The 72,089-nt window shown below is 34.4% G+C and overlaps 1 protein-coding gene across 1 annotated transcript; it reads right to left on the minus strand.

The window, feature by feature from the left end:
* Window positions 1–27,550: 27,550 nt before the first annotated feature.
* Window positions 27,551–39,835, minus strand: LOC149534762 (protein NUCLEAR FUSION DEFECTIVE 4-like). Its single transcript, XM_089805622.1, has 3 exons — window positions 39,048–39,835; window positions 30,256–31,196; window positions 27,551–28,721 (listed from the first exon to the last, which is right to left on the minus strand). Exons 1-3 carry the CDS (start codon window positions 39,369–39,371, stop codon window positions 28,160–28,162), a joined length of 1,827 nt encoding a protein of 608 aa, XP_089661748.1. The 5' UTR covers window positions 39,372–39,835; the 3' UTR covers window positions 27,551–28,159.
* Between the last annotated feature and the right edge of the window lie 32,254 nt (window positions 39,836–72,089).

Below are 72,089 nucleotides of genomic sequence, written 5' to 3' on the forward strand. Positions count from 1 at the left end.
CTTGAGGTCCACCATCTCATAGCTCTTGCATGTCATAGATAGGAAGCTATAAGACGCCTCTTGAGATGCTCTCAGTCATGGGTATTTTGAAGAATAATAGTTTATAGAAGTGTGTCCACATTTTTCACACATAGACTTAATAGTCTTATATGCTTTTAGCAGAGAAAACCCCTCATAGGGTTAATCATCAAAAGTGATCAAGTTATAGCCCTAGTAGGAACTTTTTTACCATAGTAGTGAAGATTGTTTGGGTGTCATCCCCACCATAGTTTTGCCTTCATATTGGAGGGTTTTTATGTTACCAAATCTTTTGTCATGTGTTTATTACTCACTTATGTGTTTTGACCATGTCAGTAGATGTTAATATGTTATTAAATGATATTGCATGATTGATTACAAGGTTAAGGTTAAGGGGGTATATGGTGAATTATGATTAGCATTGTTAATGTTTGAAGTGGTAAACATTTTGGAGATTCTGATTCACCCCTCTTTCAACATCTCACTTTCCCATTAGGATTCCAACAATTGGTATCATATTTCATATCTCTAAGTACAAAGAATAACCATTTGAGAGTAAAGGATCTTGGAGATGTAAGCCTACAAGTTGGGAAGTGTGATTGAAAATGAGAAGCTTGATTTGTAGATTACATTATAATAAGTTAAGGTTGCAAAGGAGGAACCAAGGTAATCCTTGATAAGAAGGAAAGAGATGGAAATCCAACAAAATGACACATAATACCAGGAAGAAAGCATTGAATATATATGTGATGAAGGAAAATCTAATGAATCTAATGTAACAATAGCATATCTATTGGAAAATTTAAAAAACCTAAATGAAGAAGTAAGATCCATAAAGAGAGAACATGAAATGCACTCAGTAAAACTATGTGAAGTCATGGAATAAAAGAGAAAAGTTGAAGATGATAAGGAAATGGATAATGAAGATAAGAGGCAAATGGCTATAAGACTTAATGAAAGGGTCATTGAAATACAAAGGCTAAAAAAAAATAAATTTGACATGGTCAATCAGTTATTAAGTGCCAATCATGAAATTGCTAGGAAGGTGGAAGAGATTGCAAACTTGTGATCATAAAGTAATCAATTGAAAAATAAATTGAGATATGAAAAGAAGTCAATGAAAGATTATAGTGATCTAAAGAAAGAATAAGAATACTTGATGCATAGTTAAAAATATAAAGAAGACCTAATGATACTACTAGATCAGGTTATACCATGTTCATATCATCTACCAAGCAACGTGAGTCATCAAGGCATGGAGAAAAAAGGAATGGGAAACCAAAGAATAAGAAGCCTATGTGTGATCACTGTAGAAAACTAGGTCATACAACAAATGTGTGTAGGAGAAAAATTGGTAAGTCCAATCCTAAACCTAAATTTGATGGTTATTTCTTTAATTGCAACAAGTATGGAAACCAAGCATATGAGTATAGATCAAAGATCAATAAGACACTAGTTATATCTAGATTTGAAGGTTATTTATATACATGTCATAAATGTTAGTGAATGGTTTTTGCCCCTAGTTACTTATGCTTTATTTGCAAGAAAAACTCACTTTCACAATAAATGAGTCTTTATAATTGCAAATATTCTCTGTGTCTCAAAGTCACAACTTCCTTCTAAAATGATTTGTAATATAAATCTTCCTACAAATAAATCATTATTGTCATTCTTTTAACTAGAAAGAACTTAAGGAAAGATGTAAACATCCTTTTATAACCATAAAAGAACATTGCAGATTTGAATAACAACAATAAAACATATGCCATACGATACACTATTTCGAATCTCAAATTTGATCAAGCTCACTAGAACAAATTGAAAGATAAAATAACAAAAAAAGAATCAATGAAATAGAATCTATATGGCATGAACCTCACATGAACTCCATAAACCTATAAAATAACCACACAATTATCACATAGACGCCATAGAAATAACCAAATAATTAATATCTATTATCATTAACTTGTCCATGAAACACAAAAGAAGCTAATTATACTTAACCAAAGAACTATCTAAGAAAATCTAGAGATCCAACCCTTAAGATCAATTAAATTATTACATATATAGCCACTTCAGGCTTTCCAAATTCCAACCAAAAACAAATCCACACAAAGAGTTAAAATATTTCTTACAAAACACCTACAAAGTTTATAAATGTATTAACTAAAAATAAAAGAAAGAGAGCAAGTGTCTCTTTGTCTTCTCTCAAGCTCCAATTGTGCTACTCATATCATATGGTCTATGGGTGTTAGAACCACCACCATCGATTTCTTTCCACACTCTATGAGCAATGAGGAAACTTCTTTTCTTGAACCTCTAGGTGATTAGTGCAAATAATCATCATAAAGTCCACCCTTGAAACTATGGTCATATCATGTACCGATACCTCCCTTGTTTCTTTCAATAACTTGACTCTCACAAAGAAGGCTGCCTCTACTTCTTTAGGAAGTTTTTCAATGCAATCTTCATTCCCCACAATTTTCACATTGATGCATTTTATGTTAGCCATTAAGATTTCCTTTAGGCATCCCACCTCCTTTAATAGCTTAGAAAATTCATTTAGTGCTTGCTCCATTACCATGTTTCTCCATTCCAAGTTGGTGTAGGCAATGAACAAAAAGTCAGTGTCAACCTTAGCCCTTGGGATTCTCCTTCATGAAATTATTGACACCATAATCCTAAAATTTAGTGATATTAATGATGTACTCATCCCATTTGATCTTCTTAGACTCCCAAGAATTCATTTATGAATCCAAGGCTGTGGTTAACTTATCTGCACTCTTACTAGTATTAGTGAAATGAGAAAAGTAACAAGTTGCTTGAGTGTGCACACCGCTCAGCCATTTACTATACACTTGGGAAATTGAATGATTACTCTTGACCTATTCAAGGAAGATTTTGTTCAAAGGAGATTCCACATCAATAACTATAATAGCATTAGGCAATGCTTTTGCATGAGATCTCTATAGCTCATGTATGTACTCGACCATCTTCCAATGGGATTGTTTTAATTCTTACTTGTCCCTATGGTCTTTCCATATTTGATGAGAAATATGAGAATTCCATACACTCCAGGTTTTTATGTTAGTAGCCCTTGAAGTAGGGCCAAGGATGGTATTTTCTGCTACATAGTCTTGAGGTTGTATTTCCTATATGCTTTTCCTGGTTGTTGGTTTCATAACCTATGCTACCCACTACCCTATTTCATCATCAATGTTCAATATAGTTTCTATCTTGGGCCTTTTGGTTTTAGGGGTCTTCCCAAGGAATTTTCTAACCAAGTCTTCAACTAGGAGGGTTGCTGGTACTAAACTTCTCTTCTTTCTCATAGACAACTCAAACTAATTAGGCACTGGATGATTATCCTTAGGGGGAGGAGTTTGTAGTGCGTGTGTAGGACTAAGAGAAATCAAACCTGATGTGGTAGCACCTTCTATGATTTTTTGATAGCCCTATTCCATTCCATCGATGAGAGATTCCCCTATTTCTTCTTGATCTTCCACCATGTCTAGCTCTATAGCTACAGGCTCATCACAAGACACACTCAGTTTCTTTGATTGCTCCTGCTTCCTTCAGTTGAGAGAATGTGTCCACTTGATAGAAACAAGGTCAAAAATTGAACCTTGAACATGAAGTTAAGGTTCAACACTAAGTCTTGACTTAACTGTAGTAGGTGAAGCAACAATTTTGTTAGAACTAGAAACAACCAAAGGAAAACCTGAACAAGCTTGGATCCTTTAAACATTACAAGATCCTATTCTTGAATGCCTTTTCTTGTGAGCCATTGCTTTATTCGAGCTAAGATAGGTGAAGTTATAGTGTGTAAATCATCCTCTTCTAGCACAAACCAATCAATTTATGGTAAGGGATAGGCTTCAACTTTCTCAATGTAGATAGGGTCCACAAATTCTTATTCATCCTCCTCAGTCACCCTTGAGATATCAAATGAGAGATTGAAATCCTTAATTTGCGATAGAGTTAACCTAGACTAGATCTTTTTCTTGACTTCAGAGTTGATTTGATAGTTGGCCCAAACATTCTCTAAATCGGGTACATGTGCATCAAAAGAAGTAATTTCAAAATACTTCATGAAAAATTCATTGCTATCAAAATTTAGCCTCAGGGAGTAGGTCAGTAAGTTCAAGGATTTGATCTTTGTTTTGAGGTTGAGAGCATCTTGAATGGTTTTTCATTTGTAATATCCAAGCTAAATGGGGAAGTTATAGCCTAAACCTTTCCTTGCCTTAAATTTTTTTTGACCTCCACCAACTATCTACACACTTCAATCAGCACCATACGATCTAGGCAATATTGGGGAAGCCTTAGTGGTTTACCTTTGTAACCCCAAATTTTGAGATATGTGAACCATGGAAATTGAGTGAAACAACTACCATAAATGTCAATCAACTGAGTGGTCTCTTCTGTCAATCTCATATTTTCTCTCCCTTGTAACTCAAACACCAATTTGTCTAAAAATGTGTCTTGGACTATCTTGAATCCATTGGGGCTTTTGTTATTTTGCAAGAGTGAGTAATATTTATAAATGGTCATACTTGGGTTCCAATCTGAGTGTGGAAGGCCCTTCCTCTCCTTGCCACAAGCTAGGATGTAGAACAAGTAAGAGGTCATGTAAAAACTAGTAGTTCCAAAGGACTAGGAAAGTTCTTCCTACAAACTAGTGGCTATTATATCCACCCAATCAATGTATTTATCTTCCCTAAGAATAGTCTAAACAAAGAAGTACACCTAGTTTTCCAAATGGAAGGCATGCAAATTTTCTTTTAGCCTGTTTAGCAATGTAATAACATCCTTAATCTCAGGGATCATATGCTCTCTAATCAAAGGTTTTGCAAGGCAGGAACCCCCTCTTTTAGACTTGAGGAACCAACTTTTAATGATATTCTTGTTCAACTTTGTGACATTCATGGAAAATTGAGCATAGGAGGAACTGATGGTCCAGTCTTTGTACACTTCTCAGGAAGGAATTCTCAGAGTGCCCATAACAAAAAATTTTGCTCACAGACACCAAGGTTTTGCCATTGAAAGTGAAAATATGTTTCTTAGTAGCATCATATCTATCCCTACAACCTAGGACTAATTTAGGACAAGGCGAAGCCTCTGGGAATGTGAATACCTACAATAGACCACTATTTGTGACTTTTTGAGATATGGAGCCAAGTGGCAGATTTGTGAACCTAATTAGTAGTCTGTTCATATCTTCATTAGTGAGGAAGGTATCTTCCATGTTAGGGAGGATGCTACTTATCACTGACTCTCTAATCTTGTGAGGGAGTTTTGGATGAAAAGGGGTAGCCATGATAGGAAATGAATAGAAAAGAAAGATACAAAATGAATGTACAATCTTAAAGAAATGCAGAAGGAAAAGGCACCTTGAAAGTGAAGGACTAGGGACTCAGCAAGCTTAGTGCACATAGATTTGTAGGAAGGTAAAGCTCAAACTATCACTGTGTACACCTAGATGAGACAAACCATTTACCCAGAAGTGGAAATAGTAGGGAATGAAAACAAGACAAGTTGCTTTTAAAATGTGAAGCTTGTAATTGAAGGATACATACAGATGACACAAATAGTGACAAGATAGGAGTTATGATCATTACCAACTCACCCAAGTTCCCCACCTGCCACCACATAATTTTTCATTATTATCCTCAACTCCTCATTAATGCAGATCTTTTTCGTAGATTTAGTAACTTGTGCCACTATTGAGTTGTCTAAAAGACACATGGCATTGGGAGCATACATCTTTATGACTAGGTGAACATGAACAATTGAACTATGAGGTAGCTCAATGTTCAAGTTCAAAGGTCATGAGATATTGGAAACTATTCTTAGGACTTGACTTGTAACGAAAACATTCTTGTGAACTTAGAACTTTTAACAAATGAACAAAGTGTTCAATGTTCATGTTCATTTTGATGATGAGCATTAGTGTTTGAACATGATTGACTTCATTAAAATGAATAAGGTACCTAGTGAACCTTGAATCTTGAAAATTGAACAAAGTGTTTAATGTTCAAGTTTGTGGGTTTGTTCAACTGAAAGACTTTTAAGACAAGAAAACTGAGAGGGTTAATATTGACAACAAAATATGTATAAGACATGGCTCTTGTTTAACACTTATGTATTATTACATGACCATGTACCAAAAATGATTATGGACCATTCATGAGTAACAATAAGTATGGTCACAAGGTACAAGACTGCAAATGTAATGAAAAATATAGTTGGACACCTAAAGAACAAGGCAATGTAACTAGGAAAGGAAGTGCAATAAATTGGGATTACAATACTTGGGTCACTTGTCAATTATGTGGAAGGGATGGACATATTACAACAAATTGTGCAAGAACACATTTCAGAGGAAGATGTAGAAATTGGAAGAACTTTGGTATCGTATGTTTTCATTGTTAGAAGTTTGATCACCTAAGCAAAGACTATAGGAATTGATCACAAGCACCCAATGATGAAGATAATAAAGGAAAATAAAAAGTTCATGTTGAAGAAGTAAGAAGTCAGATGAATCAAACCTAGAAGAAGAAAATTGATGGAAGCAACACTTTAAATGAAGCAGTTGTGATCACCTAAACCAATGGATTGGGTAATTCCACCACCACAAACTAAATAAAGAAGTAAGTATGAAATTGCATTTCAAATTGCCAAACTATATGCCAGTTCCTAAGATTTAAAGCATGAAAGTCCAAATGAGCATTAGATTATATGAATAAGGACAAACTTGTATTATGAATAAGTGATAGCAATGTCAACTGAGTGAATGTGTATGGATCTAAAAAGTTAGTAATGGCTTAGTATTAGTATTGAAGATTGGAAATTGTTAAGTGGATGAACAAATTGAGAAGTGTTATTGTCAAGTTTTTTAGTAGTGGTCAAGACAATAGTAATGCACCCACTCTAGGTACAAAAAATTAACAAGGCCCTAAAATTGCATTTTTGACCTATATAGTGAATTTTATCACTCATTTTGTTCATGCATTCAAACTTTGGAGTGATATTTAAGCTTGTGTGATTTCTATACATGGTTAAGTGATTCTGAGAATACTTTATTGAGTATCATTAAATTGGAAATGGATTTGTGAGAAGTTGTGTTGAAGCCGAGTAAAGAAGATTTTTTTTGCATGATCAAACACTAAATGAGATTATGATATCTATCTTATCAGTTGCAGAGAAGAAGATGGAATCAAATGTTAGTAATGTTGAATTAGTTAGGAATGAAGTGTGTAACCCACCTAACTTTAAGACATGCCCTGAGATTGTGGCAAAGGGATATTCTTTAGGTGTGCTATCTTCAATCTTGCCAAAAATTTTATTGATTCATGATATGCGATCATGTTGTACGTGCAAGATTGGCGAGTTGGTGATTTTGAACTGAGAAATGCATATAAGAAGCTGTGTGTAGATGGAAGATTGAAGGATGAATGAATGAATGTTACCAAGAAAGGGCTTACACATGCCCTAAACTTTCCACGAGTTTTTAGTATTGATTGGATAAAGATTGTATAAAGCTGAGTCCATGATATGAAGTTATGGTTGGAAGGAGAACCTATTGAGATTATTAGGTAGATTATTCACTGTTTCACTGGCTATCCTGTTATGAACAAGTTCAAAGCTATTTGATGCCATAGCAAGCAAGTTATTAAGGCCAACACATCAACAAAATGGAAGAAATGTGGAATGTCAATTTCAACAATTAAAGATGAAAAAAATAATTTTGCAAATAGAGTTATTGCACATGAATTCTACCAGTCTAGCTAGATTGACATTGTTCCTTGTTTGGTTATGGATATTGCATGGAAGATAGTGAGAAAGGATCATAGTTATGACCTTGCCAACCTATAATTGCAACAATTGGATGAGAACCTAGAGAACATTAGGAAGGCACCGAATAATATGTGTAAGTTTGGATCTCTACTTGTCTATATTTTCTTTTATGTTCAAAACATCTTCCCTAACATAGTAGATGTAACTTGGAACAAAAAAATTCCTATGACACAATAGATAAATAAGTCTATTGATCAGCTGGGTAACAATTTTGAAGTAATTATGGATGGTTATTTTGAAGAATTTAAGTAGAAAATGAAGAACATGTCAAGGATACCCAAATCCTTAGTGGATAAGTATTATGATGATATCTATTTTCTGGTGGATATAGATAGAAAATACATGTCATCAATTATATCTAGAATTGTATGGTTAAGGCCATTAGGTTATGAGATCAACATTGATGAGGCCACTACAAATATTAAAACATTATTGGATGAACTTGTTGATAAAGTGATTAAGCCATTTGACAGATATGAGTCTACCAAGGTAAAACTCACAATGGAAATAAATATTCCCAAGATAAATAAGAAGAGAAAAGGCATGATAGAAATTTTGGAAAGAACATTTGGAGAAGGTTTCAAACAAGAACAACCACTACAGATCACCAAGGGAAAGGTGAAGATATATCAAGTGATGAAGAGTAAGGTAATGAAGAAGAAGAGGGTGAAGGTAAAGGCAAAGTTATAGTTTCTGCTGAGCCATAGGGAAGAAAATGTCATGCCCACTTCCTACAAGCCAAAAACACAACTATTTTTTTTAACCACGAGAGAAAAATGAAGTTAAGATACATAACCTATCCTTAAATTTGGAGGTAATGAAGTAAGATGATGGAACAAAGTTTGTTTTTCTCAGAATCTAGATTTTCAAGTTCCCTATGAGGTGGTCACCAAATTGCTAGCTACTGAATGTAAAACTATGTTAAGGTGTTATGGTTATAAGCCCTTAATCTTCTACATCCAAAATGAGACATTTTGATGTGCAAGTGAGATTCAAATTGTGTCAATGTAGTGGTAACAGATCTAAGGATTACTAGGAGAGAATGTTTTATCAATTAATCATTTTATTTCTATTAATATTAGGATTATCTTTATATTAGTATTATTATTATTATTTAATTATTATTTTTAAGTCACCTATACCTTCTTTTCTTAATATACATCTTTTATTTTAATTGCTATGTTATCATTATTTAATATTAAATTAAAATTACTAGATTTGCAAATAATATTCAATTAATTATCAGATGAAACTATCATCTAATCCTATACTTTCTTTTCTATAAACATAGCACCTTACTTACATTCACATGCCTAATCTAACACAATTTTTATGTATATTTATATTTTCCTTAGAAGGAAATAAAAATAAAATAACAACTAACTACATAACCTCTAATTCCCTTTTCCCAAAATAAATAAATAAATAAATAAATAAATAAACTACCCACCCCAACTCTCTTTCCATATCCTATATCTAGCTTAACACATTAATAATTTTTTTTAATACATTATACTAACTTTAATTAGGAACTTCTTTAGTTTATTAATATTTACTAAACTATAATTTCATTACTCTTCTATTCTCCTAACCCTCTAATCCCTATGTTTCCCCTTTTTCCTTAGTCTAATGCCTACCTCCCCAAACCTTACTCCTAGGTGGGTGTGAATCTCCCATACCCAACATGAGACATCTAGGAAGGTCCCCACTTTTGTCAGAGGCAAGTACATATGACATGGCTCTTAATTAGATGTTTTTGAAGAGTAGAAGTAAAGCATACATTGCCTTGGTCTTCATTGTTTTTTTTTCTAACCCACAAATTTTCCCTTTTTCAAGTCTAGCTCACGTACTTGGTGGTTCTTCCCAAGGCAAGTGTCCAAATCAGCAACATGTCAAGTGGGGTATGAATCCCAAGGCAAATTGACCATGCATTAACTTCAACCTTGAAACACTTACCAAAGTCCTCCCTTGCTCTTCCCTATGCATGGATTGGTGAAAAAGGGGGTTGACTTAAAACATTTTGCCTTTCCCAAGTAGTAGATGCCTAGATAAGAGGTGCTGACACATGTCACAATAAAGGCATAATCATTATTAATTTCTAAGTGCCGAAAAGGGTATGGATGCCTAGTTTTATGAGTTTGCATAAAGTTGCAATTTGGAAGCAAAAAGGAGGGTATTATATTTCATTTGTTTGGGGCAAATGTGAGGAATATATTTTATTATTTCTTCTTTTTGTACAAGGTCCCATCATGACCTAAGGACTTCATAACTCATGGCTACCACCTTATTAATGAAGGGTGGTTTAAAATTTAAATGTTTCTACTTAAAATTTCCAAGATATTATTTTCTTATTGCCTATTATTTTATTGACCTATATTGGCAAGAGTCTTTTTTTGATTTTACTCATACATTTTCCAAAGAATGAATATGCATCTACATGCACTTCTTTTTTTCAAGTTTCTTAATTACTTTGTTCTTGCGCAATTTACTTATGGTTGTTTTATGATTGAGCTGTTATATATTGAACATTACATTTTGTATTCTAATGCTTATTCTATATACTACATTCTAATGGTTATTACATAATAACTATACCATCACTATCAAGATTAAAATTGCAAGATACTAATTTAGGAGACACAATGAAATATTTGCATATAATTTTATGAACATCATATACTCTAATTTTATTATTGATATCTCCTTCATGACTATGAATTCCCTATGAATTGGAAGTAAAAATCCACATGCAATATGAATCAAGATTGAACACAATTACATCTAAATTATTCAAATGAGATTATAGGAAATAAGAATAACATAAGTATAATATCCTATTCTTGACTCTAATTCTTTTTCTTCAATGCAATCCTACCTAAGAGAATTAAAATTTAATAACAACTCAATGAAATTCCTTACCAAAGTCCTTCCATTTCTTCCATACTACACACTTATCAACTTGAACATAAGGTGGTGAACCAATATATCATATTACACACAATGGAAATACCTATTCCATAATACATAGATGAATCATATTCTCTCTTGACAAGTGAAATGGAACAAACAACACTTTTTCAATTACAAATATAAACACATAACAAGGTGGATTTTCTCTCTACTCAATACAATACAATACATGGAAGGGTTACATGAAACTCCAAGTTTCCAATATCTTCAAGAATAACCTGCAATAGAGAGATAAGAAAGAGGAACCATGGAGGCTCACCTCCCATCCTAGGCCTCATGGAGGCCACCCCCAAGCTTGGGGAAATAAGGCACAAAAAGTTTCACAATACACATTCACATAACATGCATGATCACAACAATATAAAAAAACACTACACAATATATTACAAGAAAACCCAGCCCAAGGCTTGCATAGAGATTCAACAATTCAATCAAGTTATAGGGTGAAGGTGGGCTCTCTCCATGAGGAGGATTTCCTAACTATGATTCACAAATTTGCACATATTCTCTTTATCAACATGCCCTTTCGAGGCTTACAATGACTTCCCTCTTCACACACCTCCTTATACCTCCCAAAATGCAAGTAAACACGAAGTCCATATTCCATTGAACACATAAAAATCATCTCCACACATGGGAGAGTTTCTCAACTACATGAGTGAGCCCAACTAACCCTTTCACCCCAAGCATCTCTTCCCTCCCAAGGGTGAGTGATGCTTCACACCCATTACACAACACACAACATGAAACAAAAAAATATTCAAGGAAGAAATCACATAAACTTCTCAAATGAAACACTAAAAAAAAAAGATCCTTTTTCACAAACCATATCTACAATACACCAAATTTACCATGGAATGAAGAACCCATATCAAATCTACATGCAAACAAAGAACACCATGGATCATGGATACCAATCTCACTCTAATCAATGGCAAATGAAAAGTTGTAGTAGAGCTCCTTATCCTCTTCCTCCAAACCCTAGTTGCCTCTAAAGATAGAGAGTGGCTAGGTGAATTTCCAATTTGTCCATACCTCTATATATCACGCTCATTTTCGGATTCAATATAAAATGCATTCTTTTTGGGGTTTCCTAGGTCTTCTAGGCACCCTAGTGGTCACTATTAGCCCCCTAACTTAAAGTATTAACATGGGTAGGGTTTATTTTTATCACAAATTCACCTTAGAGATACTTTATGATCCTCACAATGCTAGGTAAGTTCAAATTTCAAATTTCCTATGGTGGTAATCTTGTTCTCTTTACTAATTTAAGGCAATAAGTCAAATTCCTCAATTAAGGTATTTAACTCAAGATAAGGTGGCCACATGATCCATCATTAAAGAACATGTCATTTTCACATAATGAGTACAAGTTTCAAGTGACACACACAAAATTCACTATACATCACACATGACACGTTCAAAATCTTCACATGAAATACATACTAGACACATACATCTCATGTTTACAAAATAAACAAATCACAATGAGGTTTACGAATCTTATAAAGATTCACTTTGGCAGTATCATTTTAACATGTGGTTGTACCTTGTTTCTCCACTATGTTTCCATGGTTCATTTCTTGCACTTAAACTCAAGCATGAGTAGTCCAATGAAAAGCCATATATATATATATATATATCACATATAAAAATAAAGATACATGATAATTTCACTACCCTACAATTCACATATAACACATTTTATAATTAACCCCCTATTTCTATCATTTACATATAAGATTTAATCATTAGCCTTCAAAAACTGTACATTAGCAACTTCCTTAACAAGATCACAGTAAGCATTAGAATCACATTAAAACCCATTTCTAACATAATAATAAAGTACTAAATAAATATCCATTAATTCATTGACTATGCCAATTATGTCCTAATACATATCATAATGGAAAATCACAAGGTAAATATCATCGGTTAAGTAGAAAAATTTACTGTCCATCAAGTATCAAAATATATGTTGAGATATCCAATCCTAGGTAACAAAATGGAAATACAATATCTATGCTATGACGGATTGGGGTGAGGCCTCACAACAAAGGTAAGAAGAAGGTCATAAAGAATGCCACTGCAACTCAAAGAGTTATAAGATTAATAACAAGGGCATTTGCTATAGAAGTGGTCGAGCCTCAGAAAGGAGTTGCTAAAATTACCAAGCCTACTTAAGGAAAAAAATTAACAAATAGGTAAGATATCACAATTGAGGTCAAGTTGAGTAAACCCAAAAAGAAGAAGAGAATAAGGGTTATAATTCAAAAATATGATGATAGTCACTTCAAAGTTGTAGTGCATAAGCCACCTCAAAAAATTGATGAATTATGTGTCAATATTAGGGAGAGTGTAGGTATGACAAAATTTTAAATTTGTGAAGTATGATAAATTGGATAAAACTAATAAGCCTAAGGTTGAAGAAGCAATTCTTGATATGATGGCAAAATTAAAGTATAAACCATTAAAATTAGATAACTTGATGCATGATGAACTATATGGAAAGATAGATGAAAGATGGCAGTATGCATTGAAGAATGAGTGGCAAATTAGAGAAGGCATGCTTTCCCATATTATGCCAAAACTAAGAAGGAAACAACTTTCTAAATATTTGAGTGAGTACAATAATAGATTTGTTTCTAAAAGAAGAGCATTTTTAATTTTGAAAAGTAAAGTTAAAAATGTAGTAGAAGAAAGTGAAGTTATATGGAAGAAAATATATGGATTAATTCTAGATGATGAGAAGATAGATGAGGATAAGAAAGATGAACCTAAAATTGTAGAGTTAGATAATAAAGAGAATATCTATGATGATATAGAACATCTTGTAGACACAATTCACAACATGATTCAACAAAGTGAAGGTCAAACTAACATAGTTGTAATTGAAGATGGACCATATGTTATCTCGAAAAAGGATGTGTTGCATGAAGAAAATTTCATGGCTAAACTTGAAAGAAAAAGGAAAAGCCATATGTTGATCGAACTAGAGAAGAAGGATGAAGCTCTACCATCCAATTTAGCTCATGAGATCTTGTTAAATCCAAATCCTATGATAGAACAAGTGAAAGATAATCTAAAGATTGGTATATAGGAGAGAACACATTAGTTAGATTCAACATCGATCATTTCTATTAGTATAGATTATACACATGGTGATGTAAATGTTAGTATAGTCGAGCAACAAAGTTAGCTAACTAATGAAGGTGATAACACCCAAAGGAAAGAATAGAAGGATGATGCCAAAGAGGGCATTAATAATGTTGATACAAATTGTGAGAAGGGTGTAATGAGCCAAGATGGCAAAGAAAATTAGTCTCTACTAGTGATAGACCAATTGCCTTAGGACCTATTAATGAGGGAGATAAAGGGGTTGGACATCAAACTTCCACTAGTGAGCTCAAAATTGAAGGTGACAAGGAGAAGAAGAATGAATCTAAGGAGAACAAGCCCAAGGATTCAAAGAAGGATACAAAATCTCAGAAGGCTGAGGAGATAAAGATGAGAAACATAGGTAGAATCTAGAAGTCCACACAAAAGGACTACAAGAAACAATGTTGAGTTGTAGCAACCCATATGCTAAGGGTAAGAGATTGAAGAGAAAGATGAAGCCAATTCCATTAGCCATGAAGGGTAAATTTTTTACTCTTGATGAAGAGATTATTATCCCTAATGGGGATACATCTAATTTAAGTATTGAACAAATGAGGAAACTTAGTGATTTTTTAGAAAGAAAGGCCAAGTAATAGGATCTTAGGAGAGAGCATCAACAAAGACATGTACTATATGATATCAAGGATATATTTCTTGAGACTATTGATGTAGAGAACTTAGATGAAATGACATCCATTATAGAACAACTTGCTAAGATTGTTGAGAAACTGAATGATCCTGACATAGGCACCACAAAAATTTGATGCCAAGGTCAAAAAGAAAATTTGAGAACAAAGTGACAGAGAAGGTAGCAATTGAGATTACACTCAAATGGGTTGAACTCTCCACTCTTGTTACTAGTTTGGAAAAGTTAGTGCATAATGTAAACACATTATTTACTAAATTTTGTAATATCCCCACATTCACCAAATACATCAAGGAGAAGATGGATAAGATTGATTTGATTTACAGAAGAGAAATAAATATTTGGACATGGACCCCTATTTTGGTTCAGTACATTTTTCTAAGATCAAATTTTTGCAAGGCAATCAATCAAAATTATTGCATTAAGAATGTAACATACAATTAGAGGTCGCATCTATTCAAGATTTTTTATTACTTCATTTGGAGGTGATGCAAAGACATCTACAAGATTTCAAAGAATTTCATTCCAAATAAAAACTTGTCTATAGTTGAAAATATGGAAAACTTAGAAGTAAAATTGGAGATAGAGAGGTAAGTTCTTGAGACACCTAAGAACAATTGGGACAAAAAAATGGCTATGATCCTAAGATTACATCAACCATTTTTGGATGCATTTTGTATAGTCCTTGGTTCAAAGTTAAATGTCAATCTTGGGCATAAGTGAGAAAAACAAGGGGGAAGTATTTATGATCAAGTCTAAGGAGCAAAAAAGGGGGAAATGTATTGGAGTAATAAGGAAATAGTTTATTGATATGATGTTGGACAAAAATATTTGGAAAATACAAGTTACAATTTACTATATGTAGACCGAGTTATAGGTATGGAGCATGCCTTAAGAGGGAGCTAAATGTTTGAAGATTTTGCCATGGTTGACTTTTGATCATGATAAGTGTTTTTTCCACTAATACCAAAGGGGGAGATTGTTGAACCTAAAGGCAATCCTGGTATTGTTTATTAGTGAAAAAAACTTAGTCATTTACAATGAAGAGTTGGTCAGTAAATACTGCCAAAGGTCGAGTTAAAAAGTGTATAAGTGTACAAGTTCAATATGTGTCAACCACATATTGGACACTGAGTAGTTTGTTATTGCTGAGCTATCCAAAATGTAACTCATGAAATAAGTCAAGTGCCACATGTGTTGAGTAATTCAGAGAGGAAATGTCTTAAGCTGAGGATGGTATATACTAAGGATTAGCAGGAAAAATCAAGCACAACCAAGCATCATAGGTTATATGTGAGAAGTCATGCAGTTTGTATATATGAGTTTGGAATAGCACAAAATCTAATGTAAACCATTTTTCCAAGCATGAAATGTGTTTCTATGATTGCGGTGCAAATTAAGGAGGTGATTATGCCTGAAATAACATATCACTAATCCTTAAGCAGTGAAATGAACCAAATAGAAAATACGAAGGCTTAAGAGGAAAAAAAGGATGAATGAAAATCATTGATTTCAATCTAGAAGATTCCTAAGATGGCTATATAAATAGGGTTTCTAGGTTGAACATGTTATTGCAAGTTGGAGGAATGCATGGACGTGAAGTTGAAGGAGAAATAATGAGTATTAAGGGTTGAAAGACTAAGGTGAATTAGGAGAGTAGTGAGTAGATATTCTAGAATAGTCACATTGAGGTGATCGGATATTGGAAAGAGAAGATTTTTTATCAGCAAATTAGTGCAAACTGAAGGATCATGGTACTATTACATTCCAAGTAGTGTATAAGGTGAATCTCTGAATAGAGTGGTCCTAATAGACCTATTGTAAATCTTTGAGCATAGTATTCACTTAGTCATGTTCAGTTAAAATCCTTTGTAATGGTAGACTTAACAATCTTATATGATTTTAGCAGAGAAGACCCTGCACATGGTAGATCATTAGAAGTGATCACATTGTAGCCCCAACTGGCACTTTGTTACTATAATTATTGTTAGGATTAAACCTTAGACATAAATAATCGTTACATGCAAATATAACCAATATTAAAAAATAATAGATCACCTAGAATAGAACACAAAACACCTAGATTTAACATGGTACACCCAATCCTTGGGCTACCTCCACCAACAAGAAGTCCAATATTATTATTATCCAGTGATTACAATCCACAATCCCTTATATCTCAATACCATTGCAAGAAGCTACAATATCACCATTACATTATGAAATCCCTAACCCTAAGCCTTTTTATAGAATCTTTTTCTGCTTACAAAATCAGGGTTAGAATAATTCATTCAATAGAAAAATAGCAGCTGACACCTTTTACAATATAAGGACCCCACAAAGGTGCTGCCCCCAAAGCCCCATAGAAATAATATGGGGAGAAAAATATGTCGAATAAATCTCTAAATATGAATAGGATCCACATCACAAATATCTCCCACTTGGAGACTGATTAGACTCCACAACAATAACAATTATGAAGATTTTGTGGGTGTCATCCCCACCATATTTTTACCTTCACATTGGAGGGTTTTGTGTTACCAAGTCTTGTGTCATATATTGATTACTTGCTTATGTGTTTTGATAATGTGAGTAGATGTTAAATTTGTTATTACATGGTATTGTATGATTGATTACAAGGTTAAGGTTAATGAGGTGTATGGTAAATTATGTTTAGTATAGTTAATGTTTGAAGTGGTAAAGTTTTTGGAGATTCTGATTCATCAACCCTCTCAACATTTTACTTTCCTAGTAGGATTCCAAAAACCTCATATTGTAATTTCTCTATTTTGAAAATGCTAATGAATTTGATTGAGAGTGGGGATTTACTACAAACATGCATTCAAAGGAAAGAAGTGGAGGAAGATAACTTGGCTTTCATAGAAGATATCTTACTAAAACTCTAAACAATAAGAATCAACACCACATATCGATGATAATAGAGTCAAATATAAAATGAGCCCAACATCAATTGTGCATACTCTTCTAAACTTTTTGTGTCTTAAATAAACATTCAATTGCATCTAATCATGCATCATTCTTATCGAATCACTATGATTCCTTCAAATTGTTGCAACATATAAACATGAATTAAAAAATTTCCTATTTTTCCTTGATTTTATACATTCTACCAAAATCATACATAATTACTATATTTATATTAAAGATTCTAGAAATCTATAAATCTATACTCTAGAGATTCTCATCAATTAGTCACATAATTGCTAAGACGAAGTAATAGGAAAATGAAAAATTCTTAATTCAATTTTTATGATATTTTCAATTAATTTCTTGAGAAGTATTCATACATTTATTTTACTATGAGACTATGTCATTTATATTTCTAGAAAAAGTCCTATTACATAAGCTATTACACTTTCCCATGTACAAAGAATTTTTAGAACCCATATAATTGGCCTTGGTATATTTTTTCTATTAGATATCAAGTGACCAAAAAGTAAATGCACTAGAGAGTTCAAATTGAGTCTGTTTGTAGAGAAATCTATATCATCCTTACATCAAGAATCAAAGTAACTATAAATGTAATACAAAAAATATAGTTTCTCTGAGAAAATTGGCTAAATGGAACAACAAGAGTAGCATAAGATAATGCTAATAAAATCCATATCCGAGTCTATTGTCTCCCCTCCTCTTGATCAAGAATATTCATCCAACACTACCCACCATCCATCTGAGGACTCAATCATCTATGACTATTTGATAATAGGGATGATCAATAGTAGCAATAAAAGGTCTACAAAATGATGCTGCATCAATAGGAATGGACATGGGTGCTACTTTTAAAAATGGGACATGTATTGAAGGTGGAATGACCAATGAAAGGGACCATATCAATAAGAACTACAAGAAACAATGGATTTTTTTTTGCCTAAGGTGGGATATGATTTTTTCGTTTATTATGCTCCTTTCTGTTTCTTATGTTTGCAATAAAATTTTGAAGTGTAGATTCAACTTTTTTTTATGTATGAACTAGCTCTGGTCCATGTATAGCCAATAGACATTTCTTCTCTAATGATTTTCATTTTCCCAATATGTGAGATTACTTAGACACAGTAAGATATTTAGCAAATCCAATAAAATATTGTTATTCCTAATTTTTCATATGGACTAAAGGATATTGACTAACAAAACATAAAATAAAGTATTGAATTTTCATTTTTGACCCACAATATTTACTAAGCACAACTTCAAAAATAGAAAGGTTTTTATGCATATATAAGCCAAAAAATGCCCATATTTCCTTGGCAACCAAAAAATCAAACTGAAGAGATGCATAAGGGTATTAAGTAGTCTACAAACTTGGAAAATATTGATATCACCATTAGGGTGCTTGATAGAGATATTTTGCAATTAAAACTTCCAAAGGAAGCATTTCTTCTTAGGATAAATCAAGCCAAACAAGATTGTTGGTAGACGAAGGTGAGATCAAGAGAAGAACACTTGTTAATTTATTCATGGATGACAAAACTATCAACAAGTAATGTATATAGGTCATTTTATTTAATGTTAGGAAGAGGGCCATCATTGGGCCAATGGAAAGAAAGGAATGTCAATTTAATGATATTGTAATTCAAGGGAGGGAAAGTGTAGAACAAGAAATTTCGAGGGTGGAATAGGTCTTGAAATGATCACTAGGTAGACCAAAATTAGATTTGAGACTATTCCAATCCACTACTTGTCTATTTTCCATAATATCAAATATGATACTTATGCCTCTATTATCCCATACCTTTTTAATATGCTCAACTTGATAAAAAGCATGGTTAGCTTTGTCAACATTATCATCATAAATAATGTTTATAGGAGAAGAAGGTTACACAAAAGTATTGGTTGAATGATATGGAATATAATTTATATATTGGAAAATTTTGATTAGGAGGTGTAAGTGATTTGTTTCCATGATTAATATTGGACTCAATATATATGCTATTAGAATTAGTAAGGTATTGAACCATATTTTTTAGTATCATTATTAGTTTGATGATGTAATTAATAGAAAGCTTTAGGATCAAGGAATCTAGATGGTGACTTGGATGGATCAATAGGTCCACTAAGAGGAAGTTTAATCATGTTCACATTCATTAACACCAAAATCACATTATATAAGGATTCAAAAAGTAGAATAAAATTAGAAGTTTTAAAAATAGAAGACAAAGGAGGCACACATTTGGATGTTGCCACTTGTTCATCTATAGTGTTGGGTAATTTTTTGATTTTGATGTAGTTGTTAGCTTTATGAAACTTGTTGAAATTGGATGAAATGTCACGCTTATCAACAACAACATGAGTCAATGAATCTTATCAGGTTTCCACAATCCATTTTTACATGTAATTTGTTTCTAGATTCGATTGTGTGTATAATTTTTAGCATCAACATTTCGGATCACACTCTGTGATCTTTCATGAGGATGAGAGAATGCAAGAATAGAAATATTGTGTGTATAATTTTTAGCATCAATCTTTAGATCACACTCTGTGATCCATCATCAGGATGAGAGAATGCAAGAATAGAATTTATTTCTATTCTTACATTCTCTCATTTGATGATGGATCACAGAGTGTGATCTGAAATGTTGATGCTAAAAATTATACACACAATCAAAATCCAGAAACAAATTACCAATAACATGAGTCATTGGAGTGTTTCTCTGAAATTAATTGACTCGTTATTGATAATGATGAAGCACTAGACAAAATTATGAAAATGAAGAGTACTTAGTAAGGAGTGTCTTATCTCTAATGTCTTTGTATGAATTAGTAATGAAAATGTGTTGTATATCAACATTAGACACAAGATAAGAAACTTTTTCATGCAAACTCATAAATCTTAGCAAAATCACTAGTGTTTTCTTTAACAGCTTGTTTACAATGCATCAATGTGTAATAAGTGGAACATGACCTAATTATTAAGAGCATTTGGAAATTGGTTTAACATTAGAATTTTAAATAGCCTCAAATCTATGATTCTCTTGAGCTAACCAATGTTCCAATTTTTCAAAATCATGAGTGAGTTTTCCAACTTGAGCTAGAGGATCTCTTAAAGATTCATCTTCATAATAAGAATAATTAAATGAGTTGTTCTTCATGATAGGGTTGATATCATTAGGATACATATTTGTTTCCTCAAGACTCATTGGAAAGAAAGAAGTTTCACGATCAAAGGGACCCATTACTCTACAACTTCTTCTAACTGGAATATAAAAGGTTGGATTGAAAGTGATAAAGCTCATACACAAATGAATCAAGGGAAAGGAATATGTAATGTAACAGGGATGAGATTAATAATATAGATAAGAAAATCTAGTGCATGCAATGTAATATATGATAGAACTACCATGTACATAAAGGAGATCTATCTACCACATCAAAATATGTACATTTTGAAAAAAGGGACAATGCTCCAATCTGTGACCTCTTGGAGGACTTAAACTGGGTTAGCATAACTCAATTGGATGAAGGGTGCTAATGAAAGATCTAAGACCTTTTAGGGATGTTAATTATAAGGCCCACTTTTCTCGTTGAGATGTGATGTTGAAAATTTAAAGAATGATACGAAAGTAAAGTAAACACCAAATACAATGATATAAAACAATAAATATGATCTAGTGTACCAAAATTAAGTGTTATGAAATTAAAATAAGGTAAATGAACTCACCTTGATGAATAGGAGAGGATGAAAATTTAGATATGAAATAGGGTTGTTAGATTGTATCAAAACCTAAAACAAAGATAGATTTAAAACCTAAGAAGATGAAGTTAACTATGAAAAAAATTGGAGGTCTCAAGAATAGGTGAAAATTTTAGATATAGGTCAACTTGGGGTATAGGAAAACCTCAACCTATACTTGAGAGGTTGAAAATAGAAAATCTCAGATCTTTGACAAAAATTGCAACTCCAGATCTGTAAAATCCAAATCCAAAAGGTCACAAATATGCACCTACACATAATAGAAGGGTAAATTGTTGGGAGAAGATGTTTTACTTGGTCAAACCCCCATTAAGGAATTATCCTTGACATGAAATAAGAAAATCATGTAAAAAAGATAAATGTTATTATTCACCTTTCTTGTTGAACCTTCGTGGATGGACATGGGTATGTTATATCCATAAAGATGTATGAATACTTGTATGTCTATGTGTAGATATAATTAGGATGTCTTTAAAAAATGCAATGGATCCACAATAACTAAATCATAGATCATGGATGTATATATGATTGATAACTTTGATGGAGAAGGAGAGGAAAGAATGTTGTGTTGATTTTCTTCTCAATTATGAATTCCTCTACAAATATATCATGGAAAGAGAATTCACTCAATCAATAGAATATTTTCCTTGAATGGATGTACAAAATTGGAGATCTTAAATAGATTGAAGCCTCAAATATTGGAACAAATCCTTTCTTGATAGAATTCACCAAAAAGCTCTTATATGTACTTTAGACTTAACTTCTTTATCTTGAGATAGATTTTTTGATGGTGGATTTGAAAAGGAAGGGAGAAATCATCCTTTATAGTGATTTAGAGCTTCAAAATTGAGAGGGAAATTGTATTAGTAGGGGAAAAATTAAATATCTCAAAATGGGCCTCAAAATCCTACAAAATCAAATCCTTGGGTATAGGTAAACCTCAACCTATACCTAGCTATAGGTTTCACATGTAGGACCTATGCCTGTAGGGGTATAATTAAAGAAAGAACCTTAGGGATCTCACGTCTATATGTGGTTAGAGAGAAATCAAAAGGAAATGTGAAAAAAAATCAAACATAAATGCATCCATAGTCTAGGAGATTGCTAAAATGGAGCCCAATTAGTTCTTGAGCTTCCAAATTAATGAGTACTTTTATAGTGTTGGAGATTGCTAAAATATAATGTGTAAAATGGTGATCAATGTGGTAGACCACCAAATTATATGTACATTTGGGGAAAAGGGGGTAATGCCCTAAATTGTGACCCCTCGAAGGACTTAAACTAGATTAGCACAACCCAATGGATGTAAGGGTGTTGATGCAAGATATAAGTCCTTTTTAAGGATGTTAATTCTATGGTTCCTTTTCCTATTGGAATGTGATGTTGTTTTAAATGTAAAGTTGCAAGTAAAGTAAAAGCACATACAATGATAGACAACAAGAAATTTGATATAGTGTACTAAAGTAAGTCCTACGAAATGAAAAAAAGGGAAATGCACTCATCTTGAGGACTAATAGAGGATGTAAGTTCAGATCTAAAAAAGGATTGTATGACTATACTGAAATTTGAAATACAGTTGGATCTGGAACCTCAGAGGATGAAGCTGCATACTATTAAAATCTGAAAGTCCTAATAATAGGTTGACTTTCTAGGTATAAATTGACTTGACCTATACCTGAGAGGTTGAAAACTAAAAACCTTGGAACTGTAATGGAAACTTCAAATCCAAATATATAAAATCAGAATATGAAAGTTTTCAGATTTGTACCTACACACAAGAGAAGAAGATTTTTTGATGGGAAGGGGTTTTCCTTGGTTAAGCCCTTATTTAGGAGTCAACCTTAAAATATATAAGTAAACCATCGAAAACAAGATAAATTTTAGTATTCACCTTGTTTGTCAAACCTTCAAGGATGAATCTAGGTTTTCTATATCCACAAAGATGTATGAATACTTGTATGTGTATGTGTACATAGAATGTAAAATGTCTTCACAAATGCAATGGATCCACTATTAGCAAAGCATAGAGCATGGATGTATGTATTCTTGATAACTCGAAAGGAGGAAAGGAAATACAAATGTGTGTATCTTCTTAATCAATTAGGAATTCCTCTACTAATCCATCATAGAAAAGGGAGATCATTCAATCAATAAAAGATTTTCTTTGAATGGATGGATGGACTTGAAGATCATGAATAGATGGAAGGATTCAAATCCTTGATTGCTTGCTAGAAACTACCAAAAATTTCTTGAATGCACCATGGGCTTAATTAATTATTATTGAGATATGTTTCCTGAATTATGGATGTGAAAATGAAGGGAGAAAGCCTCCTTTTCTAGCGATTTTGGGCTCCACAAAATTGAGAGGTTCAAATACATGGGGCGGGAAAAATGCAATATCTCAAAATTGGCCTTGAAATCTTATAAAATCAAATCCGAGGTTATAGATCAACCTTGACCTATACCTAGGTATAGGTCACACATGTGAGACCTATACTTAAGAGGGTCTAATTGAAGGGGTAACCTTAGGGATCTCAGGTCTATAAGAGGTCTAGAGAGAAATCAAAAGGAACTACAATACAATAAAGAATAAATGCATCCATAGTCTATGGGATTGCTAAAATAGGCCCAAATAAGTCCTTGAGCTTCCTAACTAATTTGAGCTTCCTTGAGCTACATACATACATGTATAAAACTACAATTGGATGAGTTGAAGTGTGGATGTGCATAGATGGATTTGGATTATTTGGGATCAAATGTGAATGTGAAAGAACATAGGTGGAAGAGTGAGAGATTGACTGAGAATGTTATAGTGTCGAATTAGGAGATCCAACATATTTTCATGTCATCATTTTCCTGTGCATGCTAGAAGATTATGTGTTGTTTTATCTTGTGAAAATTAGCATCTTGCACTAAGGCAATGTGCTTTAGCTTGCCAGTTCTTCTTCAAGGATGAGTCTGGTTCCATTGCAGTAAGCCTAAAACAAACACTGTAATACGTTGTAATATTGCTATCAGGATTTAACTGTGTATTACATTGTAATACATTATTTATATAGTGAGTGTGATTCTCACTATGGTTTTTTCCACATGGAGTTTTTAGCAAAAATCTTGTGTTCATGTTCATGTGTATTCTCATTGTAATATCTTTTATTGATGGTTAGAGTGAATAAAGTTAATTGTTAAGAGTTTATGGTTGAACAAGTTACATTTTTGTGCATGTCGATTCACAACCCCCCTCCTTGTCATTAGAGGCATTCAAATAATATAACATACCAACCATAAGGGAGCTCTCAAGATCTTCGACCAAATATCCACATCAAACAATGTTTTCATTTTAGTTTCTAAAGGAAATGCCTATACCACCATGAGGTCTAGACTCATCCTTTGCCTTACCTTCTTCATTCTCATTGGAAATCTTCACCTATTTGAATGCATCTTCTCCTTTCCTCATTGACATTAAACTTCTTCATAGGAACATAGGTCTTCTCATTATTTCCTCTGCAAAACTTGACAATGTACCTCAATTTTTTGCAATTATGAAATAGAGGACCATGTTGTACATCACTTGGAAATTAATTCTAACATTATCTACACTCAATAGCCTTGTGCACATATTTTTTGCACGCATAACAATAACCATTGAAAGATTGCAAATTCATACCATTGGTCATATTCATGAATCCATTTCTCATCTTCTACTTCTACACTCATTTGATTTATGTCAAAACTCATTGCAAGCATAACATTTACCATTAAATGGTTAAGATCTAATCCAAATTTTACATTCATTAGCTGTATGTCCAAAATTTTTGCATCAAAAAATACCATTGAAAGATGGAGAATGTTTGGTTTGAATAGAAGAAAACTTCTTGAAGTTCTTGTTGTTTTTTACCTTCATTAGTCTTCTTGGATTCATCCTTGATCTTTTGCTTTCCCTTGTCATCTTTGCTGAGAGTCTTAGAGATTTCTCCTTTGTTAAAATCAAGACTATATTTTTTCTTGGACGGTTTTTGAAAACCTAGCACCTCATCAAGTAGATCATGTTGCCTTTGAGTTTAGATTCTTTTCATTTTTTTTGCATATTTTAATTTCTTTCTCAAGGTGACAACTTATTCAAGCTTAGTGCACTGTTCGGGTTTGATATGTATCTTTGTTTCAAGAATATCAACAATCCCTTTTCCTTATTTAAGTTGAATCTTCACAATGTATTATTATGCTTTCTTGCATTTTTCTTGCTATTCATCTAGCTCAAAAAGAGAAGGCTTTAATTCTTCTTAAGAATGTTACATTAAGATCCCATCCTTGTGGTTCCATGGCTTCCAAATCCTTTTCTAATTCAAATTTGAATAGTGTTCATTACCAAATATACCACATTTGTTAGATTGGTACTTCATAGACCTTTCTCTAGTGCCAGTTGTTGAATATTTTCAGATTTTAAGGAGTTGGGGTAGGGGGTGGGAGTGAATCAACATTTATTAAAATTCAATTCGGTCAACCTAATTATATGTAATTAGAGAACATACATAAACAAGTGACCCAAAATACTTTCTCTAATGCATTGCGTTAGGAAAACAAAGTGTTCGAGGCATTACACCATGTTAGCACACCCTCCAAATATTCCTAAATCAATGCCTTCAAATGTACATGTTACCATATGGATCAAAACTACTAAGCCAACTTCAGAAGATAGCACCACTAATGCAAGCCACATACTTAAGACATGATGGAAAGCTCTATAACACCTATAGATGTACAACATAGCATCTTCAGAGATCAAAAAAATGTACATGAGAAAAACAACATGAAAACTTCAAAGGAGGATGAGTGCAAGGCATTCCATAAATAAGTTGTCTCTGCATGGACCAACATTTAGAATATCAACAAATCTACTATGGAAAGGAACATGAAACTTAGGATGTAACTTCAATTTACATTCACCAATAACAAATTGGAAACACATGAGAGGATGAAACAATGTGAACCACATTACTTAAACCTATATATCATATTGTTCACTGAAATAGTCATACTTAGCCAAATTGATGCAGGCTAAAGAACACTACTTCAACACTCCAGAATATATATGAATCATCCATACATCACCTACAACAATTACGAATGATCTTTATTTTCAACCTCAACACTTTTGTAGAAAGCACAAACACAATCGAACATGTACTTCCAAACCTTAGTCGACATCAACTACACTCACTCATATTTGCAATAATCACTATGATATCATTGAATTGTTTGGACAAATCTTCAAATGAGAATCTAGATTAAGTAATATAACACTTTTGTAGAAAGTACAAACACAATTGAACATGTACTTCCAAACCTTAGTCGACATCAACAATAACACTTACTCATATTTGCAACAATCACTATGATATCATCGAATTGTTTGGACAATTCTTTAAATGATAATCTAGATTAAGTAATATGTCCATGCAAAGGTTTTCTAAGATAAGAGAGAGATGCAAAATTGAGTGTATTTTATTGATTTGTTTATGATGTACATAAAACGGTCTACTTTGATTGTTGTTATTTACCTATTTATTTGTAAATCTATTTTTTCATATACATGTCAGTAGATTGTATGTCATGAATACTGAGGATTTTTATGTGAATTGAACATATGCAACATTTTCATGTGACTAGAGATCTTTAAATACTTGGGTGTCACCTATGTCATTGCACATGTGCACCTCTCTCCCTTTTTTTCTTCCCATTTATAGAAGATGGATACATTATTTTGGCATTACAATGAGTATCTAGAAAGTGCTCTAATAGCCATTGAGGTGTTGTCACATTTATTGTAAACCAAGAAAGTGAACTTGAAATTGACATGAGAATGATTGTTGGTAGATTCTTCTTAATCAAATACATACATATTTTGAAAAGTTAGATAATAATATTTTATAAAAATCATTAAATTTCTATTGTAAATAGTAACTGTAAGCCAATACTTTTCAGCTTAATTAGTGATCTTGGAATTGACATAAGAATGATTGTTGGTAGATTCTTCTTAATCAAATACATACATATTTTAAAAAGCTAGATAATATATTCTATAAAAATCATTAAATTTCTACTGTAAATAGTAATTGTAAGCCAATACTTTTTAGCTTAATTATTCACTAAAATTATCACCAATATTTTAGATCAAACTTTATGAAACATTATTAAAATGACAATTAAAACTGCATGAACCATTATTAAAATGCCAAAAAGAGAGCAATATACATAAACAGATGGAGGGGGATGGAGGGAATAGTTACACTAGAACCAAAATGCTGTACGATAAGTGTTCAATCAATAGGCATGTCGATCACTTTCAGAGAAATTAACCAAAACTCCTTGCCCTTAACCTTGGTCTGCTACAATTTACAAAACTTGTCTCCCTAGCAATAGGATTGAAGCTGACCCATTTTGAAAATGATCACCAATTAGAAATCTTGGCACTCATTCGACTCAAGGTTACAGAGTCCTGAGAAGCCCCAATAAGATATCCTCAATGCAGAAAGAGAAAAAACAACTAGAGTACCAATCCCACAACTAAATTGTAGATATTTGGGCTCTTTATGGCAAAGGTGCTCATATGAAGTGCTGCAGATATGATCCTTCCAAACAAAAGCAATTTAAGAGCCCATATTTGTCCCTTGATTAGACTCAAACTCAAGATCTTTCAAATAAGAAGTTCACAATTTACCATTGTGTTGTAGGCTCTTGCCTGCCCCTTGATGAATGTTGGTTCCTTTCTTTTGCGGGGCATACGGTCTCCCTGGACACTAGACACTGCATGAAGCTTCCTGATCATGCTTTGCATATGAATTTTCCACCTCCCTTCTAGAAGAGCTCTGTTGTGCATAAATGGTGCGATAGACTCTTCTGGTCCTGTAAACAAGAATCGTGCTCAGGATTGCCCCAAAGATACACACTCCTACCATGATCTTGTATGTGAGGGAAAAACACACTACACCCACACATTTCCAGGGGTGATCCTCTTTGAAATGTCCATCTGTCATAGTACTAGCCTTCATATGGTGCCTTACTAGGTGCTGCTTTTCCGCTTCCAAATCATAGATTGAACCAGCAATGGAGCCAGAGAAGATTAAAGATCCTGCTGGATTAGCCATGGTAAGAAAATTGTATAGGACACCAAAGTTCTTCAGCCCAAAGAGTTCAGAAGCAGTAGCTGGTGTTATAGACCAATGGGCACCATATCCTAGACCAACAAGCAAAGTCCCTGTATAGAGAGATCCAGACCAACCCATTGCAAAAAGAAAATGCCCAATAGCCATTAGAATCTGAGCTACTGCCATTGCCACCGGTCGTGGATATGCATAATCCCTGCATAGAAAAGTGAAAAACGTCAACTCTTTGGAAAAGGCTCAAAGAGCAGTATTCATTTTTATTCTATGGATATAACTGAGCATCATCAACAGCCTACTATGAAGATGGGAGAGATTCGAAAATATTGAAAATTCAAATGAATCAGAACTGCATGTGGAAAACGGAATAGCAGGAAAAAAACAACAAATTATGTCAAAGACTTTAACTTCACGCCAGCGCACGATGAAAAGACTTATATGAGGGTCATAATTAAGGGTTTAATGGTATAGCTGAGAACCAGATCTCATAACCTTAGATGTGAAACAGATAGATGGATAACTCATAAGAATAAAAGAATGGGAAGAAAAAATTTGCATCTTTTGTAGTAAATGAACAGTTGAAACTAAATTGTCACTTCATCAGAAAGTGTGGTCTATGAGGATATCAAAAATCTGTTTGCAAACAATTTGAAGGTGGACAATGTACACGAACTTTTTGAAGAAGTAAGACTTCACAAAAGTGAAAATTGCTTGGTCAAGACTCGTAACAAAATAATGGACTTGGAGAGATTTCTGAAATTTTGATCACTTGACGTTATAGATGTCATTAAAATTCCTACATTTATACGATAAAATTGAAGATCATAGACAATAGTCAGCTCACTGGGATAAAGAGGAGGACTAATCTATTGTTTGAAGGTATTCTTTTTCCGCTTCTACCATAAGAAGCTAGCTGATTATTTCTAAAGCATAACTAATACTTGAAAGTTGAAAGTTAAACCATCATTTAGGGAATAGATCTTTGATCTGAATTAAGCAGGACTACTACATAAACAGCAATTAAATGATTGAATTCTCCAAACTAATATTTCCAGGGGATGAATTTTCTTGCTGAAAAATTAACTTGCATTGCTCTAAATTAATATATAACTGTGTCTCCATAAGAAGGTTTTTGAACTATCAGAGCCCCCCCAAAAAAAATCAAAAGTAAAATCACAATAAAAGGATTATGGCCTGCAAAGTTTTATATGTAAGAAACTTACCTTAAATATAAGATATGATGAGCAGACAAATGAGACGTGAAATTCGGAGCTCATTAAATATTCTGAAAAGAGGGTAGAATAGTGTTTTTTTTATGTAAGTCCTCCGAAGAGAGAGCTAACAAGCTTTGAATTCCTGAAAATAGTTATTTAGGGTAGGGTGCTCTGGTTCTGAGCTTTTGTCTGCGAAGAAGTTTTACTAGCTTGAAATGGAGAATACAATTTGAAGGTTGACATATAGATTTAAGATATAGTTTCTAACATTTATTTGCATTATATCATTTTCTCACAATTTACTGATCCCTGGTGATGAAATATCGATAAACAAGGAAACAAATGAATCTGGGTTGTTTCCTTATCAGAATGGAAGCATGTCAGTTTTCTGTTGAAATAAACTACTTAAAAACATTGATTAGAGATCACTGGGTGTGATTCAAAATGTTGACATAAAAATTATAGCTCACAATTTAATCCAGAAGTGCATCTCTAAAATACAACATTGATTAGTCTTACCTTGCAACAATCTCTGATAGAAATCCACCCCCAACACGACCAAGGAAGTTCCAAATGCTTATCATGGACACAAAAATATGAGAATTATCATATCCCAAGGACTGACTCATTTGGCCCAGATTATCAATGACAGTCAAGCCTGATCCTGCTCCAAACAGCAGGGCAAAGAAGAGTAGCCAAAAGTCAGCCTTAATGAGAGCCTGCATCAGAGTAAAATCTTCTCCTCTGTGTGGCCCTCTTCTTCCCTTGACTCTCACCGCACCTTCTGCGGCAGCACGCAGTAAGCGACTTTGTAACTGCGACAAATGCCGCCTTCTCTCACATTCAGGCAGAAGATCCACCTCATGATTCTTCTCATCCTCAACTTCACTCAGAAGAAAACTGCCATGGATGGACTGTTGGGTGATGTTTTGCATGGATGGATCATTTTGCAGGAGTGGTTCATGCGCTGCAGGACAATTGGAAGGAGTTTCTTCAGAAAAAGCTGAGATGAGAGGCAAAGCCAAAGGAAACAGCAGCAGAATGAGAAGTCCAATAAAGAAAATAATGCTTAATGTCCTCTTCACATCAAAGAGATCTTGCACAAGCATGGTAGCCATCAGATAGGCAGCCAATAACATGCAGAAGCCATATATGTAATTGAAATAGTTAGAATCCAATTCCTTCTTCTGCTCTCCAATGGGAATTGGCCTCACAATGAACATCATGCTCATGACCACTATAGAAGGAGCAACTGCTACCAGGATAATGAAGGCAGCTTGATCAGGAGCAAAAATGGCTGCATATGTCATTGCAAATATTGCACCACTTAACCCTGCAAACCCCTTCAGTATTCCAACAATAGGCCCTCTGTTCTTGGGAAAACTCTTCACACAGGACACCAGTGCAGCTGTATTGAAATATGTTTCTCCATTGGCTCCAATACACAGAAGCCCACAAATCTGCAACAAACACATTTTGCAATTCAAATTGAAAGAAATGGGCATATTAACGATAACAGATTTTCACAATCCATATTATTTTATTGGGTAAGATTGTATGTGATTTTATCAGCATCAACGTTTCAGAGCTGAGAATGTGATGGAACATTCTTAGCTCTCTCATCCCGAAACGTTGATGCTGATAAAACACATACACAATCTTACCCAGAAGCATGAATATAATAGGCATATTAGTAAGCCTCTATCTAATCTCATCTGATTTAATAACATACATGATATTTTCAGTCTCTGTAAGCAATCAAATGCTTCTGATAACAACTGCACAGGTGTTTACTCTACTTCGGAGACCCTAAGCTACTGTTTCAGGTTACACTCATAATCTAATTTATCAACTAGGTTTTCAAGATTCTGAACATTCTTCATCTCAGATTTTTTTAACATTAGATTATAATCCATAATCTAACTTATTATTCATCTCAATATTTTTACATCAGATTAGACTCCATAATCTATAAGAAAAAGAAGATTTCGATAATTCATATGAAACTATCAAATTTTATGTTTCTGGATTCGATTGTGTAATTATTTTTGCATCAACATTTCAGATCACACTCTGTGATCTGACATCAGGATAAGAGAAAGAGAAGGATTACACTCTGTAATTCATCATTGGGATAAGAGAAACAGCTACAGTGAACTACACGCCTAACATTCCCTCCCCTGCCCCCGCCGCAATAATCTATATCTGATTGGGCAGGATCAAATAAACATCAGAGTTTCCATTTGTTCCTTTCTTGATTTTCCGGGAACCACGGAGCCCACCCCGAATTGGACAAGCTGCTTTGGATGCTGCTAGGGGGGGGTAGTGATCTTTAGATTTGAATGAAGTGGGATCTGAGTAGTGCCAGGGCAAGTCGAATCCCCGATTACCTGCCGATGCAGAAACAACGATTCAAGCTCAAGGAACAAATCTGGTTCCTGTTTCTCTTATCCCACTGATGGATTACAGAGTGATCTTTCTCTTTCTCTTATCCTGATGTTGATGCAAAAATAATTACACAAGTGAATCCAAAAGCATAAAATTCGATAACTCCATAATCTAATTCAACAAGATTTTTTTGAATTTTCACATTGACAATGATACTTTATAATCTAATCTACACTAATACATGATTGTGGAAACTTAATATCACTAACACATGATGACTGTGGAAACTTGACATCATTAATACATGATATTTTCAGTCGCCATAAGCAATTGAATGTTTCTAATCAAAACTGCACAAAGTGTACTCTGATTCAGAGACAGACACCCAAGCAGCATAATTACACTCCATAATCTAATCTATCCAGTGTTTTTTAACAGATTCCGATCATTCTCCATAATCTAACTTACAACCATCTCATCATTTTTACATCAGATTATACTCCGTAATCTAATCCATTAAAGGAAAAATCACATATGGAATGACACTTTGATCTATCTAATGACACTATATAATCTAATCCAATCTATTTAATCATGGTTGGGTCTCTCGCGGAAGAGTTTCCCCTCGGTTGGAGAGATCTGGAAGAGAATGTGGAGAAGCGTTGGCTGCCGGCTGGGCTAGGGTTTTCCCCTAGCCTATTCTTGGTGTTTGATCTTTACTATTTTTCTGTTCTGTTTGGATTGCTAGCTATTGGACATAATTTGCGTCGGTGTTTTTGGAAATCTTCTGCAGTCAATTTTGGATTGGGGTTTTATTGTTTGCATGGCAGGGCCTGGGATTTCTTCTTCGTTGGTGAGAACAGATGGTTCTTCTCCAACTATGCATGCAATGCGATCTGAATCGTTTTATTCAGGGGAGAGCTCCAAGTTGGAAAAAGTTAATGGTTGTTTTCTGCGTAGCCATGATCGCCCTGTTCTGGTTATTCCTCCAACGGCTGTAATGGAGGACATTGATTATTGGACCAAGCATGCTTTGATATGCAAATTTCTTGGAATCCGGATTTCCCTATCCGCTCTTGAGGCATGGATCCGCCGCTCATGGCAGGTGGAAGCTGATATGGAGATTATGTTGGCGGGGAATAGTTATTTTTTTGTTGTATTCTCTTACATGTCTGATCGGGATCATGTTTTTGAAGGAGGCCCTTATTTCTACAACCATGTGGGGTTATTTGTCAAACCTTGGCATTCAGGTTTTAATTCTGCTGAGGATCTCCCTTCAACAATGCCAGTTTGGGTTCGCTTGCCTCGTCTTCCCTTGGAATTTTGGCGTGAAGACATCCTTCAACAAATTGCTGCTTTGTTGGGGAAGCTGGTTGCGATCGCACATCAATCCCTCGATAAAAAGGTTATTTCTTATGCTAGAATTTGTGTTGAAATTAATTTGAATAACCCATTACCAGATTCTTTGGAAATTTGTATGGGGGATTTTTCTTGGGTGCAGCAGTTAGATTATGAATCTCTCCCTTTCCGTTGCCGGATTTGTCATGAGTATGGTCATTTACTGCGTTAGTGCCCCCGTAACTCAAGTTTCAAAGGAGTGGATGGTTCTACAGCTGGCAATACTGGTGGTTTGGCAGATACTACAGGGAAAGGACAATCTCAAATGGCTAATACTACCAAGGGGATGAATCCGCAAGATGCTACAGGTAAGGGTAAGGCTCATATGCAGGATAAGGATGGATTTACCCCTGTTCGCCCTCGTGCTAAGGGCCGTGGTCAAAAGAGGCCTTTGAAAGAAAGATTATCTGATTCAGGTTTTAACCGCTTTGAGGTGCTGGATAATATGGTTCTAGAGGAGGGTATTCCTCCTCCTATCTCTTCTGATCCAGTTTGCCCAGATGAGAGATTTGTTCCTAATGATGCTTGTGGGGCATCCCAAGTTGTAGTATATCAAAACTGTGAGGGCCCTGTAGCTCCTGTGACAGAGGCTCTGGTGACTCCTGCAGTGTTGGAGGATAATGATGTTGTTTTAGCTGACTTGGTTAAGGATGTGCTACCATCAGGTAAGGGCAAGGGTTCTCCTCTCCCCTTGGGGTTGATGTCTCGACCCTTTAAGCGGGCTTCTTCTACTCCTCTAAGGAGTGGGCGCAAAACAGACCAAGAGAAGATTAAACTCACAGGCGATATATTGATTGAGTTTGGTTCAGTGAAACCTTTGGATTTTCATTTTCCCAATTCTACCCAATGATGATTATTCTCTCATGGAATGTAAGGGGGTTGAATAGCATCCCTAGACAAAAGGCTATTCATAACTTGGTGGTTGATCATAGCCCTGATGTTTTTTGTATCCAAGAGACTAAGCTCTCTGTGGAGTCTATGGTCCAACATGCCTCTAGTATTTGGTCTCGTGGCCAATGCCAGTGTGTTGGGGCAACAGGCAGTGCGGGTGGTTTAGCTATATTTTGGGATCCTCAAAAAATTTCTCCTCTTGGCTGGATGTCTTCTCGCTCAGCTCTCTCTATGGTAGCTTCTACTCTAGACTCAAGAGAGGTAATCATGGTTACTAATGTGTATGCACCTGTTGATCTTGTGGGAAAGGAGGAACTTTGGGAACATATTCAATATGTTAGAAATTGTCATCCTTATCATCCTTGGGTGTTAGCAGGGGACTTCAATTCAGTTTTAAGTCTGGAGGAGAAGCATGGTGGTTTGGCTAGATTGGAGCCTTCTTCTGCTCTTCTTCGGCAACATATATCTCTTTTGCATCTCTCTGATGTTAAGCCTTCTAATGGTCTCTATACCTGGAATAATCGCAGGACTGATGTTGCTGCTATCTCAGAACGTCTGGATAGATTTCTTGTTTCTTGCTTCTAGGTTAGTGGCACCCTTACTATCTCTTCAGAAATCCTTGATTGGAGGGGTTCAGATCATTGGCCAATCAAATTTTCCGCTATAGGGGCTTATGTTCCGAAGCATCCTCCTTTTAAGTTCCAGTTGATGTGGCTTCGGGACTCCTCTCTTCATGATTGTGTTTTCTGTTGGTGGAAAGATGGTGCTCCTGCATATGGTACTGCAATGTTCTCATTTTCTAAAAGGCTTCAATATGTTAAAAGGCAGCTCAAGATATGGAATAGGGAATGCTTTGGGAACCTTCACTTTATGAAAAGGCTTGCTCAAGAAGATCTTGATGTCATCACAAGGGAGATTAGAGATCGAGGTTTCTCAGAGGCTCTTGGCAAGGCTGAATCCCTTGCTTCTAGAGCTCTAGAAGAATGGGAACTTCGAGAGGAAATTTTTTGGAAGCAAAAGGCTAGAGTTGATTGACTCCAAGAAGGTGATCGTAACACTGCCTTTTTCCATAAAACAGTGCAATCTCGCCGAAATCAGAGCACTATCTCTTCTTTGGTTAATTCTCAAGGTATCCAACTGAATTCCTTGCCAGCTTTGTTCCAGGAGGCTATTTGGTACTTCTGTACCCTCTTCTCTGAGGACTCTCCTCCTGCTGATAATGAAGAAAATCTTATTTTGTCCTGTATTCCTTCCCTTATCACTCAAGAAATTAATGATTATCTCATGCGTCCTATTTCTTTGGAAGAGCTGGAGGAGGTGGTCTTTGGCATGCCTAAGGGGAAGGCTCCTGGTCCTGATGGCTTTCCAGTTGAATTCTTTCAGGAATTTTGGGACATCATTAATCATGATTTGTTGGAGGTGGTTAAAGAATCCTATGCTAGCAAGCAGATGCTTCGAGCTTTGAACTCTACATTCTTGACTCTTATTCTTAAGAGAGAGGGTGCTAATCAATTGGAGTGTTTTAGACCAATTGCCTTATGTAATGTGGTTTACAAAGTTATTACTAAGTTGATTGCTGAGAGATTGAAAAGGTGGCTTCCCATTATTATCTCAGAAGAACAAGGTGGTTTTGTTGCTGGCAGACAAATTTTGGATGGGGTGGTTATTGCTACTGAGGCTATTCACTCTATGGCTACTTCTAGGGAGAGAGCCATGTTTGTTAAGCTGGATATGGCTAAGGCCTACGATAGAGTTAAATGGAGCTTCCTAAGGAGTATTCTTCTTTCTTTTGGCTTTAGCTCTGACTGGGTGAGTTGGATTATGAGTTGTGTTACTTTTGCCTCTTTTTCAGTTCTTATTAATGGTCAACCTTCTCAACTATTTGGTGCTTCTAGAGGCCTTCGCCAGGGTGACCCTCTCTCCCCATATCTATTCATCATCATGGTTGAAGGCTTGGGCAAATTCATTAAGCATCAGGTGTCCCAGAATTCTATTCAAGGCTGGCGGTGGGGTAATGGCTTACCTTCTCTTTCCCATCTTCAATTTGTTGATGATTCTGCTCTTGTCGGTCTTGCTAGGATCAAGGAAGTTGAAGCCTTTCAACATGCTTTGGACATTTATTTGGCAGCTTCAGGCCAGAAAGTTAATGAGCACAAATCTTCCATTTACTTTTTTAACACTCCTGATTCTATTCAACACAGGATTGTTGGTATCCTACGGTTTCAGATAGGATCACTTCCTTTGACTTATCTTGGCATCCCTATTGCTGTTTCCAGGCAGCCACGTCTCTTCTGGCAAAATTTGATTACCAAGCTTCAGGATAAGGTAAATCATTGGACTCATAGATGGCTTTCTACTGCTGCTCGGATTACTCTTCTTCAAGCTGTTATCCAAGCTCTTCCTACTTATTGAAGCATGGTTCACGCTGCACCTTTTTACTTTCTCAAGGAGTTTGATGCTCTTTCTCGACAATTCCTTTGGAGTGGTAATTTGCGTAGTACTAAATGGAGCCTGGTTAATTGGACAACTGTTTGTAGGCCTAAAAAGGAGGGTGGTCTTGGTCTTCGATCTGCTCTATTGAGTAGTCAAGCTTTGGCTGCTAAACTTTATTGGCGATGGTGCTCTGGACAACATCAACTTTGGGCTCGTATTATCACTCATAAATATTTTCATGGTGCTGATCCTTGCTCTGTTTCTGCACTTCCTCTTGAAGGCCGTGGCTCAATGGTTTGGCATACTTTGAAGACAAGTGCGATGTTGGTAAAGAGGGGTTTGTTTTGGATATGTAAAGGAGGTCCTCAGGCTTTGTTTTGGTCTGATGCTTGGGATGGATTCCCTTCCATTTTATCCATATACCCTCATCTTCAGCCTCTTTGTGACTCTTTTCTTGCCGCAGGATGGGATAAAGTGGCTCATTACAAGACTCCTTATCAAATGGGACCTGTTGTTGGTTACAGATGGAAGCATTCTTCTGATTGGCCTCCTGGCGGTACAGATATGGATCGTTAGGAGCTTTCTCAAATTCTGGCCTCTAGAGAGTGTTCTTCTTTGCTTGGTCCAAATGTTTTGGCTTGGGGTGGTACCTTGTCTGGTAAATATCATGTCTCTGCTGGGTATCAGGAGATAACTAGACAATTATTTGGGGATGCTGAGGTCCCTTGGTGGAAGCAAGTTTGGAATAAAGTTTCTTGGTCCAAGTGCAATTTTTTCATGTGGCTAGTGGCTCACAACCATTGTCTTACCTGGGATAATCTTTGTAAACGTGGATTTCAGGGCCCCTCTTATTGTGTTTTGTGTGGTAATGGAGAGGAGTCTGTCTTCCATCTGTTCTTCCATTGCTCCTATTCTACTCAGATATGGCACTTTTGGTGGAGCGCTTGGGGTTGCTCTTGTCGGCATGCTTCCTCTTTGCCTGAGTTTTGGGCCCGCTTGGGTACTGCTCCCTCCAAGTCTTCTTTTCTCCATTCTGCTTGGATTGCTGGCCCATCTTTCATACTTTGGCATATTTGGTTGGAGAGGAATTGTCGCATATTCCAAGATGTTCGGCTTGGTGTTTTGCATCTTTAGTGGAAAATATCACATTCTCTTCAGGAAACTATTCTTGTGAAGTGTGAGCTTGATGGGGGTATGGATCTGGTTGATCTTGCTATCTGTAATCGCCTCAATTTTCATCTGCAGGATGGGGCTGCAGCTCATAGGTTTCCTTCTATGTCCAGGCAGCTTCACCATCAGAGGAAGGGTCGGGTTAACCGGGATGGGCACTGGACTCCTCCTCCCTCCCTGTGGAGTTCTGAAAATTAACACTGATGGTTCTTCCCGTGGGAATCCTGGTCCGGCTGGTATTGGCGAAGTGGCTCGTTGTAGTTTTGGGGATGTTAAATTTTTCTTCTCAATTCATAAGGGTGATTATACTAACAATCTCATGGAAGCTCAGGCTATTTTATATGCTGTGGAACAGTGTTGCTTGCGGGGATGAAGTAAGATTATCTGTGAGTCTGATTCCCAGGTGGTGGTGAACATGCTTTCTTCGCAAGAGCTTGAGGATGTTAGTTGGCAGGTGGCCACTGTTGTTAAGCAGATTCTTTTCTTCTCTTCCTCTTTTCAGTTCATTAGGTTCACATATATTCCTCGTGAATGGAATAGAACTGCTGATTGTTTAGCCAAATGGGCATCTAGTCATGATCCGGGTTGGAATATTAGGGATAGGAGGCAACTGTCCTTTGAGATGGTGCAAGAATTTGATGATCTTGTTGCTCAGGATCGAGCTCCTTGTTGAGCTCTCCTTGTTGTATTTCTTCCTGTCTTAATAAATTTTTACCCCTCTTTTTGCATGGTTGGGTCTGTAACTTTATCGATTTTTCCTTTTTGTATTCTATGCTTGGTTTCATCCTAATGATAGATCACGGAGGGTGATTCAAAACATTGATACTAAAAAACTTTACACAATAACTCTGATCTATCTAATGACACTCTATAATCTAATCCAATCTATTTAATCATGGTTGGAACAACAGCTTTATCTATTTTTCCTTTTGCTCTCTTATGCCTGGTTCCATCCTAATGATAGATCACAGAGGACACAATCAAATCCAATCCAGAAGTTATTGCAAATAAAAAGGAAGCGAATAACATACCATCCAAAATGGCAAGGCGGGTGCTCTGTGCAAGACAATAAGCCACAGCCAACCATAGCCAACAAGATTTTGCAATGCACCAATCAAGAGAAGTCCCCACGGAGGCAGGATTTCACAGAGAGACCCTGCAACCAATCCAACACTGTCACCAATGTCCTTTGCCACACCCAATCTGTTTATCTGCTTCTGATTGTAATGCAAGGAGCTCTTGATAATGGGCGACAGACTCCCAAACACATACCCAAGCCCCGCACAGGATTGAACCCATATGCTCGCAACTACAACAAGCCACCTACTGCGCCATATCTCCTCTACTCCCTTCATTCTTTCCCCAATTTGATATCTTTTGCTTACATAAACCTTTAAATCAATACACGAAACCTAGTATACAATGAAAAACTGAAATCCTGAATCATCATTATTCATCCTAGTACACTATGAGAACCTGAAATCCTTAGTCATCATTCTTAACTTTAAGAAATGTTGCAGAGCAATGGCGTCTGCCGATTTTTATAATGGGCTCATTGACCCACCGAAGAAAACATCACGGGGCCCGCAAGTAGAGCATGTCAGATCTTCCCGGCATGTCCGAGCTTGGATTTTATAGTTTTATTATTCTAAATTGCTTCTCAAATTGTCAAAATAAAGAAATTGGATTAAGGTTGGATTTGAATTGTGATGAGATTGATCTGTGTCATGGGAACAATCCGCCAGCAGGTACAGCAGAGATAGCTACGTACTTTGTGTTATCCAACCGCCAGATGAGTAGAAACAAAGAGACATGACTTGCTTGCTCACATCAACGGATCGAATCTATATACGAAGTTTGTTTTTTTAATAGAATTTTGGTTTTTGTGACAGTTTGTGGGCACAAACTCAGATGGTGACATATGTTTCCTTTTTCACATGTTCCAAGAAATGCTGAAGGATTTCCATGGTCAAGTGTACATAGTGTTTGTGATAAGGTGTATGGGTTATATTAGCAATTTATTGAGTCAGGGGTCGCAGAAAGTTGTTGTATGGATTTTATACAATATTGCAACTTGTGATTGATACGTGTTTATGAATTTTATAAAATATTACAACTTGTATTTCATAAAAATAAAGTAATTTTAAGATGACTCATGAAATTGTACTGATATAAGTACTTCTATTTAAATAATTAATATACTAAACACATCGTTTTGTATAAAATGGTTGGATGCCATGGAATGAACAATGATTAGAATAAATTGGAAAATTATGAAAGGTTGGGGAAGATGATTGGGGTATGGTTTTTGAAATTTTATTTTGAATGAGTTAGTGAGGAATGCTAAGACCTTATATAAATAAAATAAAATTGTGCAAACACTTGGCTCTATTTGTAGATTTGAAATGGGTATATGTATTTTAAAATTAGAAATTAAAATGGTTAAAATGGTTCTTATGCAAATAAATTATTTTGTATATAAAGTTAAGAAAATTTATGCTTTGGATTGGATGTGAGAAAAATAATAATGATAAATATATTTTAAAGTTGGAAATAGAAATTGTTGTGGAAGATAATTGGTTTATGATTTTTGAAATTTTGTTTTGAATGAGTTAATGAAGAATGTGTAGAGTTGATTTTTTTTGAAATTGTCTAATTATTGAGATCTATTTCTAGATGATTTAACATACATCTTATTAGTACTTGCGGGTAGGCTAAGTACTATTGTGCCATTTTTTGAATTTTTTTAACTTTACAATTTATATATATTAATTTTCTATCTTTTAATTAGATGAATGGATTAGAGTCTTATATGTGGATTCGTGAGTTTGCGAGAAGTGTTTGTTTATAGAATATTTGTATTGTTTCTCTTAACCCTAATGTTTAGCAATTTGTTATTATTTTGTTTAAAGTATTTTTTGAACACTTCAATTATTGTATATGGATTTTACAATAGAAGACTATACATTATAATAATATAATCAATAATTTGATATTTCTAATTTTGTAGAACTATTATAAACAATTTTTTAAATTATAAAGAAATACATTGAAATAATTTTTTACAAATATTTTAAATATTCACTTTAATTATTTATTACAATTCTTAGGTGAGTGTTATTCTCTTTAATTCTTGAAATTTTGTTTGGATGATTTATTATATTAAAATTTTTAATACTATTGTTAAATGTTTTTTATTATATTTATTTCATTCATCCACTATTAATATTTATTAAATAGTTCTTTCAATTTTTATTATTTAAATACTATTTTTAAAAATAAAATATTATAAAAGAAAATTGAATGTACATTTGTTTTCAAATTATTTAGCATAGTGCACAAAAAGTATTCTTTCAATTATTATATTTAATTATATATTGTCAAAGTATAAAAGTATTATTATTCAACTTATTTCATATGTATTATAATGTGTGAATCTTATGTGAATTAATGTGTTGGTTACAAAAATTGATGTTTCTTTAATTTGAACAGTTTGTCCATAACGACATGATTGTACAAAATGAATTATTTATAAAATATATTTTGAAAAACATTGAATATGATTATTAAAAATTATAGTACACATTAATATATTTCATACATATAATAAATATATAATAAAATTACAACTAAATTTATATCAAAATTAAAACTAATACAAGGCAAGTACTAAGCCACTATGTGGCAGTTGTATATTTTAGAATTAGAATTAGAAATGGTAGTGGAAGATAATACACAAAAGTTTTTGAAATTTTATTTTGAATGAGTTAGTGAGAGAAAAATTATTGAGGTGGAATCATTATAATATTTGATAATATTATTTTATAAAATATTATAATTTGTATTTAGTAATATTAAAGTGATTTTGATGTGATCTATAATACTTGAATAAAATATTCATAGATAAATAGTTACTTTAGATATATGGAGTAAATTATTTTGTATATAAAGTTAAGGGAATTTGTGTTTTGTATTGGATGTGAGAATAAAATGAAAAATAATAAGAATAAATAAATTTTACAGTTGGAAATATAACATTTTGTGGAATATGATTGATGTTTGATTTTTGGAATTTTATTTTAAATGAGTAGGTGAGGTTTATTGAGATTTAATTCATTAAAATTTTTGTGTAAATACTTAGGTTAGTTCTATAGATGTAGAATTTGTATGTTGCATGTGAATTTAAATCTATTAGGTGAAAATGAACGTATTGATCATGGACCTTTCATACCTTTTTTTAATATTGAAATAACCTTTCAATACTTATAATGAAGATTTGACTCATTCATTTAAATCCATATATAAGGATTTGGAAATTTGAAAAACACCTTTGGAAGCTTGCTACATGAGAATCTTCTCCTTATGATAAGCCCCCATATCTAGATTAATGTTTTTAAACTGAATTTGGAAAATGACACAAGAAAGATACAAATGATGGACATTGAAACTAATGGAGTAGACTAGTGTAATGACCTAGTATACAATGAGGGTTTGAAAATTTTATGACAAAGATGCGGTACAATCAAAATGTTGTTGATACGTTAACGTCAAGAGTGTTTTTGAGAGGAAAAATGCTTAATGTGGGTGGTTCTAGGTGATAAGGGGTGATATTGTGCAAGGGTTCAAATTACAAAGGGTGACACCCTTTTGTACATAGCCTAGGCACACAATTTGAATGTCTTGGGTGCAACAATTGACAAAGAATGACTAGTTGAAGCTAACTTGACTTGGGTTTGAAAGAGATGGTAAGATATGCGCCACATAACTAGCTTAGGTAATTTTTATGCATAAAGAGTAAACCTAGGTTACCAAAATTAGGTAGGAACTAGAAATATGTTTGATTAAGACTTTTTCTTTTTAATAGTCAAATGATAAATGAGATCAACTAGAGATGTTTTAATACTATATACTTGGAACGTATAAAAAAATTGTTGTAAAATAAAGGATAAATGTGTAGGGTATGCACTTTTCACCCCCACCTAGGTGTGTATCTATCTATATGAGAAAAAATACCTAAGTATAGAAAGAAAAAAATTAAGCATAATTACAAGTGAAATAGATATAGAATTGATCTAGCTTCAACCAATAAACTTTGAGCATGATTAGCAATTTTATGCCCCCCTTGATTTTGTATGTTGCCATAAGGTGTATCCACAAATCAAGAAGAGAAAGGAAGGGATAATAGACATAGATCATGGTAACATGATAATATATTAAAAAAAAGACTAAAAAAGTGTGACAAAGTGAGTGTGTAGCATAAGAGTGAAATATCTTGAGATATTAATGACAAAAATATAGATGGAGTAACTGAGAGGAGGGGGGGTGAATCAGTTACCACAAAAACAAATCCACAAATCCCTTAGATGTCTGATAAAACTAGTTACTGATGTCACTCGGTAAACATATAGAAAAAATGTTGTAACTCGGTAGATGCAGTGTATGTTAACTTTAAACAGATCTTAAACATTCATAGTGATTAACATGCATGCATAAAGGAAATAACATGAACACATGAGACACCAGATTTAATGTGGAAACCTAATATGGGAAAAACCACCAAGTAACTAGCTACTAATTTTCACTCTTCTGAAGTGAGCCCTGTTAGGAGCCAACCTAGTTAAAGGCTACAAAACACACTGTTAGGTGTGACCTTGTTAGAGGATTTAATCACCTTGTTAAGAGTGGCCTTCCAAAAGGTCTTTAGAATAATTCTATAGAACTGTCACCTTGTTAGAGGATTTACAAATGGCTATTAAACCAACTTTGTTAAGAGATTAGAAATCATTGCTACAATGGTGAGAAAGTAACAATGAATTGACATGGATGAGATGCAACTAAATTGCTAATACAGATCTCTATTTTGCTTCACTAAATCTTCTCTGATCTACAAATTTTTTGCTTCTCAATGATATTTGATCATCCTTCAAAGTTCGCTCACACTTTCCCCTTCAAACAATCAATACACTTGCATACTCGCTCATTACACTTTAGAATTCTCAACTTGACCTTTTATTTATACCATACAAATTATTAAGTTGGCTCGTTTACAAGTTACAATTACCAATAATCATTACCTCAGTCAACTAGAATCAATACTTGAAACAATTGAACTTTATTCCTCAAATTAACGAAATCCTTCTTTAGCCGACCCTGCTCGATAAACACTGTTCCAAAAATGATTTCTAGTGTTAATCAACTGAAGCTCAGTTAACACTGCGAACCTTGCAAAATCCTTTGGAGATCGAGTGAACTCAATAAACACTGACTTTCCTTTGTTAACCATGTGAGCTCGGTTAACATTGCTTTCTGCCACATTTTTTTGATGCTTGAGTGAGCTCGATAGACACTATTTCCACAGAGTAATTTCCAGGAATGCTCGGTAGACTCTAAAATTTGGTTTGCTGACCAACTGAGCTCGGTAAGCACTGTCTGCCAACTGATATGCCATTTGTGTAACATCAAAGACAACACACAATTAAACAATTGTATCCAACAATCTCCCTCTTTGGTATTGATGGCAACACAACATGTCATAGCACAATGAAATTTGAAAACAAGTCTTTTCCTGATAGAAATTATTCTCCCTCTTGGATTTTATGCCACAAACTTCTCTAATGTAGTAATCTCCCTCTGTGAAGAAATTACATAGCTTCTTTTCCAAACAACAAACTCTTCCTAAAACAAATTCAAATTTTAGAAAGATATGATAGTAAACTCTCTCTCTTTGACAACACATGCCAAAGACAACACATACCAAATGAGTAACAATTTATCTTGAGTACTGATTCATATGTAATGTTCTCATGACTATGCTGCATCAACTGATAGATCTTCAACTTGGTTCCTGTTGATGCATCACTAAAACTTTATTTTAGTGAGCTTCAGATAGGGGAATGACCCCTAACTTACCTCTTAGATACACAAATGCATCCTTAGGTAATGGCTTGGTGAATGTGTCTGCAATCTATTCTTTTGTATGGACATATTCCAATTTAATTTCCTTGTCCTACACCAATTCTCTAACAAAGTGATATTTTATTGCAATGTGTTTGGTTTTGGAATGCATCACTGGATTATTTGATATGTTAATTGCATTGGTATTATCACAACACATAACAACTGGTTCTTTGATCTCAACCTTCATGCCTTCCAATAATTGTTTGAACCAAACAATATTAGAATAGTTCATTGCTGTTGTAACGTATTCTGCTTCAGCTATAGATTGGGATGTGCAATTTTGCTTTTTACTTGTGTAAGATACCAACCTTTTTCCAAGAAAGAATGCTCCACCACTTTTACTCTTTTTGTCATCAATGTTTCCTACCCAATCAGCATTAGTAAACACTTTCAAGTCTAGATTTCCTCCAAATTTATACCACAATCCATAATCTTTAGTGCCTTTCAAGTATCTCAAGATCCTTTTAATTTTCATCATGTGATTTTTTCTAGGCTTTGTTGAAAATCTTGCCACTATACCAACTTCAAGAGCAATATCAAGCCTTGTATGAACTACATTTTGTAATTTTCCAATCATTGATCTATAGAAGGTCTGATCTACCTCTTTTGAATCATCATCTTTGGTAAGCTTCAATCCAATACACATGGGAGTTCCAACTGGTTTTGAATCTTCCATACCAAATTTCTTGAGTATCTCCTTGATATACTTAGATTGAGTGATGTAGATACCATTCTTGCTCTGCTGAATCTAAAGACCAACAAAGAACTTAATCTTACCAAACATAGACATTTCAAATTCTTTGTTCATTTGCTCTAAAAAATCTTTGCATAGATCATCATTCCATATAAACAAAGTATCATCCACAAATATTTCTTCCAAAACAATCTTGTTATTTGGTCCTTCCTTGATATGCAAACTACTGTTATCATTAGTTCTCTGACAACCAATTTGAATAAGATAGTTATGTTGTCTCTCATACCATGCTTTAGGGGCTTGTTTTAGACTATACAATGCTTAGTGTAATTTGTAGACCATGTCCTTTTTGTCTAGATCAACAAAACCTTCAAGTTTCTCAATGTAGACTTCTTCATCCAGAATACCATTGAGAAATGCAGATTTAACATCCATCTGATATACCTTAAATCCTTTATGTGCAACATATGCAAGTAAGGTCTTGACACCTTCCAATTTTGCAATAGGAGCAAAAGTCTCTCCAGAGTCAATTCCTTCCTCTTGAGAGTAGCCTTTACATACCAATCTAGCTTTGTTCCTTGATACCTTACCATCTTCATTTAGCTTATTCCTAAATACCCATTTAGTTCCAATCACATTTTTATCTTTAGGCCTAGATACAAGAGTCCATGTTTTGTTCTTCTCTATTTGCTTTATCTCTTCATTCATAGCCTCATCCAACTTTCATTTTCCAATGCATCTTTGACATTTCTAGGTTTAAAATCAACAAGTAAACAAGTACCTTTTAGCTTACTTCTTGTCATAGTACCTTCTAATTTGTCTCCAATAATTTGATCTAGTGCATGATGTCTCCTAACATACTTGGCCAATACAGGTTCCTTGCCTTTTGAATGAATTGCATTGTCATCCTCTTGCACTTCAACTTTAGGTTCTAGCTACTCAGACTTAGTAGGCATTGGCTCAATAGCTTTAGAATGTGACTCAGGTTCTTGCAACTTGGTTTGAACTTTTTGCAACTAGGTGACTGATGAAGACTCGAGAGTAGAAGTCTCCTGATTGACAGATGTATCTGGCACTGTATTAGGTTCAATGAAAACAAATCTCCTATAATCTTCTAGTTCCTTTTTACTTTCTTCTTCAATCCTTTCTGCAAACTCATCAGCTTTCACATGTGCACTCTCTATGATTTTGTGAGTAGAAAAATTTAAACATCTATATGCCTTACTCTTGCAAGAATATCCCAAAAATATACCTTCATCACCCTTCACATCAAATTTTCTTTTTCTAGATTCTTTCAAAATGTAATATTTACTTCCAAATACTTTCAGGTAACTTACATTGGGTTTATAGCCATACCATAACTCATAGGGGGTTTTGAATGAGTCCTTCTTTAGCTATACTCAGTTCAAGGTATGAACTGTAGTGTTGATAGCTTCCTTCCAGTTTTTGATAGCAATGTTCTTTTTAATCATTAGAGTCCTTGCACAATCCATGATAGATATATTCCTCCTTTTAGCTATTCCATTCTGCTCAGGAGTTCTAGGAGCTGATACCTGTATTTTGATTCCTCATTCAATGCAAAAGTTATTGAATTCATGGGAGATGAATTCACCACCTCTGTCTGATCTCAAACATTTCAGTCTTTTCCCTATTTCCTTCTCTACTCTAGCAAAATACCATTTGAACTTCTCAAATGCTTCTAACTTCTCTCTCAGATACATAACAATCATCATTCTAGAGTAATCATCAACAAAAAAAATGAAGAAGTTTTCTCCAATATAGCTTCAATTCCAATAGGTCCACACAAATCAGTATGCACAATTTCCAAAATACCTTCAGACTGATAGTTTTTACTTTTAAAGCTAGTCTTTCCCATCTTACCAATCTGGCAATTCTTGCATAGACCAACATCAGGTTTCTTTATACTAGGAATGCCTCTTACTTTCCTAAATTTTCTTATCTTCACCAGGTTATCAAAATTCACATGACATAACCTTCTATGCCATAACCAACTTTCTTCAACTTGAGCAATAAACATGAGCACTCACCAAGTTCAAGATAAAACAAGTTACCTTTTGTTTGTATGCCTAATCCAATCAGCTTTCCTTTGTCATCCAACAGTCTTGCCTTTCCATGCATGAATTCTACCTTGAATCCAATATTGATTAGCTATGCCACACTCAATAGATTATGTTTTAGTCCTTCAACCCAATAGGAATTATCATATACAAGTTCTTTGGTTAATGAAATTTGGTCTCTTCCTTTTATGCAACAAGGTTGATTATTTCCAAACCTTACACTACCACCATCATAGTCTTCAAAATGTTCAAACTTTGTTTTGTCACCAGTCATATGATGAGAAAAACCACTATCTATGATCCATGTATCATTTTTGCTTACATGAGAGATAAGTGCCATCTTATCTTCCTCATCATTATCAGAAACATCTTTCACATTAATGTAAACAATTTCATCTTCACTATTATCAGAATCCTTAAAGTCCTTGGCCATGAAACATGTTTTCTTACCTTTTTCCTTGAATGATTTGAAATCTATTTACCATTGCACTTATGACCTTTCTTATCACCCTTGTTTTTCTTTTTTGGGCACCTAGCAGTAATATGACCAATTTTCTCACATGAAAAACAGATTAAAGGATCTTTACCTTTGTATTTTCCTTTGTCGCTAGAATATTTCCTTGCAAGTAGAGCCTCAACTACTTCAAGATCACTATCAAAACTTTCTTCTGATTCTTCTTCACTTTTTGACTGAGAGTCTTTTATCTTCTTGCCTTTTTCTTTGATTGAAAGCATGGCTTCAAATATTGATTCAATGTTCTTGAAAGTTGGAACATAATTGTCATAGTTATCTAGCTCAAATGTTGTCAACCTTCCTACTATGGCATCCAAATTTATCTTATGATTTGCTTCCCATCTTCTTTCTTGAATTGTAGATACTCTAATTGCATTAATGGGAAGCAATGTTCTAAGAACTTTACTACAACTATTTCCTCCTTGATATCTCCTCCAAAATCTTTGATTGCATTGACACTTGCTTTGACTCTTTCAACATATTTGGCAATGTTTTCATCCTCTCTCATTCTCATTTGATCAAATTGTCCCTCTTAGACTTTCTTCTTTGGCTATCCTCACATTATCATCACCTCCATAGATATCTTTCAGCTTGTTCCACATTTCAAAGGTAGTTTTGCAGTCCTTGATATCAGCAAATTCTTCGTAGCTTAATGCAAATGCAATGTCTATCATCATGGTGTTATGAGTCTTTTTCTTAGCAATGTCTATCATCATGGTGTTATGAGTCTTTTTCTCAGCAATGTCATTGATAGATAATGTACTAGAAGGAGTTGTATATTATTTATCAAGATATTTCAATCTTATATCTCTAATGGAAGCTAGATGGAGTCTCATGATACCTTGCCATGTTGAAAAGTTATCCCTGTTAAGCCTTGGAATTTCCCTCTTGTAAGACATCCTGATCTTTAGCTTAGATCCTTGAAATCCTTCTTGCAAGCACCAAAAGCTTTGATACCAATTGTTGGAAATATAGATGAAGTAACTGAGATTGGGGGTGAATCAGTTACTGCAAAAACAAATCCATAGATCCCGTAGCTATTTAATAAAACTAGTTACTATTGTCACTCGGTAAACATATAGAAACATACTGTAACTCAGAAGATGCAGTATATGTTAACTTTAAATAGATCTTAAACATTCACAGTGATTAACATGCATGCATAAATGAAATAACATGAACACATGAGACACAAGATTCAACATGGAAACCCAATATGGGAAAAACCACCATGTAACTAGCTACTGATTTTCACTCTTTTGAAGTGAGCCCTATTAGGAGCCAACTTGGTTATAGGTTACAAAACACACTATTAGGTGTGACCTTGTTAGAGGATTTAATCACCCTGTTAAGAGTGGCCTTGCAAAAGGTCTTTATAAAAATTCAATAGAACTGTCACCTTGTTAGAGGATTTATAAATGACTATTAAAGCAACTCTATTAAGAGATTTAGAAATCACTGCTACAATGGTGAGAAAGTAACAATGAATTGACCTGAATGAGATGCAACTGAATTGTTGATACATATCTCTGTTCTGCTTCACTAGATCCTCTCTGATCGAATACAACTTTGTTGCTCCTCAATGATATCTAATCATCCTTCAAAGTTCGCTCACACTTTCCCCTTCAAATAATCAATACACTTGCATACTCGCTCATTACACTTTAGAATTCTCAAATTAACCTTTTATTTATACCATACAAATTATCAAGTCAACTCGTTTACAAGTTACAATTACCAATAATTATTACCTCAGTTAGCTAGAATCAATACTTGAAACAATTAAACTTTATTCCTCAAATTAACAAAATCCTTCTTTAGCTAACCCTGATCGGTAAACATTGTTCCAAAAATGATTTCTAGTGTTAACCAATTGAAGCTTAGTTAACACTGTAAACCTTGTAAAATCCTTTGGAGACTAAGTAAACTTGGTAAACACTGACTTTCCTTTGTTAACCATGTGAGCTCGGTTAACACTGCTTTCTTCCAAATTTCCTTCGATGCCTGAGTGAGTTTAGTAGACAATGTTTCCACAGAGTAATTTCCAAGAATGCTCAGTAGACTCTAAAATTTACTTTGCTAACCAATTAAGCTTGATAAGAACTTTTTGCTAACTGATATGACATTTGTGTAACACCAAAGACAACACACAATTAAACAATTGTATCCAAATTTTTTTAAAAAGTGAAAATACTTATGGATAGTGAAAATATGATAGCTTTAATTAGAGATACTTTTATAAAAAAATGTGAAACATGAACTACTCTCACTCCATCCACCTCATACAATTCAAATTAAGATGAATACATTGAACTTACAAAAAGTGAACAAGAACCTTACCTTTCAAATGATATAAGAGAACTATAAAAAGTAAGTTACAAATATAAATGAATTAGATAAAAATGCAAGATGCATATCCTTATTTTTTTAAATTGGGAAATAAGACACTTTGCCCCGAACTATGATATTTGGACTATGTACTATCACAACTACATTCAAGGATTAAGTCATGTCTTGAGCCTTCAATGTAGTTGTGATAAACAGTCCCACATCCTAGTCAGTTTTATTTTCAAGGTCATCTCAATTATGTATTAATATCCTTAATTCCTTATGTCAAGTGACTTTATTGTGGCCTTATTCTTTAATGATTCATCATCATATGTCATGTTCCTATTGCAACACATCTCATAAATATAAAAATACCTCTTAAGCATGTTCAACCTCTTAGTTACACTAATACATGCATCAAACTTTTGACAACCTGGTGTCTCCTTTTGGCATAGTGCATGTATTCGATTCTTTGCAAGATATAGGTTTGTGTTATTGTACCTAGTTGTCAAGTGTCCTTGTATTAATATATATATATATATATATATATATATATATATATATATATATATATATATATATCCCTTACACCACTAGTTTCCCATAATGTTGAGGTTAAAACTCAACCAATGAACAATAGAAAATAAGGAAAATAGGCTCACAAACATATATAACCCTACTTCAACACCTCTAAAAAAGTCCTCAAATCTATATGTAAGTGAGATAATGCTAATGAAGAAGATACTAAGTTAGTCTATGGAAACAAAGGTTCATGTTCAAGACATTAGGATAAAGAAGATCATAGAAACTAATTGGAAACTAGCAAGAGAGAACAAACTACTATGTCCAATATTAAAAACTTTTAATAAGGCAGGTGCAAGAGGAAATGAAAAAAAAATAGGGAAGAAATTTAAAAAGGAAGGGAAGGGGATAATTACTATAATTTAAGGAAATTAAATATGTAATAATGAACACATAGTTATAAGAAAACCATGATAACAAATAGAATAGGTCAAATCTTGGACTCAAGTAGTAACGTTACCATCAAGCACACCAAAAAAACTCTTATAAACACAATTAATGATTTAGATTAGAGATGTTGAATATATAAACTAGAAGACAACAAATATTTTCATTAAAGGGTTAAAAGACTATGGAGAGAATGAAAACAAAAATGAACTAATTAGAGACTTCCTTAAAGACCAATTGTAACAATATGGAGTTATTCAACAAGTAAAATAGATTGGAAAATATATGAAGAATAATAGAAGTACACATATAGGGGTTATTTTGAAGAACATAGTAGAGAAGACCATGATAATAAGAAACAAGAAGTTCCTCAAGGGAATACACATATCTTGATGAGGATCTTACCATATTTCAACAAGTAGAAACAATGAAAGAGTGGGAAAATGTAAAGGAAGAATGAGATAATGGAAAAGGGACCCAGTCACAAAGCAAAAAACCCAAATTAGTGATAGTGTGATATAGAAGAAATAGAAACTCAGGCCCAACCAATAATACTTAACAATAATAAGTTATAATTATAGAGATTACCCATGAAAAAGATGACACATGATATGATGCATAGACATAATGGGTGTACAATTCTGATGTTTGAGGGATACTCAAAAACATCAAGTTGGAATGAAAGAATTAATAAAAGAAAAACACATGGATGAATTACTATGTTAATGAAAGAAACTTTGGGAAGATTTATAAATGTAGAGAAAGAAGAGTCAAACAAGTATTATATTTGACAAAAATAACATAAAACCATGTTTCAAAAAGTATGGCAACATGTATACACTCCAAAAGGCTAAAAATATATCAAAAAAAGGAAGCTAGAGATAGAAGATCCATATATATAATGGAAAGATGATATTTATATTTTTAACACTTTGGAGGAAGTCCTAATAATGGGAGGCTTTAATTTAGAAATTATAACCAAACCTTGAACTTGACTAGAAATTACAAAGAAAAAAGTGATCTACCATGATTAAAAGCTTATAGTGATCAATTTTGAGAATCAACTTGATGCAGCAAAAGGTAGGAGAATCCCCAAAGGAGATGTCCTAACCCCCAACAATAACCACACAATGGAATATAACAAATAACACAGATATTTAGATCCAAAAAATGCCAATTCAAATAATAGAATCATAAGATTTACATCCAACATGCTCGGTTGTAACACCTTTTGGATTACAGCCAAATACATTAGTAATTATAGTAAAAATTATGCAAGATCTCGCAAGATCCAACCACTTGCTACCCTAGATTCACAATCTGGTAGAAAACCACAAGAAGAACCTAAACTTGTGCTCACAAGCTGCCAAGAAACCTTCTTGTCTCCCAATCCCACACTTGCTACTAGCTTTGCTAAACTTCAATCCTCTCAGATAATCCATCTTTTCCATGTTGAATGAATCCTAACTCTGGACTCCACAAGAACCTCTGCTTATACTAAAGCAAGCCACATGTTGGCCTAACATAATAGACATTAAATAAGCACTCACATTAAATACACTCTCAAGCCAGAAGTTAGCTTGGCTACAAACATTATATATATGAAATAATTAAATACTTAGGATAGGCCACAAGTTTACAATGCATAACTAATTCAAAAGACCACATACTAATATGTGTCCTTAGGCAGAGGTCTACGTACCATCCAACTATTTGAATCCAAGAGCACACACGCCAAGTCTCTCAAATCGAAGCTTGTATAAATAATCTCTGAATTCTACCCAAAAATTAGGAACACATGACCAATAGTCACCAAAATGGCTCTAACTCCAAGATGATAACTCCAATCATCATACACACATAGGACAAGGTTTCCCCATATGTATCAAATACATCCCCAATTGTGCTAACCATAACTCCACAAATCCAAGCTCAAATCTCTTGCATACAAGATCATAGACTTCCCTAGGATGCTCTTGCATCATACACCCAAGGTGCGAAGAAAGATGTTCTTAACAATTTGAAGAACATCTTTTAGATTTTAGCACATAAACCCTAAAATAGTTCTTCACATACATTTACTCCACCTTATCAACCTATGCACTCTTACCTTTGTTCCACTTCTACCACTTCTACAAACCAAGTATCCTCAGTGTGCAATAGGTCTATTTTCCACACTGATCTCTAACCCTTTTAGAGTCCCTCAATTCAAATCAGCTACCAAAAATTAGGTTTCTACTACCAAGTTTTACATTCCACAAAGGAATGGGGGAGTGCTTCTTTCAACCCTTCTTAACAGTAAACACATTCTTGACACAATCATGCTCATTTGTGCAATCACACAACCAAGGTATACAAAGTAATATGTGAAAGAACTCATGTCCATGATATCACACAATACTTGATCAACATAATGTTTGATACAAAAATTAACACAACATTTCTCCCTTACTTCCAAAGCATGCTCATCTTGTAACAAATTGATCCTATGAGGACAAGGATGTCTCATTCTCTTCAAACCTAGTTTTTGAACCATCTCCTCAACAACTAGGTTATGAGTACTGCCACCATCCACATTTACATTCCAACATTTTCCTCTAGACTTGAAATGAGTCTTGAAAAAATTCATTCTCTTACAAGGTTCCAACACCTTCTTCATTCCAAATAACACTCTCTAAATCAGAAAGTTCTGCCCATCTTGCTCGAGTTTATTCAATGAATGATCAACCTCATTCACCACACTCTTTTATTACCAGTCTTCTGATCAACATTGGGACATTCAAAAGATCTATGTCCTTCTTCACCACATCTGTAGCAAGTTCCCTTAAATAAACTTATGTATATTCTCTTCCTCTGTTCAATAGGTTTTGGTTGATCTTCAATAGGTTTTTTCCCCCTTTTTGGGTTTCTCTTGCCCCCCCACTCTTTTGTCTCTAGTTCACTCCTCTCTCTTCCTCGTACTTGGTTCCCCCTTCTTCCCATTTCCCCTTGTCTTCTACCTCTGTGTTTAGACCATCTTTCTCTTCTCTTAGTTAGAGTTTTAGCCCCCTACACCTACACTCGCTAATAGTTATTCTTGCTTTTATACTTTCACTTCATATATATATATGTATGTATGTATGTATATATATATATATGTGTGTGTGTGTGTGTGTGTGTGTGTGTGTGTATATGTATATATATATATATATATGTATATATATATATATGTATATATATATGTATGTATATATATATATCTATATATATATATATTGTTGGCATAAAGTTATTTTTCATTAGTGACAACACTCATCTCACAGTTCAAACCGAGCACTGAAGACACAGTTCAAACTGAGCACTGAAGACATAGTTCAAACTGAGCATCGAAGACACAATTCTAACTGAGTGAAGAAGCACTTAGTGTTAACTGAGTGAAGTTGCACTTAGTGTTAACCGAGTAAAGATGCACTCAGTATTAACCGAGTGAAGTTGCACTTAGTGTTAACCGAGTAAAGATGCACTCAGTATTAACCGAGTGAGGAAGCACTCATTGATGACTGAGTGAAGAAGGACTCAGTGATAATCGAGCTCAGGAGGTTAACGAAGAAGTTAGTTTCTACCGAGTGACACTATATCTATCGAGTCACCAATGGTTACCGAGTTCCAGGCAACGTTGTATGACTAGTATGAACCGAGCCCCTACCTCTATCGAGTGCATGACGATGCCAAGTAACGTAGTGGATGCCGCATATCAGAAGGTCATCAAGTCTATCTAAAGAACTCGAGTTTATTTTACTATTTGGCCGACTCAGTTATATTTTGTTTACTTGTGTTTGGCCAACCTTGCATGAATAATTATTGGAATGGTATATATATATGTAATGTATTATATCATTCAATATATAGATACAAGGAAGATATAAAAGATATAGAATATTGCACAAAAGAGGGACATAAGATATGATATGCGAATTCATCAGCAGTAAAGAATACTCAACAAGGTCTACAAGGAGCAGAAATGATTTCATCAATCACAGAAGGTGGTCTACAATAAAGAATCCAGTCAAGTTGTAAGTTGATCTGTTGGTTCATCCTAACAGGTGAATCATTCTTGTAAATTCTTTAACAAGGTAGACTTAACCATCTTTATTCAAATCTCCTAACAGAGTGCATACTTGTAAAGTATGTTTGTAAATCCTCTAACAAGGTGGATCTAGCAATCCTTTGTGCTCCTAACAGGGTAGATCACCAGAAGTGATCATTGTAAGCCTTAATTGGCCAACTTCATACTGCAGTAACAAAGCTTTGTGGGTATCATCCCCACCCCAGTTTTACTTTCTATTTTGAAAGGTTTCTGGGTCACCAAATCTCTGTGCATATATGGTTTAAATGTTTAATAGTTCTTTTATGCAGCAGGCTAGATGAGTAAATGTTGTATATGGTTATTCTAAATTGACTTAAAAGTTTTATTTTTACTGATTCACCCCTCCCCTCTCAGGTAACCTATTATATATTGAATATTTCCAACAATTGGTATCAGAGCTTTTTGGTTCTCAGGACAAAGTTTGACAGCTTGAGCAAAGATCTAAGTTATGGAGATATTCAGACTAGAGAAAGTTATTGAAAATGAAAAGTTAGATCTAGAAATGGCCATGGTTCAACTCAAAGAAGCAAAGGAGCATCTTTCTCAATCCCTAAAAAGAAGAAAGGAACTTGCAAGAAAAATGAATGACCATCACTATGTTGAAGAAAAGATTGAAGATTTGTTACCATCAAGTAGTTTTGAAGAAGCTGACAAGGCAATCAAAGAACTTCTAGAAAAGAATGGATCTCTACAAGAAGAGGTAAGAAAGCTTAAAAGAGAGCAAGAAATACAATCAATTAGGCTATGTGAAGTTTTGGAACAAAGAAACAAAGCACAAGAAGAATTAGAAGATAAAAGCCATAAAATTCATAATCAATCCCATTAGCATGAAGACCTTATAGACCAACTCTCTAATGCAAATGAAGAAATCAGGATTCTTAGAGTACAAAATGAAAGTCTACAGAATGATTTAAGAACTGAGAGACAAATCAATGAAAGCTTGGAAAATGATCTAATCTCTGAAAGGCAAGTCAATGAAAGAATGATGAAATCCCAAGTAGATATGAATCAATTAAATCAACAAAATGAGGAAAATCTTTATAGAAATAAAGGTAAAGCTGGTCTTGGATACAAGGAAGAAGGTGAATCCTCCAAACAAGGTGAACAAAAGAATAAAAAACCCACTTGTAATCACTATGGCAAGTTAGGTCATACATCAAACAAATGCTGGAGCAATGGAAAAGAAAAATTCAATGGTAAATGCTTCAATTGCAATCAACATGGTCACAAAGCAAATGAGTGCAAAGAAAAACCAAAATTTGAAGGCAACTATCACAAATGCAAAAAACATGGTCACAAGGCATTCCAATGCAGATCCAAATCATTCAATCCAGCTGAACAACTTGTCAAAGCCATATTTAGATGGGACTACAACACCTGGTGCAGATGTCACTATTGTGGAGAATATGGACATACTGGCATAAATTGTGCAAGACATCACCTAAGGAAGAAGGACACTACTGTAAGGTGCTATACATGTACAGAACTTGGTCATATAGCTAGAAATTGCATGAATATAGAAAGAATTAAAGATGAGAAGAAAATCAAAGCAGACAACATTCGGAAGCAAATGAAGCAACAATGGATTCCAAAATCCACCAAACAAGATAAGTCAAGCAATGGCAATATCACTCAAGAAATGAGTGACTCCACCATCTCTGATTAATATTCATAAAAGAAAGTATGGAACTGCATCCTCCAAGAATTATCCTAAATAGTTCCACAAGAAGAAAGATGACCAGAATAGTATTTAGATACACTTTGATCCTAGACTTAACCGAGTTCGGTTGGGTGCAATAAAGTTTCATTTACCGAGTTATATCAACCGAGCAAGGTCAGTTCATGACCTTATCGAGTTAGGTCGGTACATCAATGTTTTCTTTTGATCACCAAGTTGATAGTATCTACCAAGCAAATGGATGACAACCTGTCATTTCATCTACCGTCATACCAAGCATTTATGACAAATTTTTTGTCAAAAAGGGAAAAATTTGATCTCATTCTTCACTACGAACTTTGAGCTAAGTTATCTTCTGCGATTCTAGAGCAAGCTTAAAGAAATTTCAAGCAAATTTTAAAGGGTGAAGAATCTGTTCAGAATTTCTCTTCACTTACTGAGTAGTAATGGCATCTGGAAGTAGTAGCTCCAAGGCAAAGAGAGGCTCAGAAATGCTGGTTAAAGGTGTGGAATGGAAGGTGCCAAACTTCAAATTGGCACTAGCAATTGCAAAATCACTTGATCATAATGGTGCTCAGTGTCAAATTCCTCCAAAGGTACTCCTTATAAATGACATTCGCTCTCATTTCAAATGTTCCATTCAAGAAATTGGAAACCTAGAAATTGATAATGCCCTAGGAGAAATGAGCGTAGATGGAAATTTGAAACCCGAGCATAAGCATCTTGAAACAAAAGGGTTAACCCACATTTCACATTTGCCAATGAATTTTCAAGTTAAATGGGTTAGGTATGTACTTAGTCAGGTTCACAACGGGCAATTGTGGTTAGAGAAACCATTGCTTATCACAAAGAAAATGATTAACAAGATTACTAGCCTTCCCATGTTGAGCAAAGCTAAGTCTACCAAAACCCTAGGTTGGGAAGAATTGCAAAGGCTAACCCAAGTAGAATGGGATGGTAGAGGACTTAAGATTAGTACAGTAGCTGACGCTAAATTAAGATTTGGTATTCATGTCATTGCTCATAAAATTTACAGTTCAAGTCATCCAAATAGTGTACCTTGTGAAGCAGTAGATTTAGCATATAAGGTAGTAAAGAAGAATGCTAAGTTTGATCTGTCTGAATTGCTTTTGTCTCAATTTAATAAAAATATGGAAAGCATAAGGACTTCAAAGAACAACTCCTACAAATTTGGTTCACTTTTGATCTGTTTATTTTTCTATGTTCAAAAGTCTTTTCCATCAAAAGGATCAGTAGTATGGAGAAAAGATATTCCCGTTCTTTATCAAATAAATGAGTTCATTGTAGAGTTAGGTGAAAATTTTGACAGTGTTTTGGATAATTACTTTGAAGATTTTAAGGAAAGAATGAACAATAGGTTCCAGATTCCACCTAAACTAGTTGAGGAATACAAAGAAGATGTATGCTTTATGGTAGATTGTGACAAAGTATACATACAGGCAGTCAGGCCCCGAGTTGCATGGGTGAAACCTCTTCCTTATGAGGTCAATATTGATGAAACCAGAGATATCATAGAAGCACTAGTGAATGAACCGGTAGACCCAAAGAAACTAGTCTTTGGAACTTATGATGCAGCTAAGGCCATAATAGAGCTTCAAATCAAAATCCCTCAGGTCATTAGCAAAGGAAAGAGGAAGATTGCAAAGCTAAAAATAGAACTTGGTCCTCTGATGATTACTAAAGGGAAAGGATAGGATGATGAAGAAGAAGAGGAAACCGAATCAGAAAAAGCAGAGGAGCCTCAATGGAAGAAAGGTAAGGTGATTATCACCAAACCTAAAAAGCAAGCTACTGCAGTTTTCTCCAGGAGAACAAGACAGGGGAAGAAGGAACCTATACTTGTCAAGCCTCCACTCACATTCGAGGCAAGGTTGAAGCAATTAGAAGAAGGTACTAGCTTCACAAACTTCAAAGCATTGAAGTTTGAAACAAGAACAGAACAAGAGAAAATGCAGATTGAGGAACTGGTATTGAGTAAAATGGGAAGATGGAAATACTCTTCGGATGAGATTGCCTCTCAGATCCCTAAAGAGCTATTGGAGAGGTTGCAACCAAGATGGGAAATTGCAATCAAGACTATCAAGGATATCTTTGAGCAAAATCTAAAAAATCTCTTGCCGAGTCTCACTGATGTAGAAGTGAAGAAATCACTGAAAGATCATGAAGGTAATATGATGATTAGATTCCACACTTGTTTAATACTAATCAAAGACATTGAGCATGTTGTAAATGATGCAAAAAACATGTGGAAACATATCTATCATCTACATAAATCCAGTGAGGATATTGTTGAAATCAAGAACAATGACAGCAGTGATGATGATGATATTGAAGATATTCCAGAGGATCTGCATTCAATGATGATAAATGTTGAGGAAGAAGACAAGGAAGATGAAATGGAGGAAGAAGAAGCTGAACAAGCTAAGGAGGAAGATGATCCTATAAAAATTGCAGCCAAAGTCATTGCATCTCTTCCTCACTCTCCACCTAAAGAAGCTACATCAAATATGGAGATAGCTTCTACTGGTGAGATTGTGTGCACAACAGCTTCATCAATTGCTCAATTTTCACCTGTCTCCTCTCAGCTCCGGGTACCATCTATGCAAGTGTAACTTCATTAACTGAGCTACAACCATCTTCATTAACTGAGTCATCATCAGCTACAACAGTAAGTTCATCAAGCATATCAACTGCTACTGCAGAGTGTACAGTAAATGTACCCACTGGTACTTCAATTTTGACAATTTCATCTGCTCCAATTTTTGCATCTGCTAGTTCTCCCATTCCAACCTGTACATCAATTTTGGGAGGAACATCAATTTTTGATACTGTTAGCACTTCTCTCAGTCTTCCTCTAGTTAGTCCTATTCTAGTTTTGTCAGCCAGTCCAGCCTCATCAACTATTGTTTCAGTTTCAAAGGGAAAAGGTGAAGTCACTGCAGGAAAAGCAAAGAGATACATGTTTTCCAGCAAGGCAGTGGATGAGGAAATAGACTTGGATAAGGACATTGTCATTCCTAAGATAGATCTATATAATGCATCAGTCAATGAAATGAGAATGATCAGTCAGCTATTAGATCAGAAGGCAAGGCAAAAACAATTGAGGCATGAGAGAGACCAGGAATATAGTATTATTGAAAGTGCTAAGAATATTCTAACAGAGGCTATAGGTGTTGAAGTAGATTCTACTTAACACATTTTGATTCAGTTAGAAGAGGCTGTATATAAATTCAATGAGGATACCTCTAGCAAAAAAAATTGATTGAAAAGGTAGAGAAGAAATTTGACAATAAGGTGCTTGAGCACATTGCTCAACATATTGCATTAAAACAGGTAGAATTGTCTACAATTTTGAGTAATTTTGAACATTTTTTTAATAATGTAACTTCACTTTTTGGCAAACTTTGTGATGTTACTGAGTATACTAAGGAAATCAAAGAAAAGTTGAATAAAATTGATGAGGATATGAAGGTCAGTGCCCAAATGTTGCAGCTTGACCACAGTTCAAGTTCATCCCATCATCTCAGAATAAGATTTTTGTCAGAGAAATAGGAAGAATTATTGAGAGAGGAAGCAAGGATCAGGTGTACTCTGATTGACATCCAAAATATGATCCTTCCTATCATGGACACAATGTAGAAGCATATTGCCCATTCCAAAACATTGATTCGTGACAAAAACTTCTCAATTGTAGATCATATGATTGAACTCTCTGCAGAAGTTCAAATAGCACTCTCCACTAGCAAACTTTTGCAAGAAAATTGGGATAAGACATTGGCTCTTATTCTCAAGGTACATTTTGAGTTTATCTCTCATTTTGGAATCTCTATGTAAATATATATTGTTTAATTTGGCATTATTGTCAAAAAGGGGGAGATAGCACACTCCAAGAGATAATTGTGCAAGAGATATGTGTAATGACTTATAAATACTATGCATATTGTATGGGGGAGATACATGTAATAAGACCTGCAAAGATCAATTTTGAAAATTCAGAACTGTATGTCAATTTTTGCACATAAACTTTGAATCATAATTGTTTTTGTCACTAATGCCAAAGGGGGAGATTGTTGGCATAAAGTTATTTGCCATTAGTGACAAAACTCATCTCACAGTTGAAACTGAGCACTGAAGACACAGTTCAAACCAAGCACTGAAGACACAGTTCAAACTGAGCACTAAAGACATAGTTCAAACCGAGCATCGAAGACATAGTTCTAACTGAGTGAAGAAGCACTTAGTGTTAACCGAGTGAAGTTGCACTTAGTGTAAATCGAGTAAAGATGCACTCAGTATTAACCGAGTGAAGTGGCACTTAGTGTTAACCGAGTAAAGATGCACTCAGTATTAACCGAGTGAGGAAGCACTCATTGATGACCGAGTGAAGAAGGACTCAGTGATAACCGAGCTCAGGAGGTTAACGAAGAGTTAGTTTCTACCGAGTGAGACTATATCTATCGAGTCACCAATGGTTATCGAGTTCCAGGCAATGTTGTATAACTAGTATGAACCGAGCCCCTACCTCTACCGAGTGCATGACGATGCCGAGTAATGTAGTGGATGCCGCGTATCAGAAGGTCATCAAGTCTGTCTAAAGAACCCAAGTTTATTTTACTATTTGCTCAACTCAGTTATGTTTTGTTTACTTGTGTTTGGCCGACCTTGCATGAATAATTATTGGAATGATATATATATGTAATGTATTATATCATTCAATAAATAGATACAAGGAAGATATACAAGATATAGAATATTGCACAAAAGAGGGACATAAGATATGATATGTGAATTCATCAGCAGTAAAGAATACTCAGCAAGGTCTACAAGGAGCAGAAATGATTTCATCAATCATAGAAGGTGATCTACAATAAAGAATCTAGTCAAGTTGTAAGTTGATCTATTGGTTCATCCTAACAGGTGAATCATTCTTGTAAATCCTTTAACAAGGTAGACTTAACCATCTTTATTCAAATCTCCTAACAGAGTGCATACTTGTAAAGTATGTTTGTAAATCCTCTAACAAGGTGGATCTAGCAATCCTCTGTGCTCCTAATAGGGCAGATCACCAGAAGTGATCATTGTAAACCTTAACCGGCCAACTTCATACTGCAGTAATGAAGCTTTGTGGGTATCATCCCCACCCCAGTTTTACTTTCTATTTTGGAAGGTTTCGGGGTCACCAAATCTCTATGCATATATGGTTTAAATGTTTAATAGTTCTTTTATGCAGCAGGCTAGATGAGTAAATGTTGTATATGGTTATTCTGAATTGACTTAAAAGTTTTATTGTTACTGATTCACCCCTCCCCTCTCAGTAACCTATTATATCTTGAATATTTCCAACAATATATATATATATATATATAAATATAACTAGTTATAAAACTACATATATATATATAAAACTAGTTATAAAACTACATATATATATATAAAACTAGTTATATATATATATATATATATATATATATATATATATATATATATATATATATATATATATATATATATATATATATATATATATATATATGTAGTTTAATAACTAGTTATATATATATATATATATATATATATATATATAACTAGTTATATATATTCTCTATTTTATTCTCCTATTTTTTGTCCCCCCCCCACTTTTTTCTTCTTTCTATTTTGCTAGTCCTCTCTCTTCTCTTTTGGGCACATATCTCTTTTTTTGTTCACTTTATTGCTCTATCATCTTATCTTATACTCTCTCCTCTTTATTTTTATAATTTTTTCATTATTCAGTTTTATTTTTATTGCTTTTTCTATCTATATGAGGATATTGCCATATACTTATTTGTTGGCGAGATTTATATATGTATATGCACACACACACACACACACACACACACTATATATATATATATATATATATATATATATATATATATATATATACACACACACATATGTATATATGTATATATATGTATATATGTATATATGTATATGTATGTGTAGTTATTTAGTTATATATACATTATATATAGTTAGTTAGTTAGTTAGTTATATATATATATATATTATATTATATAGTTAGTTTTATATTATATATATGTGTGTGTGTGTGTGTGTGTGTGTGTGTTTGGGTGCTTACACATATATGAACATCTTCTTATATATACATATATATGTGCATTTATACATATATAGGTATATATATGGTCATGTGTATGTGCGTTTAGGACTTGTCATATCTATGGAAGATACTCTTTTCTTTGTGTTTATCGTTATATTTATATTATTATTTTAAATTATTTATTTATTATTATTTATTTAATTTAAATTATTTTTTAGTCTATTTATTTTTTTGGCTTATTACTTCTTCTTATTGTGAGATGTTTTCATCTACTTTTTTATGTTTAGGTTGGTATCTTGTCTTGTCTCTTTTGTACCTTTTCTCTCTCCTAACCCCCCATTATCTTTATATGTTTTGCTAGATCTGCAATCTATCATTTTATGTTCTTCATGTTCTCTTGCATCCTGATGATGGATCATGTAGTATGATCCGAAATGTTGATGGTAAAAAACCCCTACACAATCAAAATCCAGAAAGAAAAAAGCTCATCTTCAAAAATATGTTGATTCTTCTTAGAATATCCCTTCTTCTCTTTCCCTTGAGGATTACCTTGATGTCATCTCTTCAATTTCTCTTCTTCCCTCAAAGTAACTGATAAGCATCCTCAACCAAAGCAATACTCAGCGTACCAATCTCATCCTGAATATTGAATCTTTAACCATTAATATATCTAGCCACCTTATCTTTAGACAGTTCTTTATGTCCAGACCGAATAGTTAGCTTGTAAAAATAATCATTATAATCTTTCATAGAAAAATCCTTCTATTTCAAATTCTACAATCTCTTAAACAACTCAAGTTCATAATCAACAAGAATGAACATAGCCTTCAATTTTGTCACCATCAATCTCCATGTAGTGATCTTCATTTCACCTTCTACTCTATCACTTTACAATTCATTCCACCATAAAGAAATATGTCCTTGCAACTTAGTTTGTGCCATCCTTACTCTAAGTAGATAAACAATATCCTCTAATCAAAGTAGTCTTATAATTCACCAACCAATCAATCAGGTCTTTAGGATTCAAAATACCTGAGAAATTAGAAACATCATTCTTGTGTTTCATCTTCAAATGAATTCTAGATCTATCAAACTGACCAACCCTATCTTCCATAGGTCTCTCCATGTGACTAATTCTATATTAACCACTAGATCCAATAACTTAAAATTCTTCAACAACTTCCTCATAATCATCTTTAGTACTCACATTTCTAGGTACACCTACAATAGCTCTCATGATCTCATTCATCATCAATTCTATTTTAGATTTGAAATCTGATCTAACCTTCTCCAAAATCCTAATCTCCACAACATCATAGAGATCATCAATCACCCTAAGGTACAATCTCCTCAGGGGAAACTTCTAAGATATTGGTGAACCCAAAGAAACAAATCCTCAAGATCAACCAGATCCAACCTTCACTTTGATACCACTTGACATCATATAAGGCAGGAGAACCCCCAAAGGAGATGTCCTAACTCGCATCAATTAACCACACATCATAATATAAATAATAATATAGATTTTTAGATCCAAATAATGCCAAGTCACATAATAGAATCATAAGATTTACATCCAATATGCTTGGCTATAAGGCATTCTGGGTAACAACCAAATACATCTTGGACCCATTTTTATTTTTGTTTCCATAGGTAGGTATGGCCGTTGACTATCTTTGTACACCCTCAGAAAGGTTTCCCCGATGGGTATTTAAGCACAACTTGTAGGTAGTTGTTGGTAGGCGATTTGGATTATTTCTTTGTACTAAGGATTCGTGTTGGAGTTCAGTGTTGTTCGCCATTTCAAAAGTGAAAGATCTTCCCTACTTGGCTCTCATGGTTTCAGTGGGAATCAACCCTCACCCTATTCTGTCCATTGTACTTCTTTGCTTTGGATCTAGCAAATCTAGAACACCATTTTTATCTAGACTATATCTATCTGTGTTATTTCATTTTACTCTGTCTTTGGAAAATTTTTTGGAACTGTTATTCATTCAAAGGCTTAACATTAAGGCATATGAAGATCATCTATGAGTCACTTTCCATTTGTCAAACACTCCTACGTGGTATCTTCACCCTCATTGTATGACTTCATAAGGTCAATCATATGACCATTAGGTGCTAACCGAACGACCTAATCCCCCCCCCCCCCCCACTACATGTTTGCACACACCCTGTATGACTCTACCATACATCCATATCCATACACCTCACATTTCATTGTATGGATTGCAAACCATCTTGTACGGCCCATTCTACCACCATACTATCTCCTGAGCAATATAGACACTGTATGGCCTCCATAGAAAGCTCTAGCAACCACCATATGACCAAAATTGCAACCACTAGGTGATCCGTACATTAATCTGCACAATCATATGTCCTTCCTAGGATGCTCTGTACACAATTGTGACTAGGAATACATATTGATTGGAGTCTGATGGTGGTATTCACTAGACTCACACATAGGCAAACTAGTTAATTAGACAATAGAACATTATAGTGGTATTAAAGCTAACCATCTTGCCAGCCTGTGGATAGTGAATGAGAGTTTATAGCTAGAAGAGAAGAAGATCCCATTTGATTGATAGAATGGTGTAACAAGAACCCACTGCTACCAAATCTTGGTGCTACTAAGAGAACTTTCAAGGAATTAGGCATAGATCAATGATACTCAGTGACTCATGGAAGAAACTCTTAGGAAATTGGAAAACAATAAAATATCTGGTGAACAAAATGGTCACAATGTGGACTCGGTGTTGGGTAAGGCAAACCCTCGTTTAGCACACTCTCAACCTTCCATGTCGTCTTTCCCTCCATGAATGGAGGTACCACATGGAGGAAACTATACAACCTTTGAGGAAGTTTAAGAACAATTGAGAGATGATTGGAAGAATGTGAATTTGGAGGGGGATATATCTTACAAAGATTATGCAGAAATAAGAATGAGATATTCAGGAGGTAGAAACTAAGGATATTTTAATGATGATCTTAGAAGGAAGTTGAGTAAGGTAAATTTGTCACTATTTGATGGATCGGGATCCATACCTACACAAGCATGGGTAATAAACGCTGATACTTCCAACTTAATCGAATACCAGAAGAAGCAATCAAATTTGTAACACTACACTAGGAGGGAGTGGCACATGAATGGTGGCATCATGGCACCATCACACTAGGTATGCAGGATTCATTGAAAGATTGATAGATTGATTTGATGGTAAAGATCCAAAAATCAATTTCAAAGAATTGGCACAACTAAGGCAAACTAAATCGGTCGAACAATACATCACGAAATTTTAGAAATTTATTTTGGTCACTGACATTTTTGAAAGGAGATGAATAATGCTTTTCATGGACAAACTAACAAAACTACTAAGGGTTTGGGTAAAAGGTTTCAATCTTGCCACCCTTTTGGAGGCTATAAAGAAGGTGTAGAGCATGGAATCATCATCATCACCCTCTCGAGGTTACTCACATTCTAAACAGTTGGTATTTCCTAAGGACAAAGATAATAAACCACTGTCGAAGAAGCCATCATTGGATGAAGCTACCAGGTAGGAGCTCTGAAGGAAGAAACTATGTTTCAAATGTAAGGGACCATGGGAACTTGGTCATAGATGCCTTGGTAAAGGAAAAATACACTACATTGAAGTTATACTTGATGATGAAGACGATTAGGAGGATCTACCTTTAGAAGATGACCACCCCCATGAGGACACCAAAATGGTTAATCTGAACTGTATGGAGAGAATCATAGCATTGGTATGACATGGAGGAACCATCACATTAGCTAGTAGTTTGAGGTGTATGTGTGTTCAAATCATGGTCGGTTCAAAGACTATTTGGAGGAGTAATCAACTACTTGTTTTGATAATAAAGAACATTCAACATTGTTCTTGGGTGAGAGATTTTTGATAGGGTAGGTTAATAAATATTGAGGTTAGTGTGGAAATTTTTTTGAAGTTGCAAGGGTTGAGTTCCCAAGGGCAAGGGGAAGAATACTATCTATAAGGATTAAAGGGCATAAGATCGCAATTATTCAATATATCAACACTTGATGCATTATCTAAAGAATTTTCTTTTGTTTGACCTTGTTTAGGATGATGATAAATATTTCTTTAAAGTGTATGACATTATGGTGGTTGCCACTACTTGTAAATCTATTCTTTGTTTAGTTAAGCCTATGCAAGATCAATCAAATGCAATTCTACTTGTCTAGTTCTCTTGACTAAGATTTTAAAATCCAATATGGCAATTGGCCATGGACAAAATGAGAGCTTGAGAAGCTTAAGCCTATGCCAAGTCAATTAGATGCAACATCACTTGTTCTAGTTTCTTGACTAAGATTTCAAAATTTAATAGTGCAAACAAATTGACCATGGCCAAAGTGGAAGCTTTAGATGATTTATCCAAGTATCCATCCTTTGGTCCTCAAGATGTAGTAGAAGAAGTTCTAATAGGGTTTAGGGTTTAGGGTACTATGATTAAAGCAATTAGTGCTATTGTCAAGTTTAGAAGGCATAATCACCTGTACAAGATCAAGGGAGTATGGACAAGACAAGATCTCCAAGGAATACAGTGCCCCTAGTTAGAAGATGAGATGTGGAAGGAGGTCTTACGATGGATGTGATAGGATTGAAGCTAGGATGGAAAAGCTGAAGGTGCTAGGGAGATGGATGATAGTGGGGATGATGGGGTGAGGTTGTAGAAGATAAGTGGATAGTGATAGATAAAAGCTGGAGGATGAAAGATAGGTGGATAAATTGGAAGATGGAGCTGGATGGCAAGATGTGACCAAAAGCATGAGGATGATAGGCTAAGCTGGGACCATTTAAGGCCATTCAAGTACCTTGCACTCTTAATGCTTTCCTCTTCAACTACCTCAGACCTCAAACATAATTTTTGAAATTCCTTGATTTATATTTGGACATCTAAATATTTTTGTCTAAGATTTTGTCTTCCCCTATGAAGCTTAATTTCATAGTCATGAAAAAGATAGTTTTCTTCACTTTGTTTACCATACCTTTCCATATAATAATAGGACCTTTTCCATCCTTTTCTCTCTTAGTTTTAACAAACTTCCACCAAGTAAGAGATAACCTCTTAATATAGATGTGGCCACCACAACTTTTTGTGCTTCAAAGATACTATCACATTCAAAATGGTTCTCAATGATGTCAATCTAGTCCACAATTGAATCTGGATCCATTTGTTAACTAAATAGTGGTAATCCTTCTAGAGCTTTTCCACTCAATGCTTTTGATGCCTTTGACAATGGTTCTTTAGGAAGAACAGGGTTAGGGGTTGGTGCTTCTTCTTCCAACTCTAGTTCCTTCTCCCTTGCTTCTCTTTCTTCCTTTAGGTCAATTTTCTCTTTGACCCTATCATCTTTGTTTTGGACTTCACCCAAGGGTTGCTCTATTTGAGCTATTCTTTCCCTTAGTGACTTGTTATCTTCTTCTTATTCTTCAACCTTCTTGGCTAACTCAATGTTAGTCACCACAGTTGTGTCTTCTACTATTCCACTTAGCGTATTATCTCCCACTAATTATGTAGGCTGAAACATGAACCACAAGCCTAATCTAAATAGGCTCTAATAGCAATACGGTGTGAGTGTTTTAAGGGTTGCTTGCATTGCTCCTCAAGAGACCTAGTTATCTCTTCTTGGAACCTAGTACACCTAGGTTCCTAATTGGTTTAGATGATTAATTAACACCAATCCAAACTAGTTTTCAAGAGTTTGATCCTTTGTTCTTACCCTCAAAAGACTAACACACTAATTTTAGTACTCTTCTCCACCCACACTTAGAGGGTTCTAAGTGCAACTTGCTCTCTAACTTCATCCTTCTTTGTAGGATCATAAAATATCATGAGATCACTTCACTTTCTCAAATTTTTGGCCATTTGGAAATATCTTCAGACCTCTTCCTTAACAATTTCAAGTTTTTGACTCAAGAAGCCTAATTAGGGCTAGTTCCAATTAGCCATAGTAATCCACTAATTCCTCTTTCTTGCAAAAAGCCTCCAAAAAAATAGAAAAATAAAATCTAGATTCAAACACATTTTTGGATTCCCTAAAATATTTTTTAGGTCTTAAAACCAAAGCTATCCATACAGGTGATTCCTATTATGTAGGTCAAATAGGACTAAAAGGCCTATTTCCTAGGGCTAGACCACAAACTTGTTTGGAAACTTACCTAAATGGATTGGTAAGACTTTAATCTCTAGGATATGTCAAGGTATGACTATTCCCTTCCTAGAATTGTACTTTTTTTGTACCTCCCATTCATTCCCTACACCTAAACATTGGTTTCAACACTTTTCAAACCTCTAACTGAGCCTTCCTAGCTTGCCTAGGGCTTGAGTTTAAAAATATCTTCTCAAAATTTCACTACTCCAAATCCTATACATATGTACATTGATGACTCCCCTAACCTTTCCTTCTACCCTCAGGTGTTTCCTATGGTTAGATTTCATGGGGGAGCCATTTCTTCACAGACTAGTTAACACGACTCCAATGAACAGCCTGCGTACAAAACAATTTACTAAATCAACTATACTAACTCTACATTCAAAGTAAAAAAAATGAAAAAGACTTAAAACTAATCCTATTACATGAATTCAATTCAAGTTTTACTCCTTTAGTCCATATAGCATCACATAAGAAGAAAATGCTCAGTCTGCACTATTAATCACACTCACAATCACTATATTTCTTTTCAAAACTTCTTACAATGCCTCTACCCCTTGAGATTGAGCCTTTCATTAGTAATAGATGCCTTTTCCCTAGTTTTTAGGCCATCTTAATGGACTTTCCACTCTTCATTTTTATGGGATCCAAGGTAACCAACCTTTATTTACCTCTCTTCATTTTCCACTCTTCATTTTTAGGGGATCCTCTCTTCAGATATCTTTATTATTCCCTTGATTTATTTTTCATATCTCAATTTATTTTTCAATTGACTATTTTATGATCTTTGGTTTGCAATCTCTTCCACCCTCCTACAAATTTCATGATTAGTTCTTAATAATTAATTGATAATGTCAATTTTATTGTATGTCAAGCTTTGTATTTTGATACCCCTTTCATCATGTCTTGTAGCCATTTTCCTTGTATCTTCATCAACCATTGTCTTATCATCTTCAACTTATCTCTTTTTTTTCATTCTTTCACATAGTCTTACTGAACACATTTCATATTCTCTCTTTAGTTCTCTTACTTCTTCACTCAAATTATTGTTCTTGTCCAATAGATCCACTATTTTTGCATCATATTCACTAGATCTACCTTCATCACATATGTCTTCAGTTCTTTCTTCCTAGTATTGTCTATCATTTTGTTGGATTTCCATCTCCTTCCTTCTCTTCAATGATTTCCTTAGTTCCTTCTTTCCAACCATTACTTGTTCTAATGCAGTCTACAAATTAGGCTTCTAATTTTTAATCACTTTTCCTAGTTTGTAGGTATCCATCTCCAAGACTTTGACTCTCAAGTGGTTAGACTTCTTTCTTAGAGATCTATGCTTTGATACCAATTGTTGAAATCCTAATGCAAAAGTGATATGATGAGGGGGAGGGGGGAATCACAATCTCCTAAAGACTTTTATCACTTCACACATTAACCATAGTAAATATAATTAACCATACACCTCATTAAAATTAACCTTGTATGTAATCAGACATTACTTGACACAATATTTGGTAATGGAGAACCCCTCCAACATGAAGGTAAAATGGTAGTGGGGATGATGCCCACAAAACCTTCAAGACCCTATGAGGGGTCCAATTTTCTAAAATCATACAAGACTATTAAGTTTACCTTTACAAAAGGAGTTAAACTTCACAACTAAGTGAGTACTCTCTTAAAGGATTTACAATAGGTCTATTAGGACCACTCTATTAAGAGATTCACCTAATATGCTAGTTTGAATGTAATGGTACTATGCTCATTTTGTCTACATTGATTTATTGATAAAAGATATTATCTCTCCAATATCTAATCACCTCAATTTGACTACTTTGCAATATCTCCTCCTTGTACTATTTTCTCACCTTTAGTACTTCAACACTTAATAATGACTAATTCCCCTTCATCTTTACATACATAATTCCTTGAACTCACAACCACATATTCAACTTTGAATACTTTCTTATAGAGTCATCTTAAGAATATTCCATATTATAATCAATGATTTTCATTCATCCTTTTGATCACTTAAGATCTTCAATTTTTTTATTATATTTTTACACTACATAGGGATTAATGATATAGGATTACAGGTACAATCACCTCCTTGATCTTCACCTTGATCATAGAAATACATTACATATTTGAAAAAATTCTTTACATAATACTTTGTTCCATTCCAAACTCATATACATTAACTACATAACTCAACACATATAGCCTTTAATGTTTGAACATGCTTGATTCTTCTTACTATGTTTGGCTTAAACTATATTTCCTCTTTGAATCACTTAGCTCATGTGACACTTGGATTATATCATGTGTTACCTTCTAAATAGCTCAACAATTATTAAATGGTTGATGACTATTATGTTCTTGACACATATTAAAGTTGTACACATTTTCTCTTTG

This window comes from Cupressus sempervirens, chromosome 10 (genome assembly GCF_028749045.1).
Source record: "Cupressus sempervirens isolate cs-2001-9-10 chromosome 10, ASM2874904v1, whole genome shotgun sequence".
Lineage (NCBI taxonomy): Eukaryota > Viridiplantae > Streptophyta > Pinopsida > Cupressales > Cupressaceae > Cupressus > Cupressus sempervirens.

Coding starts and splice junctions, on each gene's coding strand:
- LOC149534762 (XM_089805622.1), bottom strand. CDS start 39,371: ATGAAGGGAGTAGAGGAGATATGGCGCAGTAGGTGGCTTGTTGTAGTT. Junction 31,197..39,047: donor CCGCCTTGCCATTTTGGATG/GTATGTTATTCG, acceptor TGTTTGTTGCAG/ATTTGTGGGCTTCTGTGTAT. Junction 28,722..30,255: donor CTATCAGAGATTGTTGCAAG/GTAAGACTAATC, acceptor TTTTCTATGCAG/GGATTATGCATATCCACGAC.